We start from the raw sequence: 72,089 nt of genomic DNA on the forward strand, positions 1-72,089 counted from the left end.
AATCGAAACGCATGCAAAATGTTTTTTTAAAGGAATAGGCTTTTTATATCTAGACTAATATTGTTGCCATGATTTATTTTGGAAAATATTTACTTTCGTATCTATTAATAAGTTTCAGTTGAATTACAACAATTGATATCTCTCACGATTCCTCTTGAAGCCGCCATCGCGTGCTCTAACTTGACAAGGTTTGTTTTAAGAACAATTGAAATTTCTCCCAGGAAATCTTACATTCAAAGCTTTTGCTCTAAAGGAAGACTGATCAAAATAAATATGTCACAATGTTACAGGAGATGTGAGGTATTTTTCATAATCATGACCGTGTAATGGACCAGTGGTGGCCTGATGATGAAGTCGCTGCCTAGCAAGCAATATATCGTAGGTTAAAATCTGACTTGCTTCCAATAACAAGATCGAGCATGCAATGTTTTTTTTATTTGATGCAAGCCTTTTTTTACAACAGCATGTTACCTAATACAATTTTTTGCATAATTTACACATCAGAGGGAATGGGTGGTATCCTCGAAAGCAGACTAATTTTAGTCCATGGTTTAATCCACCGACTAAGTATGGAATGCCAAGTGTTCATATGAATATATTTTTGAATAATTTAATCTGTCACTAATTAAAACGAAATTAATAACACAATAAATAAACAACAATATAACTATGATATAATTATGTTATGGTAATTTAGGGACATATCAAATTATTCAAAAATATATTAATATGGACACTTGGCATTCCATACTTATTAGGTGGATTAAACCATGGACTAAAGTTATTCCGCTTTCGAGAATACCATCCAATGTATTCAAGAGAGTTCTCTGTATTTGAAATTCATTTGAAAGGTAGATTGGTAGATGGTAAAATCTGACCGACCAGGTGATCTGAGAAAGATTAAATACACTTCTTTAAAAGACTCTATGTTGTCTCTCAATACCAAATGACATTTTAAGTCGAACCCTAAGGGTTAGATTTGTTGTTAAACTTACCGTAACATACCATCCAGTTATTGAGAGTCAACTATTAAATGAAGAGAATCTGACAAAGACCTTTAGCTTATTGTATTTTTCCATTGAGTCTACTTAGGTTTTTACATGTATCAACAAACTTAAAGTAAATGAAACACCTAGATATGATGCAATTTTGAGAACGTCAGACCATATATTAACACTTAAAACCACAATTGAACAAACAAGGCTGGTGAAAAGAGTCATGTCTATTTTTTGCTTTGTTGATCTGCTGAAAAAGAGTGGTGAAGTGTAACGTCATCAAAAATAAGAGCGATATAACACTGAGTTTCTATAGGGAATATTTTTATTCAGATAGTCATATCTCAGCAAATACTTAACATATTCAAAATGTGTGATGCTCTTTTGGAAAATGAAGAAAACATTGAGAAATCAAAAAAATAGATTTGTATGATGTCACAGCTTCGGTACTATATTAGCCTTCGATAGTGTTTGGAGGAAAGGACTGTTTTATCTAATGTTGACCTGTGGAATTGGAGGCCAGTTTACGAAATTATTACTGACATGTATAACAACCTTAAACTGAGTGTAAAGGTGAATGAAAGGATAACCTAGTATTTTGAAACCAATTGTCGCGTAAAACAAGGCTGTACTTTAAGTCCCACCCTGTTTAAGCTATACCTAAATGACCTGCCACATGAGTTGGGAACTATTGATACTCATCCCGTGTAATTGAATGGAAAGTTTAGTGAAATGTTTAATGCATGCAGGTGACATTGTATTGATATCAAAGTCAAGAATTGAAATGCAAACATAATAGAAAGACTTTATGTGTACTGTAATAAATGGCTGTCGAATGTTAATATTGACAAAATGAACATGACTATTTGTAACAAGAACGGAAAGATGTTGAAAGATCAAAATTTCAAGGTGAATGGTTAAAAGATTGAAATTGTTAAACAGGCAACATATTTAGGTCTTGTATTTAATAATTATGGAACATTCAAGGACACGAGGGTTAATCTAGCAAATATATCAAAGACAGTTTTATTTAAATTATTCCAATAATTCGGGTACAAGTTCCCTAATATTAAAAAAGCAACACAATTATTAGAAATATAAACCAAAATTAAAGATTTTGGCAATGCCAGTTCTAAATTGATTTATGTAATGAGTGTGTACATAACAAGAACACGATCAATTGAGAATATAATTATATACTATTTAAGCAGAGTATACAAACAGAATCATATGTATTAACTGTTAAAAACCGTACAATTACGAACAAATATCTGCAGACTGAGAATTAGTTCATCTAGGCGATAGAAACTGGAAGACATAGACGACTGGAAAAAATACCTTCACATTAAGTACTTGTAATGAATGTAACTTAGGAAGGGTTGGGGATGAATTTCATACCATAATGGATTGGACTGTATATAAGTCTGAAAAGGGAGTATTTCTCAATAAAATGGCTGAAATATCTGGACAATTTAAGGAATTCAAAATTCCTACTTTGCTCTTAATTATAAGAGTTATATCAATTTTTAACATTCGAAGGGATCTAATGATTCTAATGTTATCGTATTTTAAATTGAATTAACGCCTTTATGTCTTACATTTCCAAAACTTAATTACAGAGATGAAGTATGATGGTATCCAAACTTAACAATAATATGGTGTATTTATATGGCACATCATGTGATTATAAACCTCAGTGCCCCTACAAGTGCTATTAGAAATAACATTCTTAATACATTTTTTTGATTCGAGATCATGATATGATTTTCAATATTATTCTTCATCTACATCTGTAACTGATTTTGAATTATTCATTTGCTACTGTTTCATCTTACATAAACAACAATGATTGCCAATGCATTTACAAAACGTATGGACTTTAAACTATATACACCCTCTACATACCAATGTAAATCAATGCATTTACAAGTGCTATTAGCAATTACATTCTTAATAAATTTTTCGATTAAAAATCATGATATGATTTCAAAATTATTCTTCATCTACATCTGTAACTGATTTTGAATTATTTATTTGCTACTGTTTCATCTTACATAAAAAAAACAATGATTGACAATGCATTTACAAACCGTATGGACAATATTGTCTGATTTAAACATTACATCATGTGCTTGAAGCCAAGGAACACTGAGTTCAGCACAAAGTAGAAACAAACAAACAAAACATTAAACAATATATTACCTTTACATACCAACGTAGCATTAACATAATAGTGCATTAAGGGGTGATGATACACAAGGGCTTCAGTCTGAACATGGCGTGATGTGCTTGAAGCCAAAAAACATTGAGTTCAGCACAAACTAGAAACAGACAAGCAAACACACATTCAAACAAACCAACCAAATAATGCAGTACTCTCAGGCAATCGTCGAACGTTTTTGACCTGGGCGGCGAACGACGAAGTATCCAATGAGTTATAGAACCACGACATCTACTATGACCACGCCCACTGCAATGCCTATAATAGCTCCAGTTAACAAGCCCCGCCCACCATTGGTAGTAGCTGGAATTCAAGAGAGATGAAGAAAGTGAAACATAATTAAAAGAATACTCTCAAGACCTGTCTTGAATAAAACTTTAATAATAATTTGAGTATGTACATTTTGCGTTTAAAATTAGAGTTTAGAGTCCGGTGACCGGTGGAGGCCCTTCGATGTTGTGTTCATGTATTTATATTTAACCAATATACCAAAATAAAACTCTTAATTGCTTGTATTGAATATCATTTATCGATCTAAATTCTTGAAAAAAGGTCAGATTGTCATGTTCGACCGAAGTTTGGTGAACTTTTTTTATATCAGTGTAATTCGTACCCCATAATAAATGTATATAATAAATTAACTCCTTGATCGAAGGAATAATCACTATGAAGATGACGGACAAAGAAAGAGGACAAAATATACAGTTCCTCAGGTAGACAAAGGAACAGCCCTTCACTTCTATTATGTAAAAATGTGTTGAACAGGTGTCACATGCATATTCACCTATTTTACTCATTTTTACATAAAAGCAGTGAAGGGATGTTCCTTTGTGTACCTTAGGAACTGTATATTTTGACCTCTTTCTTTGTCCGTCATATTCATAGTGAATAATAGTCATATTGTAAAGCGCTATTTACTACGTTTCTGAGCCATTTAAATTGTTATTATCATTATTTCCCCTGTCATTGGATTCAATTCCAGATCCGCACATGACGGTGCACACGCTGCGCTCCCTGAGGAGTAGTTCGGCCATGCGCCACTTTACAAGCGCACACATGCCAATCCAACAACACTAACGCTCGCTTCCAACCGGGTACCAATTTAACACCTGGATGGAGAGTGGCATATGTAGATTAATGTCTCGCAAAAGGAAAAATATTTCCAGCCGGGACTTGTACCGCGAACCATGAACCATGTGATATTGGTCGAATAGTTTTTGAGCGTCGAGTAACACCTGGCTAGAATGCTCCCCAGGGAGTGGAGATTGCGCACACAGTGTGTGTGGGTAAGCACTGAATCCAATGACCGGGGTTATAGTATATCTTTAAAGTGCTTAGAGACATTGTATTAAGCGCTATATACGCGAAATATTAGTATTGTTATCATTATATACAGTCCGGGGCGTAACCACTAGACCATTTGACCACTGCACCACACATCGATATGACTATAACTATTTTAAAGATGGACTAGCCTACCGGAATTAGGAGTAGCCGAGAACGATGATACGGACATGGAGTCCCCATCGGAGGAGAGAACGAGACCTTCACCGGTAGACAGCTCAGCCACGTCTTCAGCGAGAGAATCAGCCACATCTTGGGTGGTAGCAAAGACTTGAATCTCTAATTCAGCGACAATGCTGCCAGGATTGAACGAATTGGCTACACAGTCCAGTCTACGAAGATCTGATCCTAGCTCCCGCTCGAGATGATTCGTGGCCTGTCAAGAAAACGATATCGACACAGTCTCTTGTTTAAATGGGTTTTATGGACCTCGTTCACTTTATGTGTGATACGAAACATATTGAGAGAGAAAAGGGTGATAGAAAATTAGAGGGAGGCATAGAAACTTTACTTTAATAGACTGAGCTTTTCATCTATTACAAATAAGAAAAGATTCTGCAATCTCCGAATGAAGGTACATTATTGCGGAATTAGGAAGTGCATAGCAATATAAAAACTTCGGGTTTTTTCGGCCATCTTTTCAGATACAAATCTCGTGAAATTTCGATAGTATATCAGGAACTCATTTTCAGAAGTATGAACCATTTGTATTGAACCCTTTAATTTTTTTCGGAATCGTGAATCCTCTCTCAATATGTACGAACCTTCGGAAAAAACGAACCTTCAGAATAATGGACTTCGGAAAAATGACATGTAACAATGTTTACGTACCACTCCGCAGTAGATTGTTTCAAGTTTCTTGAAAGCAGGGGAGGCCATGTTGGTCAGGTCAGTTGTGTACATCAGTTCTTCGCCATTAAGGGTTTCACCGGTTATGGTCAGTGTCAGAGTACTCCCAGATAACACTGTATACAATAACGGTGAAGACAAAATAATACAATCATAAGGAAATCCACTTTTATGCTGAGTTCTTATGCACTGGCAGGCTTACCTGCACACCATGTAATATGCACATTCTCACCCGAGTGCACCCCTTGGCCATGCCTCATTATGGATTCTTAGATTTGCACGTTGACAAAGCGGACTGCTGCGTGTGACGTTCTTTTAAAGGACGTCACATGTGACTGACAGTACTTTAAAAGGATGTTACACGTAGCAGTCCACGCACATCTAGAAGTCCCTATTAAATAGACGCCCCAAAGATGCTGAGTAAACCACAATGACTTTCGCATCATACCGGGTACCTATTTAATGCCCGGTTGAGAGTGGCAGACAATTGGATTAATGGCTTGCCAGAGAACGTTAGTCGTATTAATCCTAGGCTAGGATTCGAACCCTCGACCTTTTGATTGAGATTCAACCACTATAGGCCTACTAATACACCATGACACCTTTGCTAGTCAAGGCATCTCCCATTCTTGGGCAGGTGTGGCCACCCTAGGTACGAAATCGTTTAAACTCACCGGTAAATGCCGTCTCAAGTGCATTGCAGATATCTTTAACTCCATTGTAACCGGTGTATCGAGAGATCAGGTAGCTCGTGACTTCAAACCCAGGAACATCGATCCCGAAGAGAGGTTCGATGATGTCATCAATTGCGTCATTCCCAATCATCATACATCTCTCTACGTCGGTGAAGATATCGAGGAAACTCTCAAGAGCATCCCTCCCTAAGGCCTTCCGGTCTGCCCCTATGTGTACACACGAAATAGAATACAAAATATGTTAAAGAATGGAACAATCGGACAACTAATATAGAGAGATACCAAACGAAATTCCATGCGACGCAAATGCAACAATATGTCTTTGACTCTACAAGATGAATATGTAAAAACTTATATGCAGTATTTCAGAATTATTTTAAGAATTATGTTATATAATAATATGAAAGACATATTGTTAGTCCTATGTGAAGCATACATTTTGTAAATCCTAAGGCAAAAGTTACGGCTTTATATTTGACAAGCTTCGGGACAGACAAAAACACCCCCATACTGAGTGTAAGCTTCCTGTCGGAAGGGGCTGGTCCGATATCATCAATATGCTATTGGGGTGATAGTGTAAAGTCCGTATTGATCCTAAATGCCTTACGTCCATATGATAGAGCCTGTTGAATGGCCTCGCAGATAGCATCCCTGCTGTCATGTCCAAGCATTTGAGATCCTATATCTGCCAAATCGTAGATGATTGGATAGTGGGGCGATGTCTTGGAGATCCCGACACTTGAAAGGAACTGTTCCCAATCTTCACAAAAGTAGGGGGCTGCTTGAGGAAGCACTGCGCTGGTCAGCTCAGTGAGAAACCTGGTGGCCACTTCGGGTAATGATGGTTCTAGAAACTGCTTGATATTGGGACATACGGTGGATTGGTCGGAGATGTTCAAGCCGTAGAGGTCTTTGGTAGTATTACTTAGGATTCCGATGAAATCAAACATATCTTCCTCCGCCATATCTGCTTGCCTCCGCTTCCTGTAGCCGTCGTCCGTGGATATCAAATCAGTAAAAACAGCTGTTAAATCAGTACAGGAACTCTCTGCGTCGAAGACTGCCAGGTCGTTGGCTGCTACAAGTACCTCTCTGCAGACTGGCTCATAAAAAGCAGAGAACGTGCGGAAATCGGGTATCATGGACTCAAGATCTGGCAGGAACTCAGTGCATCCAAAGGCTAGAGAATCAATGGTACGTTCCTGGATCCATACTCCTCCTGCGGCGTTGATAAAGAACTCGACAGTCAGATTAGTGTCTGGGATGAACCGGAATGGAACTGGGTCTGGTAGATCCACCACAGCTGGGGTTTGAAAGGAGGAGAAACAATAAATATAACAAAAACGATCGCTCGGATTTTCAAGAAATCAGCTCAATGGCAAGTTCTAGACCCTATTGTTTATCCCTTAGGGCTTTTTATTCGGATATGGGGCTTTGTTGTTGTTAACGTTGTTTTTTTGTTTTTGTTTTTGTTTTTGTTTTTGTTTTTGTTTTTGTTTGTTTGTTTGTTTGTTCGTTGTTGTTTTTTTTTTTTTGGGGGGGGGGGGGTTACGTGTATATGAAGGGCAACTGAGCTATGTGTCATAACATATAGACATGTGAAACGTATTGCACCTTATGTAAACATAATCTTTTTTTTTAAGCCAAAGTTTTGCCGCGCCTTGTCTGGACGAGCCGTTAGAAACATGTTTGGTTTGCGTAATTAGTCACTATAATTGGCGCATTTCAATGTGAGCCTACATTTGTTTTTCGAAAATATTTGTAATCGTGATAATACTTAACTTAAACTGTACCACATTCACAGGCTATAGATCATTGGCAAAGATTACAATAATAACTAGACTTTAATTCGTCACTTTGACGAATTAGGTGATACGTGCTATTTTGTTATCATGAAAGTGTGCCGATGATGATCTAATGATAATGATCATAAATACGATAAAGACCATGATTAAGAGTGGTATAGCGCCCCCTTCCGGTATTCGATAGAGATTTGTAGAATCAGGATTTCAGAAAAAGTCGCCTAACACGCAAACTAAGAAAATTCTGACTTGTCACCTTTAATTGAAATTTTCACTATGATGATGTCATCGAAATGATAAATGATGTACATCATTCTTATAGATAATTTGCTTAGCTACGCCGTATCAAAGTTTTGGAGAACATAAAGCACAAATATGCTAGATAGTGCTCAAAGATCAATGTCATGTAGATCCATGATGAGAACGAATTTCACCTTACGTAGACATAACACGCAAATTGAGAAAATTCTGACATGTGGCCTTTAATTGAATTTTGTACTATAATGACGTCAATAAAATAAAAAGCAGTGTGTATTGATCTTGTAGGCAATTTCCTAAGCTACAAGATACCGCAATTTGGAAGAAAATCAGTCAATATTGTGAGAAATACACTAAATTTTCAAAAAATATAATGACGTCATAATATACAATTTTGTATTTTGACTTCCAAGGCCATTATGATGACGTCAGGATGTATTTAATGGCCAAATGAGCTATGAAATCATATCTCTGACTCATACTCTATCAAAAAAAAATTAGTTCATGCTCTGATTTCCTCCCGTCTTGATTTTGCCAATGCCCTCCTAATCAATCTACCCCAGAATCTAGTGTCCAAGCTTCAGAAGCTTCAAAACGCTGCAGCTCGTATTGTTTCTCTGACCACCAAGCGTACCCACATTTCCCCAGTTTTGCAGTCGCTACACTGGCTCCCAGTAAAAGATCGCATTGTTTTCAAAATTTTGTTGCTCACCTTTCATTGCGTTCACGGCTCTGCTCCTCAATACCTTATCTCTCTAATCCAAAACTACACTCCTGCAAGACCTCTACGCTCATCCACTTCCAATTTTCTTGTAACCCCCAAAATTACCAAAACGTGGGGGAAAAGATCTTTTGCATACTCTAGTCCTAAATTATGGAATGGCCTTCCTGAAGACATCAAAAAATGTTTATCCTCTGATTCTTTCAAAACTCATCTCAAAACATTTCTTTTCAAGTCTTGATCTTTTTTCCTGTTTACACGCGCCTTGAGCACTCCACAGAGTGGATTTGGCGCGATATAAGTTACATTATTATTATTATTATTATTAAAATGTGAAAAAAACTTGGCAGTCCTTATTCATCCCAATGGACTTTTTATAGGCATGTTTTTGCCCATATATACTATGTAATACATGAGCTCTGGGACACACGGATATTTATCTTGAACGGACGCTCATTCCGTTATTAATAGTGATAAAGAGATAAACATGGTATCAAAATGCTTGGAAAATTGTGCCAAACATGATGACAGAAAATGTTTGGCGATTATATGTTGCAAAATGCCGGAACGCGCAAAAAAACGCGCGCGCATGCGCGTTTGAGTGATTTTTTGTAAAATGCTCCAAATGGCTTAAAACGTATGCAAAAAAAATTAAGAATGATTTGGAGCATTTTAAATTTTTGCGCGCACGTAAACGCGCGCAAGAACGCGTACGCGCGGATTTGCGCACGTTTTTTGATCTGAAATTGACCGGAAGGATATTGATCTTATTCATGATAAATATGAATGAAAAATTACTTTCCGTTATGAAGATATGGTCATAAGTTGATTTTTACAAAATGGCGCCTGGATGACGTCACGATCATTTTGAGTCTTTGAAAAGTCATGCAGTTCTAAGTTAGACTAAGATCTATCATCATTGAAAGTTTCATGACAATGGCTTTTGTCATTCTTGAGATATCCTGCGAACAAAATTGAGGAAGAATAATAATAATTTCTTCTATACAGACACAAAATAAATACTAGACTTTAATTCGTCACTTAGACGAATTAGGTGATACGTATGATATTGGTTTACATAACGAAGAATAAATTTAATACACGATAGCATATTTTTTTATAAAATACTTTTCCCATGATGATCTATCCATATGTCAAGTTTAAATTGTGTCGATCCCTTGATCATTATGGATCTAGGGAAGATAGATTGTAACAATATATGACCATTGACTCTATGCAGTAACCGGTTACACCTTTGACTCTAATTTACATCATGAAGAACACATTTTGACGAATTTATCTTATTCAAAGAAATGAAAATGTAATTGATAAATGACTATCATCATTATGATAATGATGATCATGATGATAATGAAGATGATCATGATCATGAGCGTGAGCCTGATATCTTATTGAAAAATGAGGGGTAATTTAGATAGCATATAGTCTCAGCTACAACATCCTCAAAATCAACAAATTCCAAGCAGGAATAACGGCGATATTGCTCGCAAAAGACAGAAATGTAGAATCAAGATTTGAGGAAAAGTAATCTCCCATAGGGATTACACACAAAAAGTAATGGTTTAAGTGAAAAAAAGGGTAATAATAAAGTAAATAGGGTTGTTTATTACATTATTTGCGGATCTAAGTGTTTTAATAATCAAAGGAGATGGTACAGTGAAAGGTCAAAAAGAAAAAAAAAGTAAAGAAAAAAAATGGTTAGAGACGCCCGGACTCGAACCAGGGATCTCGAGGTTGGAAGTCTAGTGCGTTACCGATATACCAAAACATTTCCCATAGAAATTACACGTAAACGGGAAATCGAATGCTCAAATCTTACTTTGGAAGTGAAATATGAGAATAATCCCGGCATCTGATCGAAACATGAAAGGCACACGTGTGATAGATTATTGTCTCAGCTACAACATATTCGAAGCTCAGCAAAAACTAAGCTACTACAACGGAGATTTTGCTCGCAAAAGACAGGAATGTAGAATCCAGTTTTGAAAAAAAGTCATGTCCCATAGAGAATACACGCAAAATGTGCAAAATCGACATTCCTCCTTTAATCGCAAAAATACGCGATGGTGTCTTTGTCAAAATGAAAAACTACGGGTATAGCATTGGTAGAAAATTGTCTCAGCTACAACATATCAAAATTTGGAAGAAAAACGATCAATATCTACAGAGATACAATCAATTTTCCAAAAATATGCTGACGTCATAATATGCAAATTGAAATTTTGAGTTTGGAGGCCATTATGATGACGTCATGGGTTAATTGAGGGTCAAATGAGACATGAAATCATATTTCCGACTCATAATCTATCTAATTATGAAAGAATATTGGGAGTTCATATCTATTCTGAAGAGTTAAAAAGATTTTTGTATAGGCATGTTTTTGCTCATGTATTGTGGATAAAGATAACGCAGGTCCGCGCGCGCTGTCAACTTCGACGGACGCTCATTGCGTTATTAAAGGGTTAACAAGTTATCAAAATGCTTGGAAAAATGTGCCAAATATGATGATAGAGAAATTTCGGCGATTCTATGTTGCAAAATGCTAGTACGCGCAAAAAACGCGCGCGCATGCGCGTGAGCATATTTTTTTGTCAAATGCTCCATATGGCCTGAAACGTATGCAAAAAAAATTTGGGATGATTTAGAGCATTTTTAATTTTTGCGCGCGCGTAAACGCGCGGACAAACGTGCACGCGCGCATTTGCGCACGTTAAATGACTTGAAATTGACCGGACGGATATTGATCTTAATCGTGATAATTATGAATGAGATATAACTTTCCGTTATGAAGATATGATCATAAGTTGATTTTCACAAAATGGCGCCTGGATGACGTCACAATGAATTTGAGTTTTTGAAAAGTCACGCAGTTCTAAGTTAGGCAAAGATCTATCATCATGGCAAGTTTCATGATAATGGCTTTAGCCATTCTTGAGATATCCTGCGAACAAAATTGAGGAAGAATAATAATAATTTCTTCTATACAGACACAAAATAAATACTAGACTTTAATTCGTCACTTAGACGAATTAGGTGATACGTATGATAATGGTTTACAAAACGAATAATGCATTACACGATATATTATTTTTATAAAATGCTTCTCCCTTTATGATCTAACCATATGTCAAGATTAAATTGTGTCTCCTTGATCATCATGGATCGAGGGAAGATAGATTGAGACGATATATGACTATTGACCCTGTACAGTAACCAGTTACACCCTTGACTCTAATTTACATCATGAAGAACGCATTTGGACGATTTTATCTCATTCAAAGAAATGAAAATGTAATTGATAAGTGAATAGTGTATGATGTCACGATGTCCCGGCGTAAATAAAAAGTCAAAATAAATGTGGGAATACATTAGCAATTATTTTTTAGTTGTCGACGTGACATTAGCTAGTTGCTTTATAATAAAATATTTAAATATCGGATGGATATATACTGTCACTGTATATGGAATGTAAATTAGACCAGAGTTGAATTAACAGGAAATAATGTAAGAAAGAAAAAAAAATGAGAGGCAGGGAGTGTTGAATTTTTTTTAAAGTAATGCATGGAACTGTAGATAGCTGAAGATATTATTCGGAAAGGAGAGGAGCTTATCAATCATCGAGGCCAGGATGGTAAAAAAAGAGACGAAAATGGAAGTTTGATTTTGACCCATCGTCTTTGACCACAATTTCCTTCATGATTCCGTCATCAAGAAAGAAAATAAGTTGTATTAGGAACTTAGATCATAACCTCAGCTACTACATATTAGAATTTAGGAGAGATTCTAATAAAGATAAATGATATATGGTTAAAAGTGCATTGTCGTTGATTACGAAATCAATTAAAATTGATTGAAATTAAATGATTTAACTTTAACGAGCAATATGATGATGTCGGAAAATCCGATTAGCCAAAAAGATGTAGAAAATAATATCTACAACTCATACTCTATCCACATATCATTTTGAGATATTATGGCTAATTAAACATAGGCATGTTTTTTTTTAATTTCTTGGAAATGTGCGCACGCGCGTGTTGTTATCTTTGACGCACGCATATTACATCAATTTGAGTCAAAACTGACTGAAATTTACAGGGATTGTTAATGAAATTATCGTTAATCCAAAACGAGCAAAAAGAACGGAGAAATTCGATCCGCGTGCGATACAAACGCAAATACGCGCGCGCTGACCGGCACGCGCGGAAATTTTTGAAACGCTCAAAATCGGCTGAAACGTATGCAAAATTACTTGGTTTGGAGTTTTGAGCATTTTTTTCTTAAATTTCTTTTTGACGCACGTGTACGCGCACGTTAGAGGGGGCAGACAAATTTGCGTGAGCTAAATTTCTGACCCATGACCTGAGCATGATTGATACCAAATTTGAATTGAAATCGATATTGCATGGCTGAGATACGACCATTAATGACATTTTATATAATGACGTCATGATGACGTCACAATGCCCTGGCGTCACTGAAAAGTCACGCAGTTCTAAGTTGGACTAAGATCGATCTTCAAAGAAAGTTTCATGACAATGGCTTCAGCCATTCTTGAGATATCCTGCGAACAAAATTGAGGAAGAATAATAATAATTTCTTCTATACAGACACAAAATAAATACTAGACTTTAATTCGTCACTTAGACGAATTAGGTGATACGTATGATAGTGGTTTACATAGCGAATAATGCATTACACGATATATTATTTTGTAAAATGCTTCTCCCATTTATATGCTTCTCCCATTATGATCTATTCATATGTCAAGATTAAATTGTGTCTCCTTGATCATCATGGATCTAGGGAAGATAGATTGAAACAATATATGACCTTTGACCCTGTGCAGTAACCAGTTACACATTTGACTCTAATTTACATCATGAAGAACACCTTTTGACGATTTTTATCTTATTCAAAGAAATGAAAATGTAATTGATAAATGATTATCATCATTATGATAATGATGATCATGATGATCATGATCATGATCATAAGCGCGATCATGACATCTTATTGAAAAAAAAGAGGGTTGATTTAGATAGCATATAGTCTCAGCTACAACATACTCAAAAATCAACAAAATCCAAGCCGAAATAACGGCGATATTGCTCGCAAAAGACAGGAATGTAGAATCCAGATTTGAAAAAAAAAGTCATCTCCCATAGGGATTACACGCAAAAAGTAATGGATTAAGTGAAAATAGGGTAATAATAAAGTAAAAAGGGTTATTTATGACATTATTTGCGAATCTACGTGTTTAAATAATCAAAGGAGATGGTACAGTGAAGGTCAAAAGGAAAAAAAAAACGTGAAAAAAAAAGTGTTGGAGACACCCGGAATCGAACCAGGGATCTCGAGGTTGGAAGTCAAGTGCGTTACCGATATACCAAAACATCTCCCATAGCGATTAATTACACGTAAACGGGAAATGGAATTCAGAAATCCTACTTTGCAAGTGAAATATGAGCATAATCCCGGCATCTGATCGAAATATAAAAGGCACACGTGTGATAGCTTATTGTCTCAGCTACAACATATTCGAAGCTCAGCGAAAACAAAGCTAAAATATGGGAGATTTCGCTCGCAAAAGACAGGAGTGTAGAATCCAGTTTTGAGAAAAAGTCATGTCCCATAGAGAATACACGCAAAATGTGAAAAATTGACATGCCTCCTTTAATCGCAAAAGTACGCCTTGATGCCTTAGTCAAAATGAAAAATTGTGGCAACTATACTTGTAGCAAATTGTCTCAGCTAGAACATATCAAAATTTAAAAGAAAATTGATCAATATTTACAGAGATACAATTAATTTTCCAAAAATATGCTGACGTCATAATATGCAAATTGAAATTTTGAGTTTGGAGGCCATTATGATGACATTATGAGTTAATTGAGGGTCAAATGAGACATGAAATCATATCTCCAACTCATAATCTATCTAAATATGAAAACATATTGGGAGTTCCCATCCATTCTGAACAGTTACAATGAATTTTGTATAGGCATGTTTTTGCCAATGTATGGTGGATAAAGATAACGCAGATCTGCGCGTGCTGTCAACTTTGACGGACGCTCATTGCGTTATTAAAAGGTGAACAAGTTACCAAAATGCTTGGAAAAATGTATCAAATATAATGACAGAAAAAATTCGGCGATTCTATATTGCAAAATGCCAGTACGCGCGAAAATGCGCGCGCATGCGCGTGTGCGTAATTTTTTTATCAAATGCTCCATATGGCCTGAAACGGATGTAAAACAAAATTGGGATGATTTGGAGCATTTTAATTTTTTTCGCGCGCGTAAACGCGCGGACATAAGCGTACGCGCATTTTTGCGCGCATTTATTGACTTGAAATTGACCGGACGGATATTGAGTTTAATCATGATAAATATGAATGAAAAATGGCTTTCCTTTATGAAGATATGATCATAAGTTGATTTTCACAAAATGGCGCCTGGATGACGTCACGATGACCTTGACTGTCTGAAAAGTCACACAGTTCTAAGTTAGACTAAGATCTATCATCATTGAAAGTTTCATGATAATGGCTTTATTCAGTCTTGAGATATCCTGCGAACAAATTCGAGGAAGAATAATAAAAATAAATAATAATAATAATAATAATAATAAAGAAAAATCTTGACGAAATCAAAAGGTGATACGTTGACTTCGTTACGTATCACCTAACTAGACTTTAATTCGTCACTTTGACGAATTAGGTGATACGTATGCTCATGTGTAACATAATAAAGAACGCATTTTCACGATTTCATATTTCGTTTACTACTCCCATTATGGTCTATCCATGAGTCAAGTTTCAACTGTAGGGCAGAGGGAGACAGACCAAGAGAATAAGAGGGACGCAATGCAAGAGAGAGAGAGAGAGAGGGAGAGGGTGAAAGAGAAGAGAGATAGATAGATGCAGAGACAGACCAAAAAAGGAGAGGGGCAGAACATGAGAGGAGAAGTAAAAGAGCAAGAGAGAGAGATGCAATTGAGAACAATGCCTTCCAGATGACCATGATTGAAAGTGGTATAGCGCCCCCTTCAGGTATCCGATTTAGGATTGTTATATATGATAATTGACATGTCACCTATGATTGAATTTTTGACTATGATAACGTCATGATAATGTTAGATAGTCTACATAAATCTCGTGGAAACTTGTCTCAGCTACAACATACTCAAAAATCAACAAAATCCAAGCAGAAATATCGGCGATATTGCTCAAAACACAGGAATGTAGAATCCAGATTTGAGAAGTCATCTCCCATAGAGATTAAAAGCAAAAAGTAACGGATTAAGTGAAAATAGGGTAATAATAAAGAAAATAGGGTTGTTTATTACATTATTTGCGATTCTACGTGTTTTAATACTCAAAGGAGATGGTACAGTGAAAGGTCAAAAAATAAAATGAAGACAAATATTGTTGGAGACACCCGGATTCGAACCATGGATCTCGAGGATGGAAGTCAAGTGCGTTACCGATATACAAAAACATTTCCCATAGCGATTACACGTAAACGGGAAATGGAATTCTCAAATCCTACTTTGCAAGTGAAATATGAGCATAATCCCGGCATCTGATCGAAAAATGAAAGGCACACGTGTGATAGGTTATTGTCTCAGCTACAACATATTCGAAGCTCAGCAAAAACTAAGCTAAGACAACAGAGATTTTGCTCGTGAAAGACAGGAAGGTAGAATCCAGTTTTGAGAAAAAGTCATGTCCCATAGAGAATACACGCAAAATGTGAAAAATTGACATGCCTCCTTTAATCGCAAAAATACGCCATGATGCCTTTGTCAAAATGAAAAATTGTGGACACTATATTTGTAGAGAATTGTTTCAGCTAGAACATATCGAAATTTTAAACAAAATCAATCAATATTTACAGAGATACAATCAATTTTCCAAAAATATGCTGACGTCATACTATGCAAATTGAAATTTTTAGTTTGGAGGCCATTATGATGACATCATGAGTTAATTGATGGTAAAATGAGACATGAAATCATATTTCCATTTCAAAATCTATCCACATATGAAAAAATATTGAGAGTTCCTATCTATTCTGAAGAGTTACAATGAATTTTGTATAGGCATGTTTTTGCCCATGTATTGTGGATAAAGATAACGCAGATCCGCGCGTGCTGCCAACTTTGACAGACGCTCATTGCGTTATTTAAAGGTGAACAAGTTATCAAAATGCTTGGAAAAATGTGCCAAATATGATGATAGAGAAAATTCGGCGATTCTATGTTGCAAAACGCCAGTACGCGCGGAAACGCGCACGTATGTGCGTGTGCGCGATTTTTTTGCGAAATGCTTATAATGGCCTAAAACGTATGCAAAAAAACATTTAAAACGATTTTGAGCATTTTAAATTTTTGCGCGCGCATTAACGCGCGCACGAACGCGTACGCGCGCGTTTGCGCACGTTTATTTACCTAAAATTGACCGGACAGATATTAATCTTAATCATGATAAATATGAATGAAAAATTACTTTCCGTTATGAAGATATGATCATAAGTTGATTTTCACAAAATGGCGCCTGGATGACGTCACGATGATTTTGAGTCTTTGAAAAGTCACACAGTTCTAAGTTAGCCTAAGATCTATCATCATTGAAAGATTCATAACAATGGCTTTATTCAGTCTTGAGATATCCTGCGAACAAATTCGAGGAAGAATAATAATAAATAAATAACTAGACTTTAATTCGTCACTTAGACGAATTAGGTGATACGTATGATAATGGTTTACATAACGAATAATGCATTACACGATATATTATTTTGCTTCTCCCATTCATATGCTTCTCCCATTATGATCTATTCATATGTCAAGATTAAATTGTGTCTCCTTGATCATCATGGATCTAGGGAAGATAGATTGAAACAATATATGACCTTTGACCCTGTGCAGTAACCAGTTACACATTTGACTCTAATTTACATCATGAAGAACACCTTTTGACGATTTTATCTTATTCAAAGAAATGAAAATGTAATTGATAAATGATTAGCATCATTATGATAATGATGATCGTGATGATCATGATCATGAGCGCGATCGTGACATCTTATTGAAAAAATGAGGGTTGATTTAGATAGCATATAGTCTCAGCTACAACATACTCAAAAATCAACAAAATCCAAGCCGAAATAACGGCGATATTGCTCGCAAAAGACAGGAATGTAGACTCCAGATTTGAGAAAAAGTCATTTCCCATAGGGATTACACGCAAAAAGTAATGGATAAAGTGAAAATAGGGTAATAATAAAGTAAAAAGGGTTATTTATGACATTATTTGCGAATCTACGTGTTTAAATAATCAAAGGAGATGGTACAGTGAAGGTCAAAATGAAAAAAAAGTGAAAAAAAGTGTTGGAGACACCCGGACTCGAACCAGGGATCTCGAGGTTGGAAGTAAAGTGCGTTACCGAAATACCAAAACATCTCCCATAGCGATTACACGTAAACAGGAAATGGAATTCAGAAATCCTACTTTGCAAGTGAAATATGAGCATGATCCTGGCATCTAATCGAAAAATAAAGGACACACTTTTGATAGCTCATTGTCTCAGCTACAACATATCCGAAGCTCAGCAAAAACGAAGCTAAAACAACGGAGATTTTGCTCGCGAAAGACAGGAGTGTAGAATCCAGTTTTGAGAAAAAGTCATGTCCCATAGAGAATACACGCAAAATGCGAAAAATTGACATGCCTCCTTAAATCGCAAAAATACACCATGATACTTTTGTCAAAAATAAAAATTGTGAATAATACATTAATTTTGTAGAAAATTGTCTCAGCTAGAACATATCAAAATTAAAAAGAAAATTGATCCATATTTACAGAGATACAATCAATTTTCCAAAAATATGCTGACGTCATAATATGCAAATTAAAATTTTGAGTTTGGAGGCCATTATGATGACGTCATGAGTTAATTGAGGATCAAATGAGACATGAAATCATATCTCCGACTCATAATCTATCCAAATATAAAAAAATATTAGGAGTTTCTATCTTTTCTAAAGAGTTACAATAAATTTTATATAGGCATGTTTTTGCCCATGTATTGTGGATAAAGATAACGCAAATCCGCGCGTGCTGTCAACTTTGACGGACGCTCATTGCGTTAATAAAAGGTGAACAAATTATCAAAATGCTTGGAAAAATGTACCGAATATGATGACAGAAAAAAATCGGCGATTCTATGTTGCAAAATGCCAGTACGCGCGAAAACGCGCGCGCATGCGCGTGTGCGTAATTTTTTTATCAAATGCTTTATATGGCCTGAAACGTATGCAAAAAAAATTTGGGATGATTTAGAGTATTTTTAATTTTCGCGCGCGCGTAAACGCGCGGACGAGCGCGCACGCGCGCATTTACGCACGTTTATTGACCTCAACTTGACCGGACGGATATTGATCTTAATCATGATAAATATGAATAAAAAATTACTATTCGTTATAAAGATATGATCATTAGTTGATTTTCACAAAATGGCGCCTGGATGACGTCACGATGACTTCGAGTCTTTGAAAATTCACGCAGTTCTAAGTTAGACTAAGATCTATCATCATTGAAAGATTCATAACAATGGCTTCATTCAGTCTTGAGATATCCTGCGAACAAATTCGAGGAAGAATAATAATAAATAAATAAATAAATAAATAATAATAAAAATCTTGACGAAATCAAAAGGTGATACGTCTACGTACGTATCACCTAATAAAAATCTTGACGAAATCAAAAGGTGATACGTTGACTTCGTTACGTATCACCTAACTAGACTTTAATTCGTCACTTAGACGAATTAGGTGATACGTATGATAATGGTCTACATAACGAAAAATGCATTACATGATATATTATTTTGTAAAATGCTTCTCCCATTCATATGCTTCTCCCATTATGATCTATTCATATGTCAAGATTAAATTGTGTCTCCTTGATCATCATGGATCTAGGGAAGATAGATTGAAACAATATATGACCTTTGACCCTGTACAGTAACCAGTTACACATTTGACTCTAATTTACATCATGAAGAACACCTTTTGACGATTTTTATCTTATTCAAAGAAATGAAAATGTAATTGATAAATGATTATCATCATTATGATAATGATGATCATGATGATCATGATCATGATCATGAGCGCGATCATGACATCTTATTGAAAAAATGAGGGTTGATTTAGATAGCATTTAGTCTCAGCTACAACATACTCAAAAATCAACAAAATCCAAGCCGAAATAACGGCGATATTGCTCGCAAAAGACAGGAATGTAGACTCCAGATTTTAGAAAAAGTCATCTCCCATAGGGATTACACGCAAAAAGTAATGGATTAAGTGAAAATAGGGTAATAATAAAGTAAAAAGGGTTATTTATGACATTATTTGCGAATCTACGTGTTTAAATAATCAAAGGAGATGGTACAGTGAAGGTCAAAAGGAAAAAAAATTGAAAACAAAGTGTTGGAGACACCCGGACTCGAACCAGGGATCTCGAGGTTGGAAGTCAAGTGCGTTACCGATATACCAAAACATCTCCCATAGCGATTACACGTAAACGGGAAATGGAATTCAGAAATCCTACTTTGCAAGTGAAAAATGAGCATGATCCCGGCATCTAATCGAAAAATAAAAGGCACACTTTTGATAGCTCATTGTCTCAGCTACAACATATCCAAAGCTCAGCGAAAACGAAGCTAAAACAACGGAGATTTTGCTCGCGAAAGACAGGAGTGTAGAATCCAGTTTTGAGAAAAAGTCATGTCCCATAGAGAATACACGCAAAATGCGAAAAATTGACATGCCTCCTTTAATCGCAAAAATACACCATAATACTTTTGTCAAAAATAAAAATTGTGAATACTGCATTTGTAGGAAATTGTTTCAGCTAGAACATATCAAAATTTAAAAGAAAATTGATAGATATTTATAGAGATAAAATTAATGTTCCAAAAATATGCTGACGTCATAATATGCAAATTGAAATTTTGAGTTTGGAGGCCATTATGATGACCTCATGAGTTAATTGAGGATCAAATGAGACATGAAATCATATCTCCATTTCATTATCTATCCAAATATGAAAAAATATTAGGAGTTTCTATCTATTCTAAAGAGTTACAATGAATTTTATATAGGCATGTTTTTGCCCATGTATTGTGGATAAAGATAACGCAAATCCGCGCGTGCTGTCAACTTTGACGGACGCCCATTGCGTTAATAAAAGGTGAACAAATTATCAAAATGCTTGGAAAAATGTGCCAAATATGATTACAGAGAAAAATCGGCGATTCTATTTTTCAAAATGCCAGTACGCGCGAAAACGCGCGCGCATGCGCGTGTGCATGATTTTTTGTCAAAAGCTCTATTTGGCCTAAAACGTATGCAAAAAAAAATTGGGATGATTTGGAGCATTTTTAATTTTTGCGCGCGCGTAAACGCGCTGACGAACGCGCACGCGCGCATTTGCTTACGTTTATTGACCTGAAATTGACCGGACGGAGATTGATCTTAATTATAATAAATATGAATGAAAAATTACTTTCCATTATGAAAATATGATCATAAGTTGATATTCACAAAATGGCGCCTAGATGACGTCACGATGTTGTTGAGTCTATGAAAAGTCATGCAGTTCTAAGTTAGACTAAGATCTATCATCATGGCCAGTTTCATGATAATGGCTTTAGCCATTCTTTAGATATCCTGCGAACAAAATTGAGGAAGAATAATAATTATTTCTTCTATACAGACACAAAATAAATACTAGACTTTAATTCGTCACTTAGACGAATTAGGTGATACGTATGATAATGGTCTACATAACGAATAATGCATTACACGATATATTATTTTGTAAAATGCTTCTCCCATTCATATGCTTCTCCCATTATGATCTATTCATATGTCAAGATTAAATTATGTCTCCTTGATCATCATGGATCTAGGGAAGATAGATTGAAACAATATATGACCTTTGACCCTGTGCAGTAACCAGTTACACATTTGACTCTAATTTACATCATGAAGAACACCTTTTGACGATTTTTATCTTATTCAAAGAAATGAAAATGTAATTGATAAATGATTATCATCATTATGATAATGATGATCATGATGATCATGATCATGATCATGAGCGCGATCATGACATCTTATTGAAAAAATGAGGGTTGATTTAGATAGCATATAGTCTCAGCTACAACATACTAAAAAATCAACAAAATCCAAGCCGAAATAACGGCGATATTGCTCGCAAAAGACAGGAATGTAGACTCCAGATTTTAGAAAAAGTCATCTCCAATAGGGATTACACGCAAAAAGTAATGGATTAAGTGAAAATAGGGTAATAATAAAGTAAAAAGGGTTATTTATGACATTATTTGCGAATCTACGTGTTTAAATAATCAAAGGAGATGGTACAGTGAAGGTCAAAAGGAAAAAAAAGTGGAAAAAAAATTGTTGGAGACACCCGGGCTCGAACCAGGGATCTCGAGGTTGGAAGTCATGTGCGTTACCGATATACCAAAACATTTCCCATAGCGATTACACGTAAACGGGAAATGGAATTCTCAATCCTACTTTGCAAGTGAAATAAGAGCATGATCCCGGCATCTAATCGAAAAATAAAGGGCATACTTGTGATAGCTCATTGTCTCAGCTACAACATATCCGAAGCTCAGCGAAAACGAAGTTAAACAACAGAGATTTTGCTCGCGAAAGACAGGAGTGTAGAATCCAGTTTTGAGAAAAAGTCATGTCCCATAGAGAATACACGCAAAATGTGAAAAATTGGCATGCCTCCTTTAATCGTAAAAATACACCATGATACTTTTGTCAAAAATAAAAATTGTGGTTACAGCATTTGTAGAAAAATGTCTCAGCTAGAACATATCAAAATTTGAAAGAAAATTAATCTATATTAACAGAAATACAATCAATTTTCCAAAAATATGCTGACGTCAAAATATGCAAATTTAAATTTTGAGTTTGGAGGCCATTATGATGACATTATGAGTTAATTGATGATAAAATGAGACATGAAATCATTTTTCCGACTCATAATCTATCCAAATATTTAAAAAAAAATAGGATTTTCTATCTATTCTAAAGAGTTACAATGAATTTTATATAGGCATGTTTTTGCCCATGTATTGTGGATAAAGATAACGCAAATCCGCGCGTGCTGTCAACTTTGACGGACGCTCATTGCGTTAATAAAAGATGAACAAGTTATTAAAACGCTTAGAAAAATGTGCCAAATATGATAATAGAGAAAATTCGGCGATTCTATGTTGCTAAATGCTAGTACGCGCAAAAAACGCGCGCGCATGCGCGTCAGCGTGATTTTTTGTCAAATGTTCTATATGGCCTGAAACGTATGCAAAAAAAAATTGGGATGATTTGGAGCATTTTAAATTTTTGCGCGCGCGTAAACGCGCGTACGAACGCGCACGCGCAAATTTGCGCACGTTTTTTGACCTGAAATTAACCGGACGGATATTGATCTTAATCATGGTAAATATGAATGAAAAACTTCTTTCCGTTATGAAGATATGATCATAAGTTGTTTTTCACAAAATGGCGCCTGGATGACGTCATGATGACTTTGAGTCTTTGAAAAGTCACGCAGTTCTAAGTTAGACTAAGATCTATCATCATTGAAAGATTCATGACAATAGCTTTATGCAGTCTTGAGATATCCTGCGAACAAATTCGAGGAAGAATAAAAATAAAAAAGAAAATCTTGACGAAATCAATAGGTGATACGTAGACTTCGTTACGTATCACCTAACTAGACTTTAATTCGTCACTTAGACGAATTAGGTGATACGTATGATAGTGGTTTACATAGCGAATAATGCATTACACGATATATTATTTTGTAAAATGCTTCTCCCATTTATATGCTTCTCCCATTATGATCTATTCATATGTCAAGATTAAATTGTGTCTCCTTGATCATCATGGATCTAGGGAAGATAGATTGAAACAATATATGACCTTTGACCCTGTGCAGTAACCAGTTACACATTTGACTCTAATTTACATCATGAAGAACACCTTTTGACGATTTTATCTTATTCAAAGAAATGAAAATGTAATTGATAAATGATTAGCATCATTATGATAATGATGATCGTGATGATCATGATCATGATCATGAGCGCGATCATGACATCTTATTGAAAAAATGAGGGTTGATTTAGATAGCATATAGTCTCAGCTACAACATACTCAAAAATCAACAAAATCCAAGCCGAAATAACGGCGATATTGCTCGCAAAAGACAGGAATGTAGACTCCAGATTTGAGAAAAAGTCATTTCCCATAGGGATTACACGCAAAAAGTAATGGATTAAGTGAAAATAGGGTAATAATAAAGTAAAAAAGGGTTATTTATGACATTATTTGCGAATCTACGTTTTTAAATAATCAAAGGAGATGGTAAGTTGAAGGTCAAAATGAAAAAAAAGTAAAAAAAAAAAAGTGTTGGAGACACCCGGACTCGAACCAGGGATCTCGAGGTTGGAAGTAAAGTGCGTTACCGATATACCAAAACATCTCCCATAGCGATTACACGTAAACAGGAAATGGAATTCAGAAATCCTACTTTGCAAGTGAAATATGAGCATGATCCCGGCATCTAATCGAAAAATAAAGGAGACACTTTTGATAGCTCATTGTCTCAGCTACAACATATCCGAAGCTCAGCGAAAACAAAGCTAAAACAACGGAGATTTTGCTCGCGAAAGACAGGAGTGTAGAATCCAGTTTTGAGAAAAAGTCATGTCCCATAGAGAATACACGCAAAATGCGAAAAATTGACATGCCTCCTTAAATCGCAAAAATACACCATGATACTTTTGTCAAAAATAAAAATTGTGAATATTACATTTGTAGAAAACTGTCTCAGCTAGAACATATCAAAATTAAAAAGAAAATTGATCCATATTTACAGAGATACAATCAATTTTCCAAAAATATGCTGACGTCATAATATGCAAATTGAAATTTTGAGTTTGGAGGCCATTATGATGACATCATGAGTTAATTGAGGGTCAAATGAGACATGAAATCATATCTCCAACTCATAATCTATCTAAATATGAAAACATATTGGGAGTTCCCATCCATTCTGAACAGTTACAATGAATTTTGTATAGGCATGTTTTTGCCAATGTATGGTGGATAAAGATAACGCAGATCTGCGCGTGCTGTCAACTTTGACGGACGCTCATTGCGTTATTAAAAGGTGAACAAGTTATCAAAATGCTTGGAAAAATGTATCAAATATAATGACAGAAAAAATTCGGCGATTCTATATTGCAAAATGCCAGTACGCGCGAAAATGCGCGCGCATGCGCGTGTGCGTAATTTTTTTATCAAATGCTCCATATGGCCTGAAACGGATGTAAAAAAAAATTGGGATGATTTGGAGCATTTTAATTTTTTTCGCGCGCGTAAACGCGCGGACATAAGCGTACGCGCATTTTTGCGCGCATTTATTGACTTGAAATTGACCGGACGGATATTGAGTTTAATCATGATAAATATGAATGAAAAATGGCTTTCCTTTATGAAGATATGATCATAAGTTGATTTTCACAAAATGGCGCCTGGATGACGTCACGATGACCTTGACTGTCTGAAAAGTCACACAGTTCTAAGTTAGACTAAGATCTATCATCATTGAAAGTTTCATGATAATGGCTTTATTCAGTCTTGAGATATCCTGCGAACAAATTCGAGGAAGAATAATAAAAATAAATAATAATAATAAAGAAAAATCTTGACGAAATCAAAAGGTGATACGTTGACTTCGTTACGTATCACCTAATTATCACATGAAAATAAATCTAACTCAATATATCGGTTTACTAACATATTCAAATTTATGGATGTTTCTATCCTAGGGGACATATAATAGTGACGAATTGTTTATTAACCTTTTATCTATGAATGAACTACAATACTTGGAATCCAGTCAGGATACGTTAGATGCTGCTTTGTATGGCAAGCCTCGGGCAAGCTGTCAAGTTGTCAAGAACAACATTTGTTTAAAAAGTATTCATTCGATTTGAATATGTTAGTAAACCGGTCTATTAATTTAGGAAGAGGCAGATCTACGATTTAGGGTGCGTTTAAGCTCAATCTTGAAGGCAGAATGAGCGATTTGAAACGCTCATCGTAAACGCTCATCGTTATCGCAGTTCCACGGTGTACTGTTTATGCTCACTGCTCTGGCTCCTCCAGGCAATTCTCGCTGGGTGGCCTTGCAGCTGGATTCGCAAACCTGTACTGCGCATGCTACGTAGACCCACTAGAGGTCCTTAAGACAGACATAGAGAGGGCTAAAAAATGATGACAGCCATCCATTTTCACAGTTTTCATGCTTGCTGGGCTACGCCCCACTAAAAAAGGTAATACGGTCACGTGGTTTGATGACACATTTGACATCATTGCGGGCATGTCCGATTTGATAACTTCATAATTTCATAATTAGGAATGACGAATTTGCCAGAAACGTACTGGGATTATCAAGTGCATATTATGTTTCGGATAAATGTCTTGTTTTCAATTAACATCATAGTTAGCTTTTTAAAGACATTTTCACCGGAAAGACGCCTGTAGTGACGTCAAATGCGTCATTACTGAAACTGGGTTGTTTTTCTGCGCGTTTTGAGTCGTCATTTTTTTTAATGGATTCCAGAATTATTGATGATTTCTAAGGAAAATCATTGTCATATTCGGAATCTCCGTCAAAATTTATTCTACATGTCTTTTTCTCTCCATTTTTTAGCACATTTTGGTTAGAGTGACCCTTTAACTCTGCATGTGTAGCCCTTTCTTTTTCTTTGAATGATACGATAAATGCACTCTCCTGATAAATAAGTGAATAAATAGATAATCATGATGGTAAGCTCACTTGTGAAAGCATTCTCTACGAAGATGCAGAGCGAATCAAGGGGGTTCGGTCTTTGGAATCCCGTGTACTGGTAAAGCTGTTCATCGGTAATCATTATTTCGTCGCCGATGTTGATGACTGGTTCGATGACGTCATAGACTATTCCATTGGCCAGCATTGAACACCTGGCGGAGTTTGTCGGGATTTCTAAAAGGCTGAGAATTAAATCCGTTGAGAATGACAGTCTCGCTTCACCATTGTCACCTGTATTGTGACGAAATAAATAAAACAAAAATAAATATACAAACAAAGTAAACAATAATTTGGGTGTGGTTAAATATGACCTTAGAAGATTTTAATCGTTGCAAAGGACATTTAAAACTCATCAGGAAATAAGATCAATAATTTTTGGAGTAATCTTAACAGCACAAACACACGTTATACTAGCTTCTCTTGTATATTGCATAATTGTGATCAAACTAATAAAGCGAAGGTTGGATTTCTGATATTGACCATATAAAATACTTTGTAATCCTCATCGTTATTTGGATAGCAGTTTGGCAGTTTATCAAGTAGAAATCCCTCCTGAAATGGACTGATGTTTATCTTCTCATATACATTCACTATTATGACACGAGTTAAAAAGTTAGGCCCCAAATTCTAATGCCACAGGTTGGGTGTAAAGAGTACCCATGAGATGCGGGGGTAGAAATTCTATGCCATTTTTCTTTCATTTTCATTATTCCAAAAAACGTGTCAGTAAATCAACTCTTCCTTCTAAAGCAATATAATATCATGACTAGTACCCAAATTTATCATTCAATGAAACCCGTACCTTGGACGGAGAGTGTTTGAGTGATAGCTTGACAGATTTCCTCCCTGTTGTCGTACCCCATAGCTTGAGATCCTATACGAGCAAAATCCTGGATCAAAGGATACTCTGGAGAGGCAGAGTTTATCCCGAAGTCCTGGAGGAAACCATCCCAGTCTTGGCACAGTGGAGCTGCCCGGGGAAGCAACGCACTCAGCAACTCAGCCGCGAACTGAGAGGTCAAATCTTGAAGAGATGGCCTCAAGAAATTCTCCTTGACGTTGGTGCAGATGGTGTTGATTGTAGATGGGTCATTGATGATCATGTTGATGTCGATTCCATAGAGGTCTCTGGTGATGTTGGTCAGGATTTCAATGATATCCAGGGGATTATCCATGGATTCAGGGTATTCCGTGGTTGGTCCTGCTTGTCTGCGATATCTTCCATCACTGCCCTGGGACGTCAAGTTGGTGATCATTATCATAGGGATTATGTCATCATCACACCACCCCGTTGCGTCAAAGGCATCTAGATCATCAGAAGCTTCGATGACGTCATCACAGACCGGACCCCAATACAGACTTCTCTGGTCTACCTCTGGTATTACCGAACCTATATAAGGTAGGACCTCTCTGCAAGCATAGGCCATGGAATCAATGACACGATCCTGCTGCCAGATGCCGCCAGCAGCGTTGATCAGATATGGGACTGTGAGCCCAGGAAGGATCTCTCCTGGGTTGACGAATTCCATTGCAGGTAGCGTAGTATTCTGACCCGATACTATGGCAACCAGCAAAGTGGTCGCAAGGACGGTTAGAAACGCCTTCATGGTAGACAAGCTCTTGGATCTAACGCTGTGATGTTCTCTGACGAAAATTAACTCCTTAGTATCTGTATAAAACAAAAAATGGCACGGAGGACAGAAAAGTGATTAGTAACTTTATACAATTCTTGTACGGAAATGAACTCCTTAGTTTATGCATTAAAATAAATAGTGAAAAGGACATAAAAGTGATTCTTGTACGAAAATAAAATCCTTAGTTTCTGTAGAAAAAGGGCGTAGAGGACAGAAAAGTAATTATTAACTTCGTATACAAAAATGAACTTATTAATGTTTGTATTAATAAATAGCGTGCAGGACATAAAAGTGATTCATAACTTCATAAAATTCTTGTACGAAAACGGAATTCTTAATTTCTGTAAAAAAAAAAAGAAAAAAAAAGCGCATAGATGACAGAAAAGTGGTTAGTAACTTCAAAACATTCTTGTACTTATTTGTCATTTACTGTCACTCTCCACACGAGAAAGCTCTCTCAGTAATAGAAGAGGACTCTTCTCTCTCTCTCTCTCTCTCTCTTCCCTTCTCTCTCTCTCTCTTCCCCCCTCTCTCTCTCTCTCTCTCTCTCGCTTCCCTTCTCTCCCTCTCTCTTCCTCTCTCTCTCTCCCTCTTAATTTCTCTCTTATTATTCTATTTTACCTTCAGTTCAATGGCATGATAGTCAAATGATACCGAATGTGTGTACCCTGTCGACTGAACTAAAATGGTATCCATGCAATGTACAAACTCCAATGCTGGTGCCTAAAGATAATGCTTCATTCCATCTTGATTGACCATAGTGACGATACAAACAATCAATAAGATAGCCTCCGACCTTTTCATACACTGTCGCTCATATAGGTGGAATATTTTTGTTTTACCCCAATTTATGGAATTATTTTAAAATAATTTAAAAATAATACACAAAGAACGTTTAAACATTTTTTAATTTTAAGTTTTACCTTAAGATTTTTTTTTCTTTTTGAGGCCGCCATCCTAGTCAAGCTTCGCTTATGATTGCGGTCTCCTGCACTTTTTTCAACTGATAGTTTGGATAATACTTTAAATTCATAATAATATGTTAAGTTTCGTTATTATATGTACATATGTAAAAAAAAAAAATAATAAAAATGTACATGAAAAGTTATCATTGTATGTATATTTTGTATTATACTTTACGTTTATATGTTCTTTGTTATTTTGTTATTATATAAATTGGAAAAATGCAGAAATAAAATAAAAAAAATCATATCAAATATTATATGTAACCCTAAATGTATACATTAACAGGACATATCAAAAACCGGTATATTACCCTAACCCTAACCCTAACTCTAGTTTCAATTCAAATAATTCAAATAATAATTTACTGTTCATAGATGATCTTTTAAATAATTAGCAATTTTCTAAGTGTAATTTTTTTTGGACTCACAATGTTTGAATTATTAAGGAGGTTTGATAAAGTCGACCTGTGAAAAAAGTGCCTAGAGCCATTTAGGAAAGACTGATCATGTACATATATAGTACTTATGACCTGATGTAAACATGTACCTGAATATTTTGAAATGATTATAATGGAAATATAGCATAAAAATATTCATATTTAGAATATGAGGTCATTTGTTCCGGTTATTAAATGCACTGAGAAACCTCAAAATTTTCATCTCTACCTGAACTCATTCATTCGCAGCGAGCTAACCACGTTGTTATTAATTCATTTATTCATATGCCACATAGTTTGTTTACTCTATATAAATTCAGTATATATCACCCCTAAATTATTTCTACCATTGTTATTTATCGCTTTTTATCTTTTATTTGCATTTGATTTCCAACCTTTTGGTTGCAATGAATAGGCAAAAACATAATTAGACCAAGGCTATGTCGGTCCGGAGCAAACTGTAACAGGATATAGAAGTTGCCGGTCACGTCCATCATAACTACAGAAACGAAAAGAAAATTCATTTGGGGGTTTTCCCTTCCCCCCGAACTGTTTGAAGACAATTTCACAGCTTTAGCATGTATACTATGCATTTGGAGATATAAACCGTACACGGGCAAATTTTGATATACCTATAAAAATAGACCGCTTTTGTGTGAACCCGGACATGCATTATGATCACTACTCATTAAAACGTACTTCACTCATGAATTCGGAAAACTAATATTTTTTATTCCAATAAAATAACCTTGGCTCGCTTCATACGACCTCGAAAGCAATGCGCATGACACGTGCACATACACGCACAGACAGAAATTAATATCAATAAACATCTATGTATTTACCTTGTCCCCATGGTTCTAATGTAAGCCGTCACAGTGCAAGATACCTCCCACAATAAGTGGAACAAATTGCATGATAATTTGTCAGATCGAGCATAAATAAATTATTTCAAAAGCTCAATTGCAAAAAGGTTAGTATAATAGGTTATCCATCCATAATAAACAAGTTACCAGAATCGAAACATATATTCACAAAACAAAATATTCTAATGACGCATTTATATACCGCAGTTTTTGTTGACATATCTACCAATGCGTAAGTAACCATATGATAAAAACGTATACAAAATATATGTATATATAATTATATAAAGGTAGTTTCAGATAGATCATTACGTCAGCGAGCTCTAGGGGGGGGGGGGGGGGATGGGGGCGTTTTACAAAGCCTTTTTTCAATGACAAAAAAAAACAAAAATCAGTGTCAAATCTGCTGATAGCCAAACAGAAGCAAGGATTTTAGTAGCTTATAACAAAAACTGTCATTTGTCACTGATGACAAGTTTTGTGAAACGCCCCCTGATTGTTCAATCATTTCATAAAACCTCGAATAGTTCCCTCGCCCACATAGATTATGAAAGAGAGAAAACCTCCTAGGAGCTCCATGATTTAACCTAAAGCTGTTCTCGCTTTCGCATGTCACAACTATCTTAATCAATACGTTATGAAAGAATATTATGTTCATACACCTTCGTAAAACTTGGTTCGACCAAGATTAACTTTAATTCTGTGTCGTGTTCATACAGTGATACATCCGGAGCAGGATATGTTTCACAAACTAGCTCTACATGAAGAGACGGGTAATTTTAGATGATGATGATGATGATGGTGATGATGATGATTTTGATGAGGATGGGGATAATGATTAAGATGGTGACAGTGGTTTCTTGTAAGACATATCGGCTTTTTATAGTAAATTGGTTGGACTTTACCAATTCGACAAAATGATGTACATAACATGGATCTGGTCTAATATATTTCGAAGACTGTAGGCCTATACCATGTTAGTCCAAAAAACGTTTACACCTAGAAAATTGCTAATTATTAAAAAAAATCTTCTTTGAACAGTAAATTATTATACATGTTATGAAAGAGTGTTTTATCCCAAATCATTTGGTATCATATTTGTGTGGTATGTGTTCACGCTTGGATGAACAGGAGGCATTGTTTGCGAGAGTGCAAAAATCGACTTATACGACCTCGAAAGCAATGCGCATGACACGTGCAAATACACGCACAGACAGAAATTAATTATCAATAAACATCTATGTATTTACCTTGTCCCCATGGTTCTAATGTAAGCCGTCATAGTGAACGATAATGAATACATACCTCCCACAATAAGTGGAACAAATTGCATGATAATTTGTCAGATCGAGCTTAAATAAATAATTTCAAAAGCTCAATTGCAAAAAGGTTAGTATAATAGGTTATCCATCCATAATAATGGCTACTTGTGACATTCTTTTTCAACCGATTTGGGGATGATGTTATAAAAACTGTGTTATTTAAAAAAATGAATGTAGAGTGATTACAACTTTCAAAATTCCATATGTATTAAACAACATGGTTTGCAGCAATAATCTGAAATGTGCAGGCATATACAAGATTAAAATTTAAAATACATATATATTGTGATATAAACCGTTACATGCCGGGGAGAAAAATTTCAGTTGCTGCCGTTTTTGTTGTTATTACGTTCTACGAGTCAGAAAAATGTCCCACTTTTTAAAAGTTGTATCGTTTGAAGTATGAATATTTAATCATGGGTTTCATGATATCTCTTGATAGAGTTATCCTCCCAGTATGAAAATGGTACCTAAATATACTGGGAGGATAACTCTATCAAAACATTACTCTTTATACTCTTTATGTTGACCCCTCATTCGACATAAATTTGCTCTCTGAACCTATTTCCTTGTTAATTTCATTGTATTCTTATTATCTGTAATATTACCCTTCTACATGTATTTATTTATATTAAATTTCAATTGGTTATGCTACGTGTGTATTGTATATGATTTTTATGAGGAATGAAATAAATTCCATGCCATATATGATATATACATAAATATACGAAAACAACATATACCGCAGTTTTGGCAACTCTCCTGAAAATGAATACAATGCGAAAGAAAATGTGACGATCCCCTAATCTCCTTTCGAATTGCACACAGACACACACCTCCACACACAAACATATAATATACTATACAATGTTGTAGTAAAAATTAGTTGTGGGCTTCGGAATACTTCCAACAACAACAAATGAATAAGTTTAACCAGTTGAAGATAAATCATTCCGTGAAACGTCTGAATGTTTGAATTTTCGCAAAGACATTTATTCAGCTTCATGGCGGAATCATTTATTTATTTTCAACTTGTGTTATGTATCATATATATATATATAGAGAGAGAGAGAGAGAGAGAGAAACAATATACTCATACCCATTGTAAATATAATGTCTATTTGTGTGGGTTTGACTTTAAAACTTAAGAATGAAGGGTGGACAGGTTAAATTAGGGCCTTATACATTTATATGTAAATTATCAAGAAACATAAATCAGGACAAATCAATTTTCACATACTAAAAGAAAATGTTAAAACACTCGATAAGGATATGAATAATTTAGTCGTTAATTGTATATATTATATGATGTTATTAAAAAGATTTTGTTTACCTGAGCTTTTTACTGGATGGCACTGCGGAAATTTACTTTTGTCAAATCCTTTTGGAAAAAAGAATGATGCTGCTTCACCTTGTTCACATGCAGTCTGCTCACTTCAGTTCCTCAATGTGATTATTTCAAAGAGTTTAGAAACATTGCATTATTATAAGGATGCGTATTTGTCATTTTATTGACATGCTATTGCATTGCAGAGGAAAATATTATTAGGCTCCGCCCCTCGTGAAGGAATGACACATCATTGTCCAATCAGAGAGTTCATGATTAATTTTTGTTAATGGATTTCTTAAAAGCAAAGGGGATAAAATACCCTGTGTAGAGAGGGAGAGAGAGAGAGAGAGAGGGGGGGGGGCGGAGAGAGAGAGAGAGAGAGAGAGATAACCGGAAACGATTGTTTTCCTATGAAAATGGTACAATGTATGATGTTTCGTTCTGTTATTTCGAGGAAACACGTATCAGTTGCTATGAGTGCCAGTTAGGACTGTTATTCAGAAAGAAGTATCAACTTTTAAAGAAAAATCCTACCCTAACAACTATTCTAAGTGAAAAGCAGACAAATCAGAGAAGCAAACCGAAGAATATTTTGAAGGAAATAAGACAAAAAGTAAGAAAGTAATGAATTGTTGAAAGTTGTATTCACTAAAAGGTATGGGCACTATAATGGTGGAACGCCGAACAACTTTCCAACATCATCTTTGACTCGGGAGCGTCTTTTCTGTTTAGAGGACATTCGTAGTATGCAAGCCAACATATTAGGGACTTTTAGATTGAGTGGACGAGAACACGACGAACGCCGACTGATCATGCGTGTCAACGTACTTAATTGCCCATGTTGACTACAATTAGAAATCTTTTAGATTGCACTCGACGATATACATACATGCAGGAAGTAACACTCTGAACATCACGGACAAAGAAAGAAGACAAAATATACAGTTCCTCATTCTACCCTCAACAAAAGAACATCCCTTTACTGCTATTATGTAAAAATGTGTAGAACAGGTGAATATGCATGTGACACCTGTTCCACACATTTTTACATAATAGCAGGGAAGGGATGTTCCTTTGTCTACCTGAGGAACTGTATATGTTATGCGCACGCGGCATACTAGTACCTTGAGCATGTAAAGGCGCTATATAAATATCAATATTGTATTTATGTATGTACTAGATTTAGGAGAATCAAGGTTGACGCATTCTCGATCACCGACTGAGACGACGTAACGCATGCGAAGTGCCTTAAAATGACGTCACACGTTGCAGTCAAAGCTGTCGACGTGCAAATCTAAAAGTCCCTATTGTTTGAGTAATATCCCAAGGTAGAAGGCGCTTAAGACAAAAACATAAATTTATGGGATTTTTGAACTCGACAAATGGAAAACTTCAATATCCCAAAGCCAAAAGCCATATGTTCGCCTAGACAAATTATTGAAGTCGGGGTACATCTTAATCTTCTTTAAATTGTTATATTATGTTGTTTTGCTTGTTTGCGTTGGTTTTTTGTTTGTCTTGTTGTTGTGTGGGTGCGTGTGAGTGTGAGCGTATGAGTGTATGTGAGAGAAGGAGAGCGAGGGTGTATGAGAGTGAGGGGTTATATCAACATTGAAATAGAGAGAGAAAGAGAGAGAGAGAGAAAGAGAGAGAGAGAGAGAGAGAGTGGGAGGGAGAGACAGAGAGAGAGAGAGAGAAAGAGAGAGAGAGAGAGAGAGATGGGGAAAATGGGGGGAGCGGAAGATAAAACATAAATAACTAGGGTGTGTGTCTACTGTCCATCTGTGTGAGATAGAGAGAGGGGGGTAGAGAGAGAGAGAGAGAGAGAGAGAGAGATGAAAAAGGGGGATGAGCTCCGTCTGTGTGAGAAAGTGAGAGGGGAATAGAGAGAGAGAGAGAGAGAGAGAGAGAGAGAACTAGAGAGAGATTTTTTTTTAAAGGATAAGAGAGTAAGATTATAACTAGGGAGTGTGTCTATCCGTCTGTGTGAGAAAGAGAGAGAGAGAGAGAGAGAGAGATGAAAAAGGGGGATGAGCGGAAGATAATCAATAAATAACTAGGTTGTGTGTCTGTCCGTCTGTAAGAAAGAGATAGGGGAGGGGGTAGAGAGAGAGAGAGAGAGAGATAGCATGAGAAGAGGAAAGAAGAAAGAAAGAAAAAGAGAATGAGGTATTTTATTTATTTATTTATTTATTTCTAATCTTTTGACAGGGTAGCCCATTCACCAACAAGTAGTGGTCTTCCATGGGGCCCTGAATGAACACATTTACATCGTTTATAACATTTATACAGAACAGTTACACAAATAACACTCGTTTGCAAAATAAACATATATCATTAACCTAGTAAACAGTAATGTCAATAGGAAAATATTAATTAAGTCGCAATTATGTGAATAAGTCATGTAAATATTACAGAACATGCACATGCCATTCACAAATTACAACTTTGTTTAAACAATCTCTTATCAAATGAATTTACAGAGGAAGCCGTTCTCAACGAATTATCTAGCTTACACTGTATTCCATTCAAATATAGAAGAAACAATTGGGCTACACTTATAACAATCAGTGTGAAATCTAGGCACACGTAAACCTCTACTGTCTATTTGCCTCGTATGATGCTCATGTACATCATTAGGATTGATTAAGCCTACCTGAAGGTAAGAAGGTGCTAAGTTATGAACGCATTTATATATCATCATAACGCGACTTAACTCAAACCGCTTGTCTAGTGTCATCCATTTAAGACTTGTGAACAAACCAGCCGACGGTGTGTCATAATGTCTTGTTCAATATTATTCTTGCGGCCCTCTTTTGAATTTTTTGAAGCTTAGTTGTATGAGAATGAAATCTGTTCGACCATACAACAGAGCAGTAATCTAATCTAATCGTGGCAACACTAGACTGTAATAGTAACTTTAAGGATTTTTGAGGCAAAACAACTCTTTGCTCTCTTTATCATGCTAATGTTTTTCTGATATGAAAGCCCCACTCTCACCTCTCCCGTTTTTCTACATGCATCTCTCTCATTCTCCATTTCAATAATTCGCCTTCTTGTATTTATCTTTTGAAACATACTCGATCTTCTCTCTGTTTACATTGCCCCCTTTCTCTTCGTTTATCTTTTATTCGACCTCTTTGCCTCTATTGTTTCTTTCTGTTAAACTCTATGAACGTAAAACAAAAATATATTTCGGTTTATTATTCCCACTCCTCCAATGCCTCCATAATATATTCCCCTCAGCTCCAGACCCCCCCCCCCCCCCCTCCCCATCTATCATTCTTCCTCTCTCTCTCTCTCCTCCCCTCTCCGTCTAAATCTTGCTCTCTTTATCTCTCTCTGCCCTCCTCTCTCTCTTTCTCTGCCCTCCCCCTCTCTCTCTTTTCCTTTTCACTTTCACTGACATTTCAACACTCCTAACCTACTAGTAGGTGCATCAACTTCAAAACACATTCAGTGACAACCTCAACTAAAACAGAGTTTAAAAAAAAAAAAAAAAAAAAATCACATTTGCCTTCGTATAAACTGATTCAATTGTATCAATTATATAAATTTACACTATCTCATTCAAATAAACAAATCAATCAATTAATGAATGAATAAATAAACAAACGAGACAGAAACAGGCATATATTTTTAAAAATTAATACACATTTTAAAATCTACCTTTTTTTTGTACAAAAGTTAGTCTTATGCTTGTATAAAGCATGTTCTTGAACTTCATGGAACAATATCTAACTGTCCTTCGGTGAATTGAGCTGTCTTGCCTCTATCAATAAAGACCCCTTAAAGACTGTCAATACTACTGGGCCAGAGGGGATTAGACCATCCAGCCAGGTCACTGACAGGTGGCCATCTCATCAACTCAGCTCTCAACTAACATAAGAAAGAGAGGATCATGGGGGACCAACAGGCACCGATTTGGGAAGTTTTCTATATAGAGGGAGCAAGTAGCTACAAGTAGGACAGTGGGGCCTTAAAACATACTTCTTACGATTCAACTATCTTTAAAAGTCCTTTTTGTATATATAGTACTTTTTGTTTTCAGCGCTCCTAAATGATCTATATTATTATTATTTGGCTTGTTGTTTTCAAGAAAAACATGAAAATGTCACCATCTCTGTTGAAATTGTTATGCTTGCATTACACTTGAATTACAATGCCCACATGCATGGTGTCTCATGAGTGCATTGTCACTTAAAGCAAGCATTGGGGGGGGGGGAGGGAGGGCTTAAAGATAAAGACCAGTTATGGTCATGCGATCGCATTGTAAAAAAAGGTTGATCATGTAGCATATAAGTGTTGGTGTGTACTGCAAGGTTCTGGAATCATCAAAATGATAAGAAATTTGGCCCAGTCTTGGTAAAGTTACAAGCACTGTACACAGAAAGATGTATATGGGACTACGCACACGTGTGCGACACATGCGTTACATGTATATATATCAGGTCCAAATAGATATAATAATTTACCAAATATATCAAAGTAGGTGGTTTCTCAGCAAAATTCGGATCAAAACATATTCTTTCACATGATTGGTAATAAGAGCTTCCATTTCATTTTTTTGAGAGGGGGGCGTTTCCAATACTGGTCTTTACCTTTAAGAAACAGAATACCGAGGGGAAATAATCCCAAACAAGGTTACCCAATATATATTCAAGAGAAGGGTGAGTTCTAGGAAAGGTGGGAAATTGAAAATGGTGTAAGCTTTTCCATTCCTTTCATTTGAAGATGGAAGAATTTCACAGAAAACAGAAACACTGCAGAGGATGACTCTTCAACTGCAGTCATATTCATAACATTAGGAACCAGAGCACTATAACACTGAGTTCCCATATGACATATCGTCGCTGTTTTCACGAAGTGACGGTAGTGAAAAAAAAATTGCATTCACTTTGCGTGACGATTTTCCTCACTACCGTCACTTCGTGAAAACAAGGACGATATATTTATTTAGATGGTCATATCTCAGCCAATACTTAACATTTTCAATTGGTTTTCAACATTCGGACATTATTTTTTATGCTCTTTCGGAAAATGAAGACAAACATTGAAAAATTCTAAAAGATAGATTTGTATGTCACAGCTTCGGACTCTATATAACAGGAAAAAAATTGACATGTTTGGACTGAACTTTCAGGCTACAAGTTTGTGTACATGAGCACATGGGACTCTCAGCACAATTGGGTCAAATTCTGATAATTTGCATGATTCCTAAAGCTTACAGTCAGCGTTTCCCGAATGCTTCCAGTTTCTTTTCTCAACAATATTGCATGACCAGGGGGGTGTTTCACAAAGATCCTAAGTTGAACTTAACTCTAAGTTTGACTTAAAAAGTATGGAGAGCCATTTGTAGCCTTAAAATAACATATATTCAAAAGTGAACCAACTCACTCAATTTTGACAAAGGGTACAACAAGTTCCTGCCTAGAAACTTTAATAGAGGTGATTATAAAAACGTGGATAAAAGATTAATTGAAAACAAGATTGCAAATAAAAGTTCTCTACTTTGTTCTTAAATCAGACATTTTTGCAACTAAGGGGTCGGAAACCATTACTTTTGTGCAAAAATAGGATTACAACAGAAGGAATAAGGGTTACTAATCTTATTTGTGAAACAAACATTACTGCTGAATTTCATTCATGATTTAAACAGCTTTTACAAAATTAACATCAATACTTAATTTTCGCCACTATATGCCAGAGGTGTGTATCACACATATTGAAATTCAATTCCATAGAGGATTATCCCTACCACAAATACGATGTTCGACAGTAGATGGCAGCCTTCCTCTTACACTGCACAGCTAGGTTAATCACATGCGCAGATAGATACAGGGACAGGGGAAGACGATAAGACAAGCTTTCTTCTGGCTCCCAGTAGGATGCAAAAGTTCATATGGTTGGACGAGCAAGTGTGCGTTTGTAAAATGGCAACTGGCTGGAATGCTCCCCAGGGAGTGGAAAATGTGCATACATTGTGTGCGGGTAAGCCTGAATCCGATGACCGGGGTAATAATATATATATATGTCGCTTAGGCACATCGTTGGATCGATGTATTGAGCGCTTGATAAACATGGAATATTATTATTATATTATTATTATTATTATTATTCTGGCTCTCATATAATCAGTCTATAAAACCACCAGCGCAATCAGTTTCTAAAAAAAGTCTATACAATCAGCTGCTGTTGGTGGATTCCTCAAAAGCTGACGTCACATGGTAAAATCAAGGTTGACACTTTGACCTTGGTTGACATGGACGACGTGCGTCTGTTGACCTTTGCCCCTGCCCCAGCCTCCGGCCGTCACGGCGTAGGTCCCAGGCTGGACTTGGATGTGAACATCTTCTGTTTTCTGCAGCTGGAAAAAAATGGAAAAAAAGAAAAAGAGAAAAATAACTTGTTCATTTTGAATGCTTAAAAAATTCTTACTGAACCTACATTTCTGTCACTTTAGTCACTTTTTCGTTCAACCGATTACAGCCATCTTTGGTCAGGGGAAATGTTTCCAATCATAATTGTCAGCAAAGGAAATTTTTTAATGGGCTTTTTCTTTGTGAGAATTTGTCCTGATGCTTGAAAATATAGTCAAGATGACCGCCCTCGACAAGAATTTTGAAAGAATTTTGGTAACTTTTTGGCCCGAAATGCCCATGTGTATTAATTTTAACCAAAATCAGGCCAAATTCGAGTCAGAACCAATTAATGGATGGAATTTTCACATCCAAATTCAATACAGAAATGTACACTGATATCAGGACAAGTCAATCCCATGGAATGAATTGACGCAGTTCAGATCACTTTCGTCAATTCGATTGGTGGATTGCGTTTTGCTACGCTCCACTGGTTTAAATATGTCAATCTCAAGCCGTCAAATTTACCTCTCATGGCATGTCAGTAAGGGCACTGTTTATAGTGAATCCACCCTATTGATTTCATTCCGAACAAACTCATGATGATATTGTAAGCCATTACGTTAGGAATGGGAAGGTCCACTTACAGGGTGTATCATCTTCTGGGGCTATGTGCTCTGTGGGGCGCTGCACCGGTTTAAATATGTCAATCTCAAACTGTAAAATTTACCTCTCATGGCATGCCAGTGGGGGCACTGTTTATAGTGAATCCACCCTATTGATTTCATTCCAAACAAACTCATGATGATATTGTAAGCCATTACGTTAGGAATGGGAAGGTCCACTTACAGGGTGTATCATCTCCTGGGGCTATGTGCTCTGTGGGGCGCTGCACCGGTTTAAATATGTCAATCTCAAACAGTAAAATTTACCTCTCATGGCATGGCATTAGGGGCACTGTTTATAGTGAATCCACCCTATTGATTTCATTCCAAACAAACTCATGATGATATTGTAATCCATTACTGAATGGGAAGGTCCACTTACTGGGTGTGTCGTCTTCCGGGGCTCTCTGTATCTCGGAGCATGGAATCTCCCACAATGCCGCTTGTCCAGTGCATTATGGGTAGACGCTGGAATGCTGGAGTAGTATCTCTGTCAAAAGGAATGACACAAGAAGGATGTTACAGAGGTAATACATGAGGATGTATAAAAACGTGAAAGAAATCTTTCACAATGGTATTAGTTCATTTGTATTGCCTGTTTTGTGATTTAGTCATTCTGTGATGCAGTGAACCACTTGATTGGCCCATTAAGGCTGTGAGAGTCTGCTGTTTCAGCACATTTTGTAAGAAGTTCGGTGATGCTTTTGTTCACAAATTATATATTTTTTTAAGCCCCTCTAAAGTGTTGGGAGCCCCTAAAACTTGATGGCAAAATTTCAATTAAATTGTATCATAATGTGAAAGAGGGGCTTTAAATACACACTGCATCTGTCTGACAGGCACCTTTAATGTGGATAGTATTTTCATGTCTGTACAAGGCTTCACGATTTACAATCACACATACTGTAAACATACTTTTCACCCAATTTAACACTTCAGTCGCTTTCTTAGACTCTTTGCACGGTCAGTTGCGTGCCACACATGCCATTTTGCCCAAAACTATAAGCACCAATTGACAGAAGGATATTTTTGTGCAACACAACGGAATTGCAAAATTATCAATTTTTCTGTCTTGATTAGCTCCTGGACATCCAATTTAACACATATACATGTAGATGAATCTTACACCAGAAACAGTTCAATAACATAGGAAGCCTTTGGTATAGCTATCCCTTCATAAATACAATATGGCACAGGGAGATCATTTATGTGGCGTACAAAAAGTTAAAAAAGGGACAGACATTTTATTTTTTTCTATGGGACCATGAGAGAGTGAGGTGCAATAGCTCAAGAGTAGAGCAGCAGTCTCGTCACCTGGAGGTCCCAGGTTCTGAACAAATTCCATGGGCTAGTGCCCTTTGGTAAGGCATTAATTCTCATTACCAAGTCCCTCAGGGAGGACTTTAAAGCCGTCGGTCCCTTGGTTACTTACTTACAAGCGTACACTTGCTATCCTAGCAGTCTGGTAAAACAAAATAAACCAAAGTGTAACAAAAGGTGCGTCTTCATCATCTTGAGATTGCCAAATAGCCCGCTATTTCTGATTTGAGAAATAATCCCAAAGTTACAAATCCTGTCTTCATCAGCTCGAGATTCGACCTCGAAACTTGAAACTCGACCTTGAGAAATTAGCTCAAGATATTTTGCTCAGCCTTAGCGCATAGTGCGAGTCTTCGGTCTGGTGAAGATGCACGGGACAAATAGCTGGATATTTTGCCAAATAGTGGGATATTTGGCAAACTATCCCAAGACATCTTAGGATGACAATCCCGACCAAATATCCCGCTAATTGCTACTTCGGTCTGATGAGGACGCAAATTAGCTGGATAGTTTGTGATCGGGATAGTTCAAATAGCCGGATATTTGGCAATCTCGAGATAGTAAAGACAGGCCTATATTGTAAGAAGGGCCATGGATTCCTATCTAAAAGTACGAAACTTACCCTACATTGTCTGCTGCTTGTAGTCATGTACTGCAGGATGCTCCCAAAGGCTTCATTTATAGTGGTGTAAGTCAGAGTATCCTGGACAAATTGCAATAATGGAAAAGGAGATTTAAAAAAAAAATATATATATATATATATACCTCACTTTAGAAATCTAGCCATCTGATTAGTCGAAATTGGAGTCGTGATTTTAGCCATGCCCTCATACCCGCTTACTAGTCAATAGTCTTTTGAAAAATGCCCTTATACCCACCTACCGGTCAATAGTCTTTAAAAAGTGCCCTTATGCTGCAACCTCCATTGGTTTACATGTTAAAATTGTCTTTGTGCGAGCGCAGATGCCATGCAGTGCTTTTTGTCTGCGATTCCCAAATGGTCGTAACATTCAGGCAACTTTCCAGCAACGATTAACAGACAGTGTCTCAGATTTTCCATGATGTTTTAATCAGTCTTTACGCATTAATAAAAATTGCTTGCTGAGATAGTAGTTTACATGGGTTATATCAGGATGTAATGTCCCCTTGAGCCTATAGAAACGGGGATGCCTCTCATAGCAGTCAATTTATTTATACTATAAATAAATTAATCACCATTCTTTATCACTGACCTGAATAGGAGGGGTCCCCTGTTCTCTAGGTTCGGGCCAAGTGACCTCTCTCCTTCTCGCTCTCTCTAAGACCTGTTGTCCTTGGTGGTTCGCTCTGCACAGTGTGCAGGACATCCAGTCTTCAGCATGCTGTGTGTGAGAGAGAGAAAGAGACAATACACCAGTGATTACTTAATCAAACACAGAGACAGAGAGAGGGGAGAGAGGCAGAGAGAAAGAGAGAGAGAAAGAGAGAAAGAGAGAAAGGGAGAGAGGGAGAGAGAGAGAGAGGAGAGAGGAAGAGAGAGAGAAAGAGAGAGAGATAGGGAGAGAGACAATATATGACTTATTACAGAATCCAACACAGTAAGGGAGGGACGATCGAGCAACAACCTGTGAATTATTACAGTACCAATTAAAAGAAGGGGGACAGAGATAGAAGGAGAAGTAGAGAGTGAGAGAGGGGGGGGGGGGGACCTCTCTCCTTCTAGTTCTCTCTAAGACCTGCTGCATAGTGTGTAAGACATCCTGTCTCAAGCCTGCTGTGAGAAAGAAAGAGAGATAGGAATAGGAAGAGAGACAGCATTTAAGTGATGGATTACTGAATCGAACTTAGTAAGGGAGAAAAAGAGAGAGAGAGAGAGATTATAAATCCCCTCCGCGGCTAATAATTTCTGACATTAATTCCCACAAGTTTGTTGTTCAGAATGCAAGAACTGCTGGCTTTAAAATAACATTTTTCCAAGATACCATCAGAGTGATCAGACTGTGTGGAAATGAACTGCCTTAAATGTTGCATTCAGCTTCCTGTTGAACAGGAAGACGAGAGTGAAGTCATGTGCAGGGGTGATAGTGAGCACTTGAGTAAAACAAAAACAAGAGGATTTGGGGGAGGGGGGGGGGGAGGGCATCTAACAACATTCCCCCTTTTTGAGTGAGCAAAATAGGGAAGAATAGAGAAAATAAGGGAAAAATCAGGAAAATCAGGATAAAATTGTAATAAAAAAAAAATCAGGTAAACAAAAAAAAAATCTATATATATTAATAATCAGGAAACTGATTTAAATTGGGTTTTTATCAGGCCTGCATGTGCCTGATTTTTGCTTTACACAGAGAAAGACAGAGAGTACTATCAAATAACACATGGCGCAACGATGAGGCCCACATTATTCCACAAATTGTTCTTGTTATTGTGGGTATGCCCAGTTTCTTCACTTCTACTTCAAAAAGAAAAAGAATATAATAATGATAAATTATACTCACTGAGTGGTTCATTATGTGATGGCTCTGGATTGCAGTTTCTTGAGATTTCACAACTGTATAAAATAACAGGATATAATATCAAAAATAATAATAATATTCAATTTTAATTTATTTCACATCTCTTTAAAAACACGTCGGAAGATATACAAACAAATCAGTATAAATTGAACAATATAAATATAAAAACAATCATTGACATGGCACTATGAAAGAAGGATGAAGGGTGGTGGATGTGAGGGATGAACAAAGGCCATTGGCCTGTCAAGGCTGATTCCTTATATTACCACACTTCAAGAGAAATAAATTCAAAAATAAACAACAACAACAATCAAACAAACAGATAATATAATATACAAATAATGAATGGTTATGAGTTCAATAGTGCGAATATTTTCATGAGTTGAAAGATTAACATTCTATTCAACGAGGCATCAGCCGAGTTGAATAGAATTAATGTTAATCTCAACAAATGAAAATATTCGCACTATTGAACGAATGAAAAACATTCAGTATTTGTTTTATACAACATCAAAGAAGATCTAATAGAACGTTAGTCAATAAATTATGCTTCACTCCTTATATGAAAGATAAATTAAAGTTGGAGTCAAGCCTTCTCGATTACATTCAGATTGCCTTCGCTTCAGATACACACAGGGATACGCGCATGGCAGAGAGGTACGCAGTCTGCATGTAACCAAAAATGCACGGCGCATATAACCCAAAATGCACGGTCGTGCAATATAACATATTTTGAATATTATGTGACCAACAATCCTCCAATCAAATGACAAGGATCCACGTAGGTGTTGAATAACATGGCATAATCACATGGTCATGTTCATGGTCGACACCTAAATTATTTCCCGCACATCAAATAATCCGAAGCTGCACAGTACATGATGATACCCACTGAAGAGGAAAAAAAACAGCGCTATCCAATCATCAATGACGAACAACTAAAAAAAAACAGTACAGCCAGGCAGAAATAATCTTTTTTAGATTGGTCAGCCTAACAAGAACAACATAAAACACAACATATTAATCAAGCAGACAGTATAGTGGGAGGTTGTCTAATGTCTACCTTGATCCCCCCCCCCCCCCTGGAATCAACTGCCCCGGATCATCCGTATAGCAACCACTCTAGACACTTGAAGATTTATTATGTATTTAACTGATTTTCCCAAGGTCTTCATACCTTGTATTGAGTGCAGTGAAACCAATTGTGTGAGAGTTCTATATAATAAAGCAAACATATTATTACTATGATTATTATTAACAAAATTTGTTGTCTTCGTAATTTAATTAACACTCACTCATACCTTTAAAGTCTTTGAAATATTTTTAGAATATTTGTGAAACCTTGAAGGTAGAGTGTTTGATTTTCTTTTTGAAGACTACATGTATTTGTCTGACTGGACAACTGCTCAATAAATACAATTTTGCATTTTCATTGCCACGATAGGAGCTTAATGTTCATGTATGGACTATTCATGAAAACCTGAGTACAAATTGAGAAAAATCTAATTAAAGTATTTGTATTCACAAGACTTAATTTCATTTTTTTAAATCTACATGTATGACTATCATCTTTGTCAAAAATTGTTTGTGTGCACGAACATATTTGTGTGTAAATTCTATAGAGACTAGAGATGGAAAAACAAGACCAATGCTTGTGATGCATCAGGGATTCACTGCTTCCTCCTCGAGTGCCAAGCGCAGCACTCCTTCAGACTTCACTTCTCTTTTCGTCCACATTTCGAGCATCATCAACTTCATGAGTGTCAGCGCAGACATCGCATTCTTTACGACTCTTCAGCCAGAGAATGAATTTGTGTTTCTGCCTTAAAGCCTCCACATCATCGCGTGAGCCCTTTTCGTTGTTCTTCGACAGCGCCAGTCATCATTTCCATTGCCACTGGATTTTGGACGTCATTTCTATTTGTAATAATTGTAGAAAACTTATTTCATTCGCTGCATTTATTCATGTTAGGGAGGCCAATGCCCGGGCGTAAGGCTTCTACACCTACGATTTGTGCGCTCGTCGCCCACTTCAAAAAATTAGCAGAGAGAAAAAAATGATGTAAAAATAAAAATTGATGAAAATAAGAGGGCAGGTCCAAGCTATTGTCCCCTCTGTGGGTCAAATTTCATCTTTATATAAATTTAACAAACTATACCTCATTTTAAAGCTGAAACTATGAATTTTATGAATCTGATAAAAAATTAAAAAAATTCTCAAAATACGAAGAGTACCAAGGTCACGAACTTTGATTTGTATTAATTAGCGTGACGTACGGGACATTACATTTTTATTTTTGTATCTCGTTTGAATTTTTTGTTTAAAATTAAATATCTCAGGAATTGTAGACCATCATGCTAAAAAATAGGAAAAAATTTACAAACTTTCAAAATTAATTAATTATGCAAATGAGGTAGGTTCCAAAGTGTGATGTCCCGTATGTCACAATTTGATCATAATTTGTTTAATTTTAATTATGAAAATAATTTTTTATTTTAAAGATATTCTAGGAAGTTCTAATTTAGATGAATACCTAACAAAAAATAGGTTTAACAAAAATTACAAAAATTCTGTGTTGATTACATAATCAAATTAAGAAATGTGACGTACGAGACAAGTGTGTGACGTACGGGACAACCCCATATAAAACCAATGCAAGATGTGAAAAAGGAAATGACCAAAAGGAGAATATATACTGTGTTAGGAAACTTGTTGTATACAGGGATGAACATTCCAACTGGGTCCCTTCTAGGAATTTACTTGTTTGTCCTGAATTTGATGTAATTAGTCTTCAAGCCAGACCCCTGGTATTATCAACTTTGGTATTTTGCCAGTTGATGTCCCCAACATGGGCAGGATGCTAAATATGTAAATCATAATAGTGTACTAGTTCCTGGAATGAGTCTAATGAAATTATATGGTAGTAGATGCACCAGAAGCTGGCTTTTACAACTCAAAGATGCTGCAGGTAAGAATCTTAGCACATGTATGCTATCAAGCTCTCCATGTGAGGTCTTTTTGATATTCTATTTAAATGTCATATACATGTATGATGGTAAAGGATTACAGCATACATGGAGCCAGCTTGGGAATTTTGATCTCCTAAAAACTAAATCATAACTGTTAAGGAAGGATAGCCTTTTTGAGTATTTCACACTCTCACCCACTTAAGATTTTTATCACTTTTACACCCATGCATTTTTGTTGATTTTGCTTTAATTTTGAATTGTGGAAAAGGTCAAACAAACCTTTAGGGTTTTAATTTCTTATATCTGGTGGTGTTAATAAGATGTCTTTAACCAATACAAAATACATTCAAGATTTATATTTTTATATCCATCTTTCACAAACATGTAGGCTACATTAATGTACATCAAAATTCTTGAATATATATGACAGCAACATATACACTGTACATGTTTTAATCTGTGATAAAAGGATTTAAAAAAGACAATATGTTCAGCATTATCTTTGAATTCCTTCAAAATTCTATGATATTACTATCAAGTAATTCAAACAAGCTATGAAGAAAAGACTTCATATTTTTAATGTATCTTTGTTCACAAACACTTAGAGCATAAGAAATGTTCTTTGACAAAATATGATGTGCTGAGTGTGCCCCTGTGTTTCAAACAAGTTTAAATAAAAGTTTTCAAGTTCAAGTTCATCTTCTTCATTAATTATTATTTAAAAACATTTTGCAATGTTGAATGGAATGGATAAAAGAAATGAGAAAAGAAGCATGACTGCACATGATAGATGGGTAAATGGAATTAAAATGGTAATATAGTGTGTATGAATATATTAATTCAATTTGTTTTCTTTGTTAAAGTAATGTTTGTATTGATTTACCCCATAAATTAACACAGATGATATTAAGTGATGGTCAGAGGATCTAATTGGGTTCTAAAACACTCTAATTGTCACTGATTTAAGTTAAAATTGTTCACATTTAACAAATTTTGACGAAAATTCTTCATTTCAATGCATTTTCCCATAGGGAAAAGTTGTCCCGTACGTCACGTGTCCCGTACGTCACATACACACATTTATGTTTTGGTATATTACATAACAACGAAAGGTCAGAAAAATATGGTAATAGTTGTGATTAATGCTTGATTCCATAATGAATTAAGATATCATTACCATAAATCTCATAACTTAATAAATTCAGAGAACTTTTATGATGAACTTATTTTTGAAAAAGTCAGAAATTCTCTGGTCCCGTACGTCACGCAGCACATTAATTACATTAAAAATTAATTTATGAATTGGTCAGAACTAAAACTTTCCACAAATGAACTAGCCCATAATAGCCACAGACTCATACCAAAAGATAGCCATATAAATAATGTCATCCATTGTTATTTCTTGTTTAAAGTCTCTGAATGTCCCGTACGTCACAAAGCAAATAGCTTGGACCTGCCCAAGAAAAGAAAATTATACATTTCACAACATACACTATAATCACGAATCTGTAACAGTCTTTCACCATTTGTTGACGATCTTGCAGATTTTGACGTATTTTAATCCAATAATTGATGCAGCAGAAGACCATGATGGGCGCGCACAACCGCCTAAGAAAATCCTAGAGGACGTAGAGGTTTGCTCACTAAAAACCTTCTCATTGGCAGAAGGTAGATCCTAAAAATATGGGATCCGTTTTGAGTAAAGAACTTTTGATAGAGATCAACATTTCAGATGTTCACAATTGCCACTTCTAACAACTAGAAAATATAAAGAAAAAAGATTATATCTTTTTAAATACAAATGTTTACAAACTGAACATTCAAAAGTAGATAGAGTACGATGTTTCTGTTAATCTTGCGTTGGATTGAGCCCTATAGCTACTTCCATCTCAAAATGAGAAGGAAAACTGTGAACAGTGACGTCATTGTTCGTGCCAAAAATAAAGGGTATAGCGACATATGTCTGAGCTCTGGTCAGATCGTGCGCAAAACAGTCTTATTTATAGACCCTAGTACCTTATTCTCACAGCACTAGATACGAGTGTTGTGCAGTAATGTATGAGAAGTGTTAAAAAAGATATTTCAGTAAAAAAAAAAAGTCTACGTGAGCAGTCTATACTCCAATTGAGAATTGAAATGAAAGCCATGATTTGAAGGTGTGTGTTGTATGATACATGGTTAGTGAGTGTGTATGTTACGTATAGCGAAAGGGAGAGGGAGAGAGAGAGAGAGAGTGAGAGAAATATTAGTACACGTACGTTGCATGGATATGCGCTATGCATGCTACTGTCCTATTGTGTTCGCTGCAAGATGGATGTTAATTGGACCTCGTAACTTCTTGATCGTTGATAATGCAGTGTCAGATTGATCTTTACTCATGAGGAAATACTATTGGATTTGAAATATCACCTTAAGGTAGGCCTACTTATTAAATTTAATTCTTTTCTAGGATTATATTGACTACAATCACATAGATCTACGTGTTTTTTTCTGTCAGTTCATGTTTTGTCCCTCCATGGCTCGATTTCAGGACTGCGGCTTGCAATGCAATTACCTAGCTGTGTCGGTGTGTGCGACCGATTCAAGGCTAACCGCTGATGATGAATGGAATTTCGCGCGAAGTTTTAAACTTGTTGTCCGGGCAATGACACGCCCAATCCCCTCGGGCCTGTCTAATTATGAACGTAATTTTGCGACATGAAATATAATTGTTTCAAGGCTCTTACGTATGGATAGGCGTAGAAGGAAGCTGGATAAAAAGAGCTGGATAAAAAGAGCTGGATATCTCCTATTTGATGGAACTTCTCGAGTTGGCAGATAGGTGAATTTTCTTAGTGAAAGAAAATACTTTCTTTTAATCTTTGTTTTTATTATAAACAAATTAGTGTCTAGTAATTAAAAAGTTAGATTTGGGCATTGGCCTCCCTATTCATGTGGTCTACATGTACATCTCATATAGTATTGGCCAAGAATATCCACAATTTTCATGTCATTCTTAATCTTAATGGTTATTTTATTTGCCCGAATACACTTGCTGTAGATCTAGACTAGACTAGACTAGTAATAGTATTTTGATACTTTCTACTTTTCTAGTGAAGAATACCTCAATAAAATTAAAGAAAAGGGAATACAATTCGTCATGTGTTTTATTGTCTTTGCAACCTTGCTTCCTCGTATCTAAAATATAAATAGTGTTATATTTAGTAATCAGTGAACAGTCATTACAATCTTTATTTACAATCTCAATCCAAAGAATCCGGGCTAACTCGGCCCACGGGACTACTCGGCCCAGCTGGAAAAACTGGGCCGAGATGTCCCGACCTGATTAATCGATCGAAAGATATCAATGTGTATATGTTTGTGCTCTTTGTGACTTAATAATGCCCTTTCCAACCTAAATCTTTAATGGAATTGTGTTAAATGATACTAATGAAGACAATCTATGACTTATCTTTAGGTAAAATGACAAAAAAAATGACATTTCGGACAATTTACTCACAGCTCGCAATCCGCATTGCCGCACGTACATTAAATGTGCGTTGTATCTACTCGGACCACTGAAATTCGAGCAGTGTTTTTGTCGGAAAACCACTGCAAAAATATCATTTTTATCTCGTATGAAGGTCTATTTTTTATTCCTGACACAGATTTCATTATTGAGAAGTCGAATATAGTACATTTTAGACGAGATGGTTGATGTTTGTTCACATTCTTTCGTCCTGGCCGTAAATTAGCAGACTACTGCCTAGTGCTACCGCAGCAGCTCAGCTCAGTGTGCAGCTAGCCGTACAGCGCCGCCGGCCGGGTCGGCGCGGGAATTCACTGACTCGTGCCGGGCTGCTGCACTGCATTGCATGATTGTACTGCCCAATTTGATCGAGTGATGTGTGAGTATAACTAATCAAACTAGATCTATATCTACTGTATTATCATTATTCATTCCGAGTAGAATATCCCATTTGATTTAGTGAGTAAACTAGACCTAGATCTATATCTACTGTAGCTACATCATATCATACACTAGATTAGTCATTCAGAGTAGAATATCCGATTAATGAAGGAATGGAATTTTTCTTTTTTCATAATCAGATAATCATATTTTACTCCTAAAAGTTAGAGACTTGATAAATAGCTAGATCTAACTAAGGGCCTAGCCTAGTACTCTAAGCAGATTCTTCAGTGAGCTGAAGAATTGCCTTCTTATTTTTTTGGAGGGGCCTGCTTCAAAAAAATTCTACGAAAAGAAGGTATTGGCTTCAAGTTTTTTGTATAAATAATGTAGCCCCCACCAACCCCCCCCCCCCCCCCAAACAAACCAAAAAAATCTCCTTTTTGTTCCCTTTTTCTGGGAATCAAAGAGATATATACAAAGCAAAGCAATTAAGACATGATTTTGCAATGACGTGCCGGTGCATGGAGGGGCAGGGGCAGAGGCGGCCCTCCCGGGGGGTGGGGGCAGGGGGGGCACAGTGCCACTCCCCACTTTTTCAGATACCCCAAAAGTGCCCCTTTTTACATAGAAAAAGTGCCCTTTAATTTTGTAAGAAATGCCCCTTTTCCCTTGACAAGTGCCCCTTTTACTTAGTAAAAGTGCCCCTTCCCCCTTTTCACCTCTGACGTGTGCCCTTTTTTATTTTTGACACGTGCCCCTTTTCCTTCGGCATGTTCCCATTTTCCTTTGCAATAAGTGTCCATTTTCCATTCTCATAAATCTTGAAATAATCTTGAATAAGTGCCCTTTTTAATCTTTTTTTCAAACATGTCCTCATTTTTATTTAATTGTTCTAACTTTGTTTATTTATTTAGGTTTTTTTTTGCCTTGTAACTTGCATATATGAAATAATACATACCAATACCACAACACAAGGAATGGTGTGGCGTGTCATCTGTACTGGTTTCTGCATGTTACAATTTTTTTTGGGGGGGGGGGGGCTGGGGGTTAACAGATTTATAACTGATATCTGTGTACCTGTATAAATATGTATACTATAAATAAATAATAAATAAAAAAACAAAATTGCATTACCACAACGTGGCATAAAATTAATACACGATTACACCTGCTTATCATTTGTTATGAGTCTGCTTTACGTCATATTGTTGGAGTTTGTATCTTGGAGTCGTAAACAAATGATGTTTATTGCTATTATGTGTGTTTTTCAAACATGTCCTCATTTTTATTTAATTGTTTTAACTTTGTTTATTTATTTAGGTTTTTTTTGCCTTGTAACTTGCATATATGAAATAATACATACCAATACCACAACACAAGGAATGGTGTGGCGTGTCATCTGTACTGGTCTCTGCATGTTACAATTTTTTTTTGTGGGGGGGGGGGCTGGGGGTTAACAGATTTATATCTGATCTTGTGTACCTGTAAATATGTACATACTATAAATAAATAATAAATAAAAAAACATAATTGCATTACCACAACGTGGCATAAAATTAAAACACGATTACACCTGCTTATCAATTGTTATTTTGAGTCAGCTTGACGTCATATTGTTGGAATTTGTATCTTGGAGTCATAAACAAATAATGTTTATTGCTATTATGTGTGTTTTTCAAACATGTCCTCATTTTTATTTAATTGTTTTAACTTTATTTATTTAGATTTTTTTTGGCCTTGTAAATTGCATATGAAATAATACGTACCAATACCACAACACAAGGAATGGTGTGGCGTGTCATCTGCATGTTACAATTTTTTTTTTTGGGGGGGGGGGGGGGCTGGGGGTTAACAAATTTATATCTGATCTTGTGTACCTGTAAATATGTACATACTATAAATAAATAATGAATACAAAAATAAAATTGCATTTCCACAACGTGGCATAATACATAATGGAGACAATGTTGATGATGTAAGGGATGGAGATGATGAGAGGGATTGGTGAGGGATGTTGATGATGAGAGGAATGGAGATGATATTGATAATGAAAGGGATGGAGACAATGTGAGGGATGGAGGTGATGAGAGGGATGGAGACAATGTGAGGGATGGAGATGATGAGAGGGATGGAGACGATGTGAGGGATGGAGACAATTTTGATGATGTAAGGGATGAAGACGATATTGATGATTAGAGGGATGGAGACGTCTCCATCCCTCCCGTCTCCATCCCTCTCATCGTCTCCATCCCTCTCACCATCTTGTCACCATCTCCATCCCTCCCATCATCTTCATCCCTCACACTGTCTCCATCCCTCACACCGTCTCCATCCCTCACACCGTCTCCATCCCTCTCATCATCTTCATTCCTCACACCGTCTCAATCCCTCACCAATCCCTCTCATCAACGTCTTCATCCCTTACATCATCAACATTGTCTCTTTCCCTCTCATCCCCTCCATCCCTCACCAATCCCTCTCATCATCTCCATCCTTCCCATTGTCTCCATCCCTCTCATCATGTCCATCCCTCTCATCATCTCCATCCCTCTCACCATCTCCATCCCTCTCACCATCTCCATCCCTCTCATCATCTTCATCCCTCTCATCATCTCCATCCCTCTCATCATCTCCATCCCTCTCACCATCTCCATCCCTCTCATCATCTACATCCCTCTCACCATCTCCATCCCTCTCATCATCTCCATCCCTCTCTTCATCTCCATCCCTCTCATCATCTCCATCACTCTCACCATCTCCATCCCTCTCACCATCTCCATCCCTCTCATTGTCTCCTTCCCTCTCATCATCTCCATCCCTCTCATCATCTCCATCCCTCTCATCTCCATCCCTCTCATCATCTTCATTCCTCTCAACTCTTGTTCTTTTTGGTTACTAAATAGTAATCAATTATACTGCTTTATTGCTGATTTTTTTTTTTTTTTTTTTTTTTTTGGGGGGGGGGGGGAGTGGAAATTCGTTTTGACCCCCCCCCCCCCACACACACACTTTTTCGTTGGGAGGAGGGCGAGTCCCCTGCCCCCACTTCTGGCGCCTATGATTGCAAGAATGGCTGGATTTCTGAAAAAGGGGCACCTACAAAGGGACACATCAACAATAATAAAAACCATTTTTAGATATTTGTATAAAGGCCTACGCCTTCGTCAAGATTGTGAATACATTACCACGAATGACATCAATACTTGTTTATTTCTTTACGTGGAACAACATTATTGTTTAAGCAACATACTTCGCGATTTGGTGTGATGGACTGAATATCGATTTTCGAGCAAGCGAGCTAAAAGTGTAAGGTCCCATTTGAAAAATTACATGATGAATATTAAAGACAATTTAATGAAGAAAGACTGAAAAGTTCTTTTATGTAATTATGAGTAACATTATAATTAAAACATTTGAGAAAGAAAAGTAGGCACCTATCAGAAGGGAAAAGGACATGTACAAAATGATAAGGGGGCACTTTAGGGGAACCTGAAAAAGTGGAGGCACAGTGCCCCCCCCCCCCCCAACCAAGAATACCGCCTCTGACTGTGGGCAAAAGTGCGAAACTAACCCAGAAAATCTAGAAATAAACCAAATTTCAATTTTATTTCGAGGGTCAACTGCCCCCTTCCCCATCAGTACGCCAGTGCTTCCAGTAGGCCTATCCTTCCATGAATTCCTACCATTAAAAATTATCAGAAGGGAAAAGGACATGTACAAAGGATAAGGGGGCACTTTAGGGGAACCTGGAAAAGTGGGGGCACAGTGTTCCCCCCCCCCCAACCAAGAATGCCGCCTCTGACAAAACTAACCCAGAAAATCTAGAAATAAACCACATTCCAATTTTATTTCGCGGGTCAACTGCCCACTCCCCCCCCCCCCTATCAGTACGCCAGTGCTTCCAGTATCCTACCATTAAAAAAATTCTGGGACAGAAAAATGCAGCTGTTATAGACCTCTAGATCAAAAGTATATTATTGTTACAAGGGAAATCAACTTTATTCTTTGTAATTGCTGTGTTTTTAAAAGCACAAAAATCATGAAAAATGACAATTTCATTTCAATATATATTATTGTTAAAAGGGAAATCAACTTTATTCTTTGTAATGACTGTGTTTATAAAAGCACAAAAATCATGAAAAATTACAATTTCATTTCATTTTAGATCTAGAAATCATGATGGGAAAAAGTGTGGCGAGTTGTCCAAAAAGGCTGTGGCGAGTTGTCCAGGGTATTGTGGCGGGATGTCCAGGGTATTGTGGCGGGTTGTCTTTGTGGCGAGTTGTCTGGACCCACCCCATTTCGTTGTACCGTTCTCGACTCTTTATCCTTATCTGAATTTAGTTCCGTCCCCCCTTCCCGCGCGGAAGCTTTGATGTTTCATCAAATAATTAGAGAAAGAAGACGATTCGTTGCACCGTTCTCGACTCTTAATCCTTTTTCTTCCTACGTCCTCTTCCTTTTTCTTTTTTTTTTTTTTTTTTGGGGGGGGAGGGGGGGGGGCGACCGCCCCCACTGCCCCCCCCCTCCCTGGCTACGCGCCTGCCCCTCCAAAATAAAAAAAAAGAAGGCGATTCTTCAGCTCACTTCTCTTACAGTACTAGGCTAGGCCCTTACGAGAGATCTAGCTATTTATCAAGTCTTTAACTTTTAAGAGTAAAATATGATTATCTGATTATGAAAAAGAAAAATTCCATTCCTTCATATTAATCGAATATTCTACTCTGAATGACTAATCTAGTGTATGATAATGATGTAGCTACAGTAGATATAGATCTAGGTCTAGTTTACTCACTAAATCAAATTGGATATTCTACTCGGAATGAATAATGATAATACAGTAGATATAGATCTAGTTTGATTAGTTATACTCACACATCACTCGATCAAATTGGGCAGTACAATCATGCAATGCAGTGCAGCAGCCCGGCACGAGTCAGTGAATTCCCGCGCCGACCCGGCCGGCGGCGCTGTACGGCTAGCTGCACACTGAGCTGAGCTGCTGCGGTAGCACTAGGCAGTAGTCTGCTAATTTACGGCCAGGACGAAAGAATGTGAACAAACATCAACCATCTCGTCTAAAATGTACTATATTCGACTTCTCAATAATGAAATCTGTGTCAGGAATAAAAAATAGACCTTCATACGAGATAAAAATGATATTTTTGCAGTGGTTTTCCGACAAAAACACTGCTCGAATTTCAGTGGTCCGAGTAGATACAACGCACATTTAATGTACGTGCGGCAATGCGGATTGCGAGCTGTGAGTAAATTGTCCGAAATGTCATTTTTTTGTCATTTTACCTAAAGATAAGTCATAGATTGTCTTCATTAGTATCATTTAACACAATTCCATTAAAGATTTAGGTTGGAAAGGGCATTATTAAGTCACAAAGAGCACAAACATATACACATTGGTATCTTTCGATCGATTAATCAGGTCGGGACATCTCGGCCCAGTTTTTCCAGCTGGGCCGAGTAGTCCCGTGGGCCGAGTTAGCCCGACTCCAATCCAAACACCTGCAAACACACACGTGCACACGCCCGTATCCGTAATTCTAAGAACTCGACAACAATCAGACATGATTTTCAGCACATGGGACTGAAGTCCTAAAAAATGCGTAATGTTATGCAAGTTTTCTTGTGAATACGTGTATAGAATGCATTCCTGTCACCATTCCATTCCCGTTAAATGATTGTTTGTCTCAATCTCAGCATTTTAAAAACAATTGTCACATCTTTTTCTTACCCAAACACAATGCTTTGTCAAGTTTGAACTCAGCTCTGACCTGCCTGGATGGATGATGGAAAAGCTATTTGTTTTTGTTGTTCAGAGCGTCGATACGCGCGCTTGGCTAGCCTACATTCCAGACAGTTATTAATGCATTCTCAATATTATATGCATGGTAACTATGTAAAACACCCACCCTCTCCCTTTCCTCCTCCTCCTCCGGATCCTCTTCTTCTTTTGTTCTCTACTTCTTTTTTTCTTCTTCATCTTCTTCCCTGTTATTCTTCTTTCTTTCTCTCTCTCTCTTTCTTTTTTTCCTTCTATTTCTTCTATCCTTTTCTTTTCTTTGACCCTTAATTAATTTGGCTTTCCTAATTTCTCTCTCCTTTATCTTCCTTTAAAGTGCGGGTTCATAGAAAATCACAAATATGGCTAATAGCGTATTACTAGAGACTTGTAAGCTAACAGATGGCCATCACACAAGTTTTAGGTCAACTACATAATCGGGTGGTTTATAAAAATACATATAAAACAACCTCCATAGCATCTGGGATATGCGAGAGATTCGCCAGAAAATAACAATGTTTTAATGCCGTCACAATTATTATGAACCAACCCTGCCCAAGCAGACGACATCCCATAAAGAATGAACATAATTGCAATGCTTTTATTTCTCAAATTATAATGAGTTTAGTGTATATAAATGTGATGGAATTTTACACCATTCAAAAAGGGATATGACCCCCATTCTGATAACTAAATTATTTTGTTTGTATACACAGGATAGGAGTTAATGAACATTTGTTTTTACAGGTCCAAAACTGTGGAATTCTCTTTCAAAATGATATATACAGTGTAATTCGATACAAATTTTTAAAAGGAGACATAAAAGCTTTCTTCTGAATAGTTACTAGGCTATTGCATTCCCCAATCAAATATAAGTTGTAGTGTTACTTTATGCAACTTTGATTGTTTCTTTTTTATAAAGATGTATGTATTTATGATATCAATGTTTTGCGTTTTACTGAATCAGTTATTGTTATTGTTGTTGTTTTTTCTCATAAAATAATAATTCATAATAATTACTTTTACAGGGGGGCTTACACCCTACAAGCTCAGCCTTTTTTCGGCCCTCCTTCCCTTTCAATTTCATTTTTATTTTTGTAATGTATTGTATTGTGCAAATTGATCTATATGTATATAAATATGTGAATATGTTAAAATGTACCATCATTGTAAATATAAACGATTGAAAGAGGAAAATTAAATGAATTGAATTGAATTGAATTGAATATTGAATCAAAGAAACCACACTTTCAAATTAAAAAACCTCTGAATAGCATGGACGTCATTTTGTTCCCTCTTGAAACGCCGAACATGCCGCGATGTATGCAGCTGAAAATACAATGGCGTCTTATTTTGTTTACAAGCGATGGATTCCTTTTTTTTAATCGTTGCATTTTTTATCAAAATAATACCATGCACGGGGTTTAGAGTGAGGCAATAGATTAAACATTTTGCCTGAGGGTATTTAAGTAAGAGAAATAACTGAAGAAAAGATGAATGAAACAGGCACTGAAATTGTGTGAGATGTCATGGGACATCGTCATGTTCAAGATGTGACGTCATAATCTCAGCAACGACCGGGGAGCTCTTCAGGTGCTATGTCGGGGCTGTATCTAAGCGTTTTGTAAGTGTTAATAATCATTATTTCGAATGTTTCCAAGCATTGGCTTTTGATAACCTTGGCCAATCAAAGTGTCACCTTTGCAATAATGACATTAAAGGCCCACTGCACTACTTGTTGCTACTTGCTCCCTCTATATAGAAAACAATGCCTAATCGGTGACTATTGGTCCCCCATGATCCTGTTTTTCTTATGTTATTTGAGAGCTGAGTTGATGAGATAACCACCTGTCCAGTGACCTTGCAGAGTGCTCTAATCCCTCCTGTAAACTAGTACAGATAAGCTTTAAAGTTAGTTTTTTTAAACCAATGAACTTTCTCTTTAAGAACCGGCAATCGAAACAGATCAACAAGGCTGCCCATCAACAATTTTGTTCTTCTTTTCTTTCTTTTTGTTTAATACACAAACCATTCGATGTATTTCTTCGTTTAGAAATGGACGAGGCTTAAATTACCCCCGTACAAACTTCATTGATGTTCACCGATAATCTGTTTATAAACATATAAATCTATTTAAAACGAATGTAACTAATCCATATTCTGTTTGTAAACATATATATCATAAGTTGATAGATCAATTTACAATGCAGTGTAGCAAAACAGAAGGAAAATTATATACAGTAGAAACGAATCTTTTTATTCTTGTAATAACATGTCACATAATGCATAACGTAAATAATATAATGTACCATAAATTATAATGCATCCGAAGATTTAGATATATAAAACATAATATAGCAATTTTCTGATAAATTATAACCCATGCTTACAAAATAGGTAAATGAGGTACATGGAATGCAATAGATAATCGTTTCGCCTACAACTATGACGTAATAGTACCTATAAATGCGACCCCCTTAGGTCGAATACATAAAAGAAATACGGAAAAAATAATAGGGTTGTACACTTATCTTTTATCAAATTCAATAAGGCTTTTTTTATTTTATTTTTATTTTGTTGTTACACAGAATTTTGATGTTACCCCTCACCTACTGCAATTATGTTTTTCGTGAACGAAGAGAAACTATCTATCATATCTTTATTGTCTAATCTCATGATATGTAAGTTAATACAATTTTCTTCCAAATTGCTAATTAAAAAAAAAATCTACCCGTAAATCTTTATATTCATCACATTTCATAATTATATGGAATTCATCTCCTACTAGATTCATATTGCCGTCTATATAGAATCGTATAAGGGGGCGTTTTTCCTGATCTTTTATATCTTCCCGTTTTATGGGTAATTCAGTTGTGTGCGCTCAGTCGTTGTTTGGTGATATTTTTTCTGAAATTTATATATGGGATAAATACTTGTTTTGCTTGATTGTATTTTTTTATTTTCTGAAGGATCTGAGTTTATTTCCGTTACGGGTATCCCTATCATCAAGTAAATCCAGTTTGAATTGTTCATTTTGTTATCTCCTGCGGAATTTCCTGCTTCCCATAGCTAAGGAAACAGCAAGATCATCATGTGAAAGTGAAAGTATGAGACCGTAGCGCTGGTTGTAGTATATAAGATCACGTTGAATGTGGGTCATAATTTCCGTTGACATTAATTGAACGAACATAAATAAAATGCGTTTCTGGATTATATACCATATGTGAACACAAAAATAACCACTTGCGGACATTTATGAACTTTCGAAACATCGAAATTATTATAATTGGGAAGAAACAAAAGAAGAAAACTTGGTATTGGTATGTCCGATTTATGATGACACGTATTTACGTACACGTTTTATGGAATTCACTTGAAGTGATCGTTGTTTGATTTCTCGAATCTGTCGTATTGAAGTTTTTAGAAGTTCCGAAGCTTCAACAAAGGATTCTCCATCTCAGAGGCTATACAGGTAAGCTATACAAACAATTATATACACAAACCTATTTGCCAGTAGAGTTGATTTGATTGTCGCAGAATCCCCCTCCCTCTTTATAGTAATTTATAGGACACACAAATAAATGATTCTGAATGGTGCACTTTTATAATATATAATGAAGTTCAAAGGTTTATTATAAGTTTTGAATGTCTATATAACATAACAAATTAGAATAAGTCGTTCTCTTTGGCGGTAGATGACAATCAAAATAATAACAAAGCATAATAAATGAAATATAGCGTCACACAGTACAATAATCTTATCATAGATCTTGATGTGTTAAAATTTGTATACATCTTTTATTTTATATATTTGTATTGCCCCTCACAAAATGTTCAAACAACTTCCTTCATTTTATTAAAGGTATATAATGTATCTGATGTCGATTGTCTGGGAAACATTCTCCCTAGCCCAAGAAAATTTAAAATTCAAACTCAATTCACGCGATTTGGTGAATACTTTTGTCCACATCTTTATCATTTTGGCTTTATTATTGCTCTACAGTTGAAAAGAAAGAGTGTACACATTTTACCGACTGTCCTAAATCCCTGACCATGAGAAAACAAGGACTGAATTTCGAGTTTCCAAACATATGTAATTTGACCGGTCCATTAGACTTAAGCTGAATTTTTACTCGAAACGCGACGGTTTATGAGCGGTACATTGTTTTATGCTTGCCGATATATAAATTATTTTTTGACGCAACTCAACGCGAAGTCATGGCATTTCAATTAAGAAGATATTTTAAACTTTATTGCGGTACAGCACTGCGGTCATGCCGCACCGCAATGCTTGTATGAACGGACTTTCACTTTTGCAAAACTTCCGGCACAGCAACGCTTAGCTATTTATGATGACAGTAGCATAAACGGGAGCGGGGAGAGGGGGGGGGGGGAGGAGTTTCCATGTCAAGCAAAGTTTGTAAAAATCAGGAAGATTAGAGGAGATTTGAAGAAAAAAAAGGGAAAAATCGGGAAAAATCGGGAAAAAACATTTGACAAAATTGAAAAGGAAATAGGAAGAATCGGGAAGGAAAATAAACACTGGGAAGTCCATGGCTTGCCCCAGCTGAAAGGTAGGGTGCCTACATGAATGCTAATGGATGATGGTCTAGCCAGGAATTATGGCGATGAGAGCGATAACCTTTAGCCCAAGAGGTAACCATTTGGAGCCCCTATTCCAAAAGATAAAAATTGTAAATGTTTACAACCTTTATTTTCGATCTGTCTCAACCTTCATCTATGACTTATTAAATGGCAATCTTCCTCACTACTTAATTGAATACTGTCAGGTAATAGAGCACAGATATGGCACAAGGGGCAAAGAACATGGACAACTGCCTAAATGAAAAATCACAGTAGGTCAATTTTCTTGCATTTATTTTGTATAAAAACATACTTTGGCAAACAATGTTTATCTTAATCATGTCTAATGTTTTTTATCTTGTGATATATTGTTATATTATGTTATCATGATTGAAACATTATTTTTTACATTTTCTAATTGTTGTTGTTGATATTCTCAAATTAAAACTAAAATTAAAACTTTGCGGTTGAGTGTGATGGTCTGAAAAGTTTGATAGTCTTTATAAACAAAACTTGAACCGGAGGGATTTTGACTTAATATGCGGGCCTACTTTTAATAAACGGAGTATTAATGCCCTTCTTACTTTCGTCGTGGTCAAGGAATCCACTCAAGGAAATCAGCCACAGACTCCTATTTGACACTTTACCACGAATCCTAAAGCATTAAAAAGACCCTAGCTCTGCCAGTCTCTTGCTGCATCAAACCAGCTCAGTAGAGCCGTTGTAGTATGCCCTGAGCCTTGTCGCACTGCGCAGACACTGTAACGCACAGCGACTGACAAGGCTTTGTGTCTGCAAACTATCATAACATCTACCTAGTACAAGTAGGCCTGCAGTAAAGATGGTAAAGTTTGTTTGCCAGATCATGTTTGGGGACTTTCCCCATATTTTCACAAAGTAAGCTTAGGCAGAATACGAGGTAGGTGTTATTTCCTGTTATTTACTCACCCGGAAACAGAGGTCACCTCAGATAAACTCCGGATCAACAGAGTCTTCGAAAATCCCAGAGATCTATTTAAAAGGTATAAATTATATACAACGGAGAGGGGGAGATTTAGAGAGAAAGAGGGGGAATAGAGCAAGACACACATACATATACGTATAAATATATATATATATATATATATACACTGTCGCTCATATAGTTGGAATATTTTTGTTTTACCCCAATTTATGGAATTATTTTGACAATGATTTATTCCTAATAGATCTAGATAATAGTATAAATTCTCAGATTTTATTAAATAATAATTTGCCCATGCCTTGAGCCATTATATATGGCCGTACAGAGGATTCTTTTATGTTGGGGACCGGGGAATATTCAATGAATTATTGAAAAATTATTGCATTTTCTTAGTTTTTTTATTTGTTGGAACTGCCACTACCCTAGCCCCCGCTGTGTACAGTCATGGTTCAGTGGCAAAGCAATGGCCTCGTAACTGTGGGCCCCCGGATCAAAATCGTGTCGATGTGCTATATTAGTGCCCTTTTGTGGGCATTAATCCTCATTACTGTCATTTATGACTTAAGGGCGTAGGTCCCCTAGTTGATAAGCATACTAGCATACACATGCTTTAGCAGTCACGCAAAACAAACACTGGCAAATTATTATTCAATAAAATCTGAGAATGTATACTATTATCTAGATCTATTAAATAAGGAATAAATCATTGTCAAAATAATTCCACAAATTGGGGTAAAACAAAATATTCCAACTATATGAGCGACAATGTATATATAGGCTATATCTGACAATTGGTCCACGAAATGGTATATTCCGCAATAAATGGAGAAGAGAAGATAATAAAAGTTTTGTTTGGTCACGAATTTTCGACGCACAGTAGGCCTACGTTGCTTGATTATTAGACGCTAAATAAGTCGACATAATAAAACTGTTGGATTTAAACAACGAATCCTCCACTCTTCACTTTTTATTATATATGTCTGTTTGTATGTAAATACAGATTTTCTGTAAAGCAACTTTTACTTTACTTTGATTTTTTGCAGGATTAGCACACCATTGATCTATCGAAGCCTGCCATCTGACGCCAAAGTTTTGACAATTGTATCAGGATACATCATGTCGGGACTGTGTGGAGGGAAAATGTTTATCTCGACATTATTTCTTGTCGCTGTCACAATGTACAGTGTTAGTGGACAAGGTTAGTTATTGAAACGTGTTTGCTATAGAGTGGTGAAGTGTGACGTCATCAAAAATCTAATTTTAGAATTTCTCAATTTTTTCTTCATTTTCCGAAAGAGCATCAAAAATAATGTCCAAATGTTGAAAGCCAATAGAATATGTTAAGTATTGGTTGAGATACGACAATCTGAATAAATATATGTCCTATGGGAACTCAGTGTTATATGCTCTGGCTCCTAGTGGTTTCAAATTGTCGGGAACAAAAAAAAAAAGTGCTCACTTTCTCCCCTGAGAAATCCTGGATCCGCACCTGTTTCTACATGTGCTATGTCTTGATCAAAGCGGCAAATCACCTAAACCGTCTCCATGACGAATTAAATGTCCAGATATTTAAATATTTGCAACTAGTGTATGCATAAATCATGACTTATAATCAGGGGCGTATGCAGGATTTTTTCAAGGGGGGGGGGGGTTAAAATCTGGCCCAAAAATATTTTGCTCCCGAAAATTTTAAAATCGCGCCGGCCGAAAAGTCGCTGAGTGGGGGGGGGGGGGGGGGGGGGGGGGGGGGGGGGGGTGGGGGGAGGGGGGGTAAGCGGACACTTTTTTTTTTTTTTTGGTCTCGAAATTTGAAAAATTGACATTTTTTTCGGTGGGGGGGGGGGGGGGGGGTAAGGTCACTTTACGTTAGCCGTGGGCATAATATATATATTTAAAAAAAAAAAAAATTTATTAACAAAAAACAAAAAACAAAAACAAACAAAGGGGGGGGGGGGTTATTTTTTTTTTTTTTTTTTTTTTTTTGGGGGGGGGGTTTACACACATACAAATACCAAAGGGGGGGGGGTTTGAACCCCCAACCCCCCCCCCCCTGTGTACGCCCCTGCTTATAATAATGGTTATGATATCCTACGTTATTCGTCCCTCGCCTTCGTATTTCCAAAGGGTCTGAATGTAAACACAACTATCTAACAAGTGTGAGCTAAGGGCGAGGATCATACTGCTCATGCTACTTTAAGCCAGTGGTCTTCTCTTTTCTTCTTCAGAAACTAAGATAATTATCTGTGAGAGGACGACGGGTGAAATAAATTGCGAAGAGGGCCTGATCAACATTGCTACCGCTGTCTACGGACGAAGTGACAGCACAACCTGTCCTCACCCATTAGTATCAGACACGTCTTGTGCATTAGACGTAGTGGCTGTTATCGGTTCAAAATGTAACGGCCGATCGCAATGCAGCATTACTGCAACGAATGACCTTGCTGGTGATCCGTGCATTGGAACATATAAGTACCTTGAGGTAGCCTATACGTGCGAAGGTTTGTCAGAAATTCGTCCAATTTGAATAGTTTTTCTTTCTTTTTTACAATTTAGAATAATTAATTAATACATTAGTTATTTATATATTTAAAAAAAAAATATAATTAGCTATTAATTTTCTTCAAATTATTGATATTTTTCATATTTTTCATATTTTCTGTCCTCTAGCTGGTGTCTATTATAAATATTTTTCATCACGTGTAGTGCTTTTATCTAATCCATGAACAAGATATTATCTATTTCAAATAATTGTATTTCCATAACTCAATCAAACCATAACAAGAATGCTCACATAAAATTGATATCAATTGACGTTTGCAATTGCAAAGTTAACGTCATTTGATAATAATTTTATAATATAGAAAATGAAATTAATTTGTAATTGTACATTATCAATTGTCTAAAAGTAATCAAAGCATTTAAGATTCAAGATACAAAGGCATAATATTATCATAAATTAAGTCGAATTTCAAAGGACATTGAGAAATCCACTTAAAAGGAGATCTTGTAGAGCATTGTGTGTAGGGATGGAGGCCTTTTCCCACGCACAGTCCAAGACTTCATAACTTTGTTAAAGTAGTAGTAGCATATTTTCATGGGCTAATACGTAAAAAAATGAACACGATAACGTCAGAACACTCGAATACGAAACCTCTATGAATAGCCGGGACAAAAATATGTATCAATATTATATAAATTTTCTTTCTTTTTTTGCAGGAGGTCAGGCTACAGTTGGTCCATGTGAAGGCTGTTATACCAATGCTTGTAAGATGAGCTGCGGAAAGAACCTAACTGCTGAAGAGATTCTTGAGATCTTAAGAAACGTCAGTATATTCTTGAATTTCAGGACCATCATTTTGAAACGACGCTGTTAGCAAATAAACATGAAATTGGAAGTGGGATCAAATTGAAAAAGTAATGGAATTGGACTGACAAGGGAATTTAATTATAAATGAAACTGAAATTAAATTGAAATTTAATAAACAACTTTTTATTTAGTTCGTGAGGAAAACCCAAGGTCTATGGTTTAAAAAAAAAAATCGCATTTTTATCATACAAGTTAGTCATATTTGGCTAGCCTTTTCTCTCTCTCTCTCTTCTCTCTCTCTCTCTCTCTCTCTCTCTCTCGATTTCTCTCTCGCTGTCTTTCCCTTTATCTCTCATTCCTCTGTGTCTCTCTTCCTCTCTCTCTCTCTATCTCTGCTGCTCTCTCTTTGTCTCTCTTCTTCTCTATCTGTCTGTCTCTCTCTCTATTTGATAACATCTGCATTTGATTTCGCAGGTAGAAATCACTTTAGATAACGCAGCAAATGTCGCTGAAGAGTTGGAAAACGTCACAAGCATGGGCCAGAACATCTCTCTAGAGGGGCTCAATGTAGTTGCAGAACTTCTTGAGGATATAAATGAAATAAATTCTACAGAAACAAAGGTATGTGTTTCGAATTCATTTGGATCTATTTATTCAATCATGGTTAAAGAAAAATACCTGTTTCTATCAGCTGAATGCTTGAACTACTCTAGCCGATATTTCATATGAAGAAGTGCTATTGAACAAGTTTACGGTCCCCTTTTCATTGTCTCATAATGTTTAGTACATTTCTTACATGATAATAGTCTCGATTCAAGTGCTGTCTAGTGATTACTAGGGTTTTCAATGTGATACTTACATAAGTCAATTACAAAGGAAGATCTCAGCATTATTCTGTCACGATGCAATCAAAACTTTTTACTTGTACTCATACTATATTTCATTTTCTTGAACAATAGGTGGCGAAATCTATGGTAGGAATTGTAAATAACATCGCAGCCTTACCTGACGAACAGCTTGGTATGGCCGAGGAAGAGAATAGCTCGCCCAGCCGTGTAGTCTTGGCTCTCGAAGCACAGCTTGCTGTCATAGAAGTGGGAAATGGAAGTAGTCGGTTTGTGGAAACCAATGTTGCTGCTGAGGTAGGGCAGACAGTCTGTACTTTTCAATTGTTTAAGAGAATGACGCATGACATGGATGTTTTGAAAATGTCCAATATATGTGACATTCTACTTCGGCTGTCATACCACTCAAATGAGCGATTGAGGGATTAGGTGTTTGTACAAAATGATTATCAGCTCAATAAACCTTCCTGTGCGCCATGCCTGATAAGAGTTTTGTGAATCTCAACCAATTTAAATAATCTCAAAATCACGTTCAGTAATTGACAAACAAAACAAAACGAAACTTGATCCTTGACCGTAGTGCAAATGGGTCCTGAAGAAAAGTGACATATCGAGTTGGATCGTGATGCAAAACGTACTTTGTTCTCTTGTCATTGTATCCTTTCCCCTCACTACCAGTAACACGAATGGAACAATAACTAGATCCAATGCAAATTTCTTGAAGTATTACGCTGACACAACTTCTTTGATTATGGAATGATTCTTGTAAAGTCAGGCTAGCTTCTAGATCTGTCATGCAATATCACTTTTATCCGATATAATTGCACACTTTCATATTTCCATAATTTGTGTGCCACACATTTCTTATGTGATGTAAGTTAGAAAAATATTTGATTAATTTATATTCTACAGATTAGCCGTACATAACTTCATCTGAACAGTAGCGAACCAAGTTTAATGGCATGTTTGGGTCCTCCCTTGCAGGGACTGTTTCTGTGACCAGCTGTCGATAATTATCTGTTCATACCTGAACTGGCTATATATTTTAAAAACACTCTCATTCGGTCTTTCCGTTTCAGGTACTTGATGTGACCCCCGAGGACATCAGCCAAGTTTATAATGTCTTCATGGCTGTAACTGATGACGGTGAGAGCATCTCTGACGAAGACTTCAAGGTGGAAAGAGGTGACCTAACGCAAGAGCCAGAAGCCACCCAGGCACAGGCTACACTCTTTATTCCATCGGGTTTAGCGGACAGGTTCTCTGGACGCAGAGGGCGTCTCGTCATCACGACGTATCGCGTGCCATCTATGTTCCAGGATACGGGGATTGCGCAGTTCAACCAAGATGTAGAAGAGAACAATGGACCCTTGAATTCTAGGATCATATCGGCGTCTTTCAATAACGAAAAGGTGGAGGATTTGAGCGAACCAGTCAGGATATCGTTCACTCCTCTAAATCCAGTAAGAAGATATGACAATTAATTTATTGAACTTATAGCGAATACAGAATTGTATCGCGTCACTCAATGGATATATTTATGTTGTAAAATGACACGAAATGATAAGCAGAGAAAACTTTAAGTTGGCAGAAATGGATTGAGGAATTAATGGGTTCATGATAGTAAATACCTATGGTAAAGAGAGAGAGAGAGAAAGAGAGAGAGAGAGAGAAAGAGAGAGAGAGAGAGAAGGAGGTAATGAAATAGAGATGAAGAGGATATGTAAGACAAATCAAGAGAATCTGGTGTAAACCTTGGACTGTGATATCATAGGGTGATTGGCATACACAATAATTTGCAAATGCAACAAAGAACTTCATAGATCCATCAAAAAAACAAAACCAATTGACAATAACAATGAACTATATTTTACTTCATTTTAGAGAAAAAAATAAATTAATTCGTTTAATTTCTACTTTATCTTTATTTTCAGAATGGGACCAATGCTCAGTGTGTATTCTGGGACTTTGACGACAAAGCCTGGTCTCAACGTGGATGTAACAAGACGAGTAATGACACCAGTGACAGGATCGAATGCGAGTGTAATCATCTGACTAACTTCGGAATTCTCTTGGTACGTGTTAAACTCTTCGTCCGAAATATCTTCATGTAAACTGATTCATTCTTAATCTTTTTACTGAATTGAACAGGCTAAGTCTGCCAGTCAAGAGTTTATGCTAAAACATGTTAACAGGTCTTTGCCTCAAAGGTATAGTGACTAGTGTTTAGCAAATGATTACATCCATAAATACAACCCCAGAAGCTTACATAAACTATATTCTATATTCTTTAAAACTACCGACAAAAAAACAAGTCAGAGTAAGATACAGAGGCCAAGTCTTCTGTAATTGATTAACCGATAACATTTTAAACTCTGTATCACTCTAAAGCTTCAAAACAAATTTATTTTATAAAAAAAAAAAATCATTGTTGAAAAATGCAACTCTCATGGTAGCTCAGCAATGGTCATTGGAATGACCGCTCCCATTTTGATTTACTATCTTTACAATAAGATATGATTCGTTTGGGGATTGATTCCGACAAGGAACTTTGCATTTGTATCCCCTCCCTCCAAGTACTGGTTTATCATCTTATCTCCCCCTTTCTCACTTATTTGCTTTTGTTTAGGTATGTATTCTTTGCATTTTAATAATGTACATTATTTGTATTTGATTGTTTTTGGCTCTATTAAGAGCCATTCATTTGATGGCTCTATTCTTTCTAGGGGTCCAAATTCGTATAATATGTTCATCAGCATTTTGTCCCAATCTTTCATTAGTCTGAGAGCACTGTGATCTATTAGTAAAGGCCCTTGACTCGCTAGTCAATAATCGGGCCGGTTCTTATTTCATATTTTTGTCGCCCACATTTCCTGCAAGCCGCTGAAGATGGCGTACTCAACGAACTCGGACGCCCAGCCTCGGATTTTTTCCGCTAGGCTTTTCAGAGATCACGTCATCTTCGGCTTGCAGAAAGTAGGCGGAGATCAAGGTGGTGGAGATTTAATATTAAAACTATTAAATCGCCCAGATTCTAGACTATTGACTCACATACGAGAGGTCGTCTCCAAGATTCGATCACTTCCTGTGCTTCCATCATTGTACAAGGTGCTCACATTGTCCCTCTAAACCCAGGGATTTCTTTTGAATACCGGGAAACACTGGGATGATAATAATATTTATTAAACATACAAGGTTCTTTTTCCATAGAATAAAATCATGTATTTGATTCTATTTCTTTGATCTAGTTAAATACTGCTTTTCCTATGTTTAATTCCTCACTCCATCGTATAAAGAATCAGCGTGCAATACTAATGAAGCTACTCGGAGTAAATAAGACCCAATTATTGTTTTATCATTTTTCTTTATTACGCCTATAAGTTCAACGTGAGATTTGAAATTCGAATCCCAAAATAGAGGCTCTTTTTGTGTTAAGTGGACGATTTCAGAATAGATAATAATGTCATGTTTTCTCAGTTAATTTCGAGCCTTCATTTTTTTTCCGTTATAGGATATCTATGGAGGAGAACAATTATCGGCTAAGGCAGATTTCATCCTCAAGATCGTTAGCTATGTTGGTTGCCTGATTTCAATATTGGGCCTTGTTATGACAATCTTTACATTTGCCACAAACAAGTGAGTACCATTATCAAGTGCCAAATTATTATTGTCTTTATAAATAATAAGAAACCATTTTTGTTTAGCACATGGAGATGAATTTGTACCCGCTTAAATTTATATTCTTCTTTGTTTCATTTATAGACATCCACATATATTAAAATTAATAGATGTTAATACGATGGCGATATTATTGATCGCCTTCAAAGTAGACCGTTTCGAAAGAAAAAAAAAGGCTGTCAATGGTATTAAACGTAATGAGAACAGAAATGTGATTATCCTAACCCTGACCGGAACCATAACTGAAACAAATCAAATATTTCTCCCCTGCAAAGAAGTTATTCCAAGTCTGCTTGAGACTTCCACATGTTCGGTTGAAGGTCATTTTAGAGGATTTAAGGATATGGTAAATTTGTTTATGAATTTTAGTTATTTTATTATGATAATGCAGCATTCACAGAGTATCTTCTGGTTTTCTTTTTCATCTCTCAGAAAGCTTCGAGACCGGAAACCCAACCAGATTCTCCTATCCCTCTGCTGTGCCTTACTAGGACTCTATGTGGTCTTTATAGTCATGATATCAGTGGACACTAAACGGGATGTGACTGAGCTCTCCCCTCTCCCTTGCTCGATCCTGGCTGCATTCCTCCAATATTTCATTCTGGCAGCTATTTTCTGGATGGCCGTTGAGGGCTACAACATGCATAATCTCCTCGTACTGGTCCACCATTACTATTTGCCACGGTTTATGAAGAAAGCTTCGTTGATCGCATGGGGTAAGATTTCATCTGCTCCTTGAATTAATACGAGGGCGTCACTAGAAGGAGGGGATGGAACGTAGGTTTTCCCCCTCCCCTCCCTCGTTCCATATGCAAACATATGAATTAAATGTATCCACAGACTTTGAACGAGAAAGCAGAATATTCATTGTGCGTTATTCACTGTTTTCCGAGTATTTGGGTTTACTCGATTTTACGAAGATCATGTGTTTGTCCGTTGGGGCGCCGATAAAACGGATTTTTATAACATGACTCCACCTACCTCCTCTCCTCGCCCGAAAAGTTAATGTAGGAAATTTGTTTTTCACACTTATCATGATTGTTGGCAAGGGAATACAATTTAAAGAAGTGCTTGTTTGAAGCCCAATATATCTAGTAGAACTGTTCTGGAGAAATTCCTGAACCCGTTCGCTTATTTCATCTTATTTTAGTTATTTCATTCATTTATATTTCTTTAAGGTATCCCATTCAACAAAAGTTGGTCTTTCATAGGGCCCTGAAAATCCATTAAAACTATATGCATTAAAACAAAAAAAAATCATACAACCAAGTAGCATAAACACGTAACCTCATTTTTACACCTTATAAACTAATTCCATGAAATTGTTCAAGCTTAAAAAAATAACAGATAACAAAAATCAATGACGAGGCTTGAAAGGATGAGCAAATGTTCATTATATATGTAGGTCACTTGCTGAGAGACGTAAAGGAAACAAATATAGAAAGAAAGAACGAAAAACATAAAGGAATTAGAAAGACAAAAATAAAGAAGAAAGAAGAAATAAGAGGGAAAAGAAAGGGATAGGAAGAAAAGGACGAATAAAAACTTGACCACTCTCAAATTGTTTGTTCTTTTTGTAGGTTGCCCTTTGTTAATAGTCGGGATTACTGCGGGTGCTTCAAGACACTACTACGCACAGACAGATTTGTAAGTTTCTTCATGCAGAATATCTTTTTTTAACACATCGGGATATTGAAATTCTTCAGTCGTCGAAGGTAGTGCGGGGGGAATTACTTCTGCATTAGAAAGGCAATGGTGTTTTATATCTCAAATGCGATA

General features: G+C 36.4%; 4 protein-coding genes across 4 annotated transcripts in view; 1 reads left to right on the top strand and 3 right to left on the bottom strand.

The window, feature by feature from the left end:
* Positions 1-2,175: 2,175 nt before the first annotated feature.
* LOC115925144 lies at positions 2,176-5,596 on the bottom strand. The gene is made up of 3 exons (XM_030988452.1): positions 5,392-5,596; positions 4,696-4,936; positions 2,176-3,519 (listed from the first exon to the last, which is right to left on the bottom strand). Exons 1-3 carry the CDS (start codon positions 5,461-5,463, stop codon positions 3,431-3,433), a joined length of 402 nt encoding a protein of 133 aa, XP_030844312.1. The 5' UTR covers positions 5,464-5,596; the 3' UTR covers positions 2,176-3,430.
* A 461-nt stretch (positions 5,597-6,057) lies between these two features.
* Positions 6,058-33,541, bottom strand: LOC115924998. The gene is made up of 5 exons (XM_030988104.1): positions 33,441-33,541; positions 27,686-28,552; positions 26,872-27,114; positions 6,712-7,407; positions 6,058-6,311 (listed from the first exon to the last, which is right to left on the bottom strand). Exons 2-5 carry the CDS (start codon positions 28,488-28,490, stop codon positions 6,058-6,060), a joined length of 1,998 nt encoding a protein of 665 aa, XP_030843964.1. The 5' UTR covers positions 28,491-28,552; positions 33,441-33,541.
* Positions 33,542-38,387: 4,846 nt separating this feature from the next.
* Positions 38,388-56,994, bottom strand: LOC105439093 (A-kinase-interacting protein 1-like). The gene is made up of 6 exons (XM_030988453.1): positions 56,885-56,994; positions 44,256-44,308; positions 43,014-43,142; positions 42,404-42,484; positions 40,844-40,951; positions 38,388-39,804 (listed from the first exon to the last, which is right to left on the bottom strand). Exons 2-6 carry the CDS (start codon positions 44,265-44,267, stop codon positions 39,658-39,660), a joined length of 477 nt encoding a protein of 158 aa, XP_030844313.1. The 5' UTR covers positions 44,268-44,308; positions 56,885-56,994; the 3' UTR covers positions 38,388-39,657.
* An 8,706-nt stretch (positions 56,995-65,700) lies between these two features.
* LOC580637 (adhesion G-protein coupled receptor G6) overlaps positions 65,701-72,089 on the top strand; it is an 8,633-nt gene continuing 2,244 nt past the window's right edge. Inside the window, exons 1-8 of the mRNA XM_030988455.1 lie at positions 65,701-65,803; positions 66,262-66,408; positions 66,747-66,929; positions 67,712-68,095; positions 68,567-68,707; positions 70,144-70,268; positions 70,743-71,026; positions 71,891-71,957. Of these exons, the coding sequence (XP_030844315.1) occupies positions 65,750-65,803; positions 66,262-66,408; positions 66,747-66,929; positions 67,712-68,095; positions 68,567-68,707; positions 70,144-70,268; positions 70,743-71,026; positions 71,891-71,957 (1,385 nt within the window). The 5' untranslated portion in view covers positions 65,701-65,749. The remainder of the gene's footprint in view (positions 65,804-66,261; positions 66,409-66,746; positions 66,930-67,711; positions 68,096-68,566; positions 68,708-70,143; positions 70,269-70,742; positions 71,027-71,890; positions 71,958-72,089) is intronic.

The sequence above is a fragment of the Strongylocentrotus purpuratus genome, unplaced genomic scaffold, assembly GCF_000002235.5.
Source record: "Strongylocentrotus purpuratus isolate Spur 01 unplaced genomic scaffold, Spur_5.0 spur5_scaffold_17, whole genome shotgun sequence".
NCBI lineage: Eukaryota > Metazoa > Echinodermata > Echinoidea > Camarodonta > Strongylocentrotidae > Strongylocentrotus > Strongylocentrotus purpuratus.

Excerpts from the sequence above, each read along its gene's own strand:
- LOC115925144 (XM_030988452.1), bottom strand. The coding sequence starts at position 5,463 with ATGTACACAACTGACCTGACCAACATGGCCTCCCCTGCTTTCAAGAAA. Across the intron at positions 4,937-5,391 it reads AAACAATCTACTGCGGAGTG|GCCACGAATCATCTCGAGCG; the intron begins GTACGTAAACAT and ends TTTTCTTGACAG. Across the intron at positions 3,520-4,695 it reads CTCGGCTACTCCTAATTCCG|CTACTACCAATGGTGGGCGG; the intron begins GTAGGCTAGTCC and ends CTTGAATTCCAG.
- LOC115924998 (XM_030988104.1), bottom strand. The coding sequence starts at position 28,490 with ATGAAGGCGTTTCTAACCGTCCTTGCGACCACTTTGCTGGTTGCCATA. Across the intron at positions 27,115-27,685 it reads TCAAACACTCTCCGTCCAAG|GTGACAATGGTGAAGCGAGA; the intron begins GTACGGGTTTCA and ends GTCACAATACAG. Across the intron at positions 6,312-6,711 it reads ACAGGCTCTATCATATGGAC|GGGCAGACCGGAAGGCCTTA; the intron begins GTAAGGCATTTA and ends GTGTACACATAG.
- LOC105439093 (XM_030988453.1), bottom strand. Across the intron at positions 42,485-43,013 it reads AGGGGACCCCTCCTATTCAG|GATACTCTGACTTACACCAC; the intron begins GTCAGTGATAAA and ends CAATTTGTCCAG. Across the intron at positions 40,952-42,403 it reads CAAGCAGCAGACAATGTAGG|AGATACTACTCCAGCATTCC; the intron begins GTAAGTTTCGTA and ends TCCTTTTGACAG.